Source organism: Clupea harengus, chromosome 4 (assembly GCF_900700415.2).
Source record: "Clupea harengus chromosome 4, Ch_v2.0.2, whole genome shotgun sequence".
Taxonomy (NCBI): Eukaryota; Metazoa; Chordata; class Actinopteri; order Clupeiformes; family Clupeidae; genus Clupea; species Clupea harengus.
The window spans coordinates 27,349,042-27,421,130 of record NC_045155.1 but is presented as its reverse complement, the minus strand read 5'-3'; the positions used below and the strand labels follow the sequence as shown (position 1 = coordinate 27,421,130).

Sequence of the window (72,089 nt, the reverse complement as noted above, 5' to 3'; positions counted from 1 at the left end):
ACCTCTGCAGGTCAGACCCAAGTGACTGATGCTGGTTTCATTCAACGGGAGCCTACGGTCACTAACAATACGCTACCACTGCACCTTGCCCCTAATTCGTCATATTCCATCTGCACCAACCAGGACTGAGGTGATTGGTAAGGGGGCATCCCTGCACACTATGGGTGCTCAGTTCATTCCACTACATAAATGAAGTGGCAAAAATAAATGTACAATCGTGAAGGTGTGAACTTCAGCTCCCTGCGTGTAAGAACAAGAGACACCTTCATTAAAAAGATATGATCTACTCTAGTCATCACAGACGTCAGTGTTTATCATTCTGTCCCACCTGTAGCCCCTTCAACCACAAACGGACAGGAAAGGAAGATCAAGATGATCGAAGGAAGCTCTGACGCCGGTCTAGGAATCCTTGACACAATTGTGACAGAGAAGCAAAGGCTGAGGCTAAAGGTACCTATGCAGGTGCAGGCACATACTGTATGCAGTTGTGTTAAATAACACACCAGGTGAAAGGGTACCAAAGGCTGGAGCCTGTGCAGGCATTGATGGAGTAGAGGTTAAGGTTCTGGGGCCGGATTTAAGATCGGTGGAAGTCCAAGTGTTGCCATTTTAGGATCCGAGATTGCCTGCTGCATCCTATGAAGTTGAAGTATTGGATTCATTTGGATTGCATGTTTTTTTTATTTTGAATACAACCTAAACATAACCACATAACGAAATAAGCAAGTACACACATTTTTTACTTCCTTTTTTTTAAGTGAAAACCTCTGTCAACTGTATAATATATCTGTGTGCGACAATATTTAATAAAGTTATTTATAAGGTGATGTTCTGTTCTGTGTCTTTTTTAATATCTCCTGATCTCAAAATCTCAATTAGTGCGTAATGCACACAGCAATATTAATGATAATTGATTATAGTAAAAATAACAAGCATTCTGGAGGTAAAAACGAATTTCTTATTGATATCTCAAATGGCATTAGTCCCTCTTAATGAGCCACGCCCACATTGATCCGATGTCTGATAAAAAACATACAGCTACACAGCTTGCTTGTGCTAGCTAGCCTTAAAGTTACCACTGTTAGCTTAGCTAACCAACGTCTTTAGTACAGTAAGGTGGACTGACAGAAAATGTTATAGCGGTTTTTTCTCAGTTTTTATTTTCATTACGTATGTAACCTAACTGTTAAGCTATTCCGAAATCAGATTTTAGATACCACTAACCGTTTTCTCACAAAAAGCCTTTTTCTGGCTGTTTTTAAGGTACTCCGTCATGTAGCCTACAGTAAACTCAGTAACAGTAAAAAGTGTGCGTTCTTTTGTCCACCATATCTTTCGCTAGCTAGTTAGTCTAGCTTTGGCATACATTATTTTGTATCATACAATGTGATAACCTAATACATACAGAACAAGCCATTTTAAATTCAATTGGCCATTTAGAAGTTTGTCTGTTTTCACTATCTGGATTTGTATAAATAAATATTTTTCATCTTTCTGGGCAAGCTCTGGGGGTGTCCAATGGTACCAAATACTTAGGGCACATTATCACAGACACGTTGGAGGATGATGCCGACATGTTCAGACAGAGGAGATCGCTCTATGTCCAAGCTAACATGTTGGTTAGAAAATTCCACCACTGTACATATGATGTGTCTCTATACAGATCCACTCTGGGTGAATTACAAGAAGGAGAGCTTGCGTAAATTGAAAGTAGCCTATAATGACTGTCTTAAGATACTCCTGAAGAAACCCAGGAGTACTAGAGCCAGTCAGCTGTTCTGTAATATGGGTGTAACCACCTTTATGGCCTTGCTGAGGAACCTTACTTTTAAGTTTATGAGTCGGCTGGACTGCTTTACAAATGTTATAATTGATCTGATGACAGACCCTGGCCGCAGCTCTGTCAAGTACACATCTAAGATCTGGGAACACTGGCATGAGTGCCTTTTTTAGCCCTTCTTTCATTGTATATGTAGGCTATTTATGATTGTATTTATGTATTTATATGTAATTTATTGATTATATGTATTGTACATCTTCCATGTGGGCCTTGAGCCTGTAATAAAGTTTAACATAAATTCATATAGACACCAGGCTTGTGTGTGTGTGTGATGTGCCACCCTTGAATTTCAACTTGCCACCCTTCTGCCACCCCATGTAACATTTTCTAGAATCGCCACTGTGTGGAAGAAAGGTTTCAATGTTTTATACACAGGCTTTGTTATTAGAGACAGTAAGCTACAATTCCATTTAGACCACAATAATTTACTTTGGGCTTAACTTTACACTCTCTTCTAGTTCCGAGCTCTTTAACAAAACGTGATATACGTAAGTAAATCAACATGGCGATTCTAGTTTCATTTCTTGTCATCGCATTCGCTACCCATGAGAGCAAAGACCTCAGAGCACCTCACACAGACGACACAGAACAGGGGTCACGCGGTGGGCATGTAGGTCCAGCTTATCTAAAACTAACATTTGTGTGTGTTTCACTGTAGATATGAGCAAGCTACCCAAATCTTCTGATCATTCATTCAATCCTACAACTCACTCTCACAATCCTGACAACTCACGCTCACAATCCTGACAACTCACTCTCACAATCCTGACAACTCACTCTCACAATCCTACCAATTCACTCTCACTTCCTCTATAGTTTGATTTCATTTCCCTCCATTAATGCACTTTCCTAGTGCTGTTTTAACAGTCCTCCACTCCACTTCTTCCTTTAAAAGAAGTCATTTATTCAGGCACATGCTCCACTCATTGTGTTCAGGATAAGACATCTATTTGTGCACAAGGTTTTGGGGATTTTCTTTTTTCTGTTCGTTTATCTGCTCTTTTCTAATGCATTTATACTGAATTATGAATGCGTATGAATTGTGTAATATATATTCTGCAACTTTCATTGCCTTGACACTAGAGGGCGTATAAGCGCACACGTCACTTTGCATTTCCAAGCAACCAGACTGCCTGATAGGCCGCAAGGTGAACCACGAAAAGTCCTTTAGAAATCGAATCCCGCTCCACAGGCGTGCATCTACACAATATTTAGTTCATAAAAAAGAAAGAGTCGTGCTTAGCTACCAAAAAAAAGTTCGTCGCTGACTTTCCAGTCAATTTTTGGTGCGTTTATGTTTTATGCCGAACTAGTTTCTTCAGAGCGCACAAGGATCTTGGTCGCGAGTGCTGGCACTTTTTGACACGTGATCATGCTACACCAATGAGGTAGCTGCTTTTTGTCAACAGAATGGCAAGATGGCGGCTCCCGTGGGTTAGATTCAACGTTACCGATCAAGAGGAAAACACCCGAACATCCTCAAAAGTGGGCTAAATGGATTCTAAATAGTGCTGTATACATAGCCGCGTCCAAGAAGAACAATGAGGCAAATATACGATAATGTTATGCTTATGTTAAGTCATTTAGATCAAGTTTGACATACCTGGGAATACACCTTACTGACGATCTAACATGGACTGTGAACACCCAGCACACACTGAAGAAATCAAGGCAAAGACTGTACTTCCTACGTCAGCTGAGGAAGTTCAGAGGATCAGCACCCATCAGCTGTGTGTCCTGACAGCATCATCACTTGGTATGGGAACTGTACAGCCTGTGACAAGACTCCTAACATCCTGACCATGGACTTTTCTAAACACTGAGGTCAGGCAAACATCTCTGCTGCTACAAGACCAGAACAGAGAGACTGAGAAGGAGCTTCTTTCCTCAAGCATTCCGTATCCTGAACACACACAATGACTATAACAGCAATTACACTTTTTTTCACACTTGCACATGGACTGTACACACACTGCACTTTATACTCCCTCTTGCTATTTATGAAAAATATTTCTTGATCTTTCTTTCTTCACACTCGCACAGAAAAAGCTTAACACCAAACGAAATTTCACTACATGCTTTACGTAAGTATTTCTATGTATCTGACAAAAAAACCTCCTTCCTTGTATCAATAAAAGGCAGTAATTGTACTTATACCAATGACCATTTGTTCGTTCGTTCATTCATTCATTCACAAATGAAAACACTGATGAACCATAAAAACAATCTTTATGAAAAATATGAAATATGATATATAAAACTGTACAAAACTAAATAAGAAATAACAGATTAAGGACACTCAGTCCTCACTGTCAGTGTCAGGACGGTTATCTTCCAGTTCCTCAGTTTCTTTTGTGTTGGCACAATTACAGCAACGACATAAGTCTGTGCAACACAATCCTGCAGAAAAACAGGAACATCTGCCTGTCTCACAGGCACCTTTGCAGCCGCAGTCAGGGGCAGGGTTTCTGGTCATCCAGGTGATGTGCAAGGTCCCATCCTCTATTTGCCAACCATATCCAGCAGGTGATGGAGCACTTATATTTTGTTTGAGACAGGACCTCATTATTGCAGCCTAGTAGTTTGCCCTTTTGCAATGCTGATGGAGGGCATCAGCAGTAGGGGGAATGCATAATTCTGGCAAGGCTGATGATGCTATACAGAAAGCCTTGTACCTAGCTTCATTTACATTATCGGCAGCTGGCTGATCATATAAGTGGCATACATACTGGCAAAGAAGTGCAAATGTTGACTGCTCCAAGTTAAAGTTAGCACCTAAACTTGTAAAAGCCTTTAGGTACTCATCTTTCTCACATGCAACAGAAAATGTCTTTCTTTTTCCTTTGCCTCCACTTGTGGAGTCACACCCAGAGAATGTGTGAATTCCGATCAAGGCTGAACACACACTGGTTCCGAGAGCTGATGACACCTTGGTAATGTCAATGATACGTGTCCTGTTGCCAGTCCCTGTGAAAACATATAAACTGCATGGCAAATCTGTCTGCACACTTACAGCAATGACTGCCACATCAGTGTCAGAGCTCTTGATAATGACAGCTTTATGCTCCCGTGCAGCATGTTGTGCATGTAAAAACACCCTTGTGTCACATTCTTCATGATCACACTGCAGGTCTTCAACATTTACATTTACATTTAGTCATTTAGCAGACGCTTTTGTCCAAAGCGACGTACAAGGGAGAGAACAGTCAAGCTAAGAGCAATAAAAAAGCAGAAACAGTTCAACAACACAAACAGACTGTACACCCTCCTTAACAGTCACACAGTGACATTGATTTGTATGTGCAAGCAGAGGTTTTTGCCCACTATTGTAAGGTCTGCATTTTTCCATACAACATACAGGAATTCGGTATTTGTTCCTTCTGAGAGAAACTTTTTCCATTGGGTTGGGGTCCTCTGATCCGGGCCAAAGATTTGCATGCGTTGTGACCCTGCATCAGCTCTATACATGACCGTTCTAGGTTTTTGATACTGATGGGGGAACTCACGAGTCAGCCTCTTCTTCAACATATCCTGTCTGCAACACAACAAAACAGTGACAATTAAGAGTCACAGGAGTATCATGAAAAGCAGAGAGTGGTGGAGGTGGTACAAGACATTACAGGCTAGAACCTATCTGCCATACAGCACATTTAACACCAAAGATGCCCAAGAAAGGCACACAACGTCACAAACCTTACCACACACACACACACACACACACACACACACACCTTCTCTTTGTTGCCAAGTGGTACATGTCTGTGCAAACAGCAAGACTTAAAAACAGTTTCTCAGGCCTGTCACATACATGTTGTGTAAAGCTAGACTTGCACATGACAAATAATAAGACTTGAGAGAAAAATGCATTGCAGTTACCTGTAGTTTGAAGCTTCAAGACCTTCATTTGCTTTCACCAGTTCAATGAAGGCCTTCCTCAGCTGGCCCATTCTCTGCACCTCTTGGTTGACAAGCAGCCTTTGGCGAATGATCCTCTCACAGAATAACTTATAGCTGACATCAAACGTGGGCTCATTCCTAGAACACATATAAATGAGAAGGAAATAAATAAATTAGGGTTGTGATTGTGTGCACATACAACAGAATGCAGATTGAATGTTTACTTATATAATGTTAAGTTAGTAGCTCCTTGAAATGCAATTTAATAAATAACTTACTGTTCTTTCTCTGGTTTTTCAGGCCTCGTCAAAAACCTGGTGTACTGATTATAACAGCCTTTGTGGTACTGCACCTCCAGAGCCGAGCCACGTTTGTAGGCTTGTCCTGTATGTATTCCATCGTGTAGTGGTGAAATAATATACCTCTTCGTGCTTGACTGAAGTAATATGCATAAAACAATGTTTGTTTTTTGATTTATTAAGACATTCCGGTGTATTTTCTTCGTCTTCCGTACTGCTCGATGAAGGCATGGTGGACGCCATCTTGCAACTCTGTTGACAAAAAGCAGCTACCTTATTGGTGTAGCATGATCACGTGTCGAAAAGTGCCAGCACTCGCGACCAAGATCCTTGTGCGCTCTGATGAAACTAGTTCGGCATAAAACATAGACGCACCAAAAATTGACTGGAAAGTCAGCGACGAACTTTTTTTTGGTAGCTAAGCACGACTCAATCTTTTTTATGAGCTAAAGATTGTGTAGATGCGCGACTGTGGAGCGGGTTGAAACGAAAACAGTGTTCACCTTACGGCCTACACTGTGTTCTTCAGGTTTCATTTTTTGTTTCTATAAATAACACAGTCGTCAGACCAGATTAAATACAGCAGGTGCCTACTGTTAGCACTCCATCTTGTGGACATACGTGTGTAGTGTATGGCGTATTCTATTCACGAAAGGCAAAACAACACGCTGAAAAGTCCCATATAACAAAATGTATTTTGCTTAAACGCCACCAAAATGTGATGTATCAAAGCCGCAACTCACATTCGCTGACATCACCCAGAACCGTCATCAGATACAGGTAGGTAGGTGATGTGATGTAGGTAGGTGTTTCTATCAGCTTGTATTTGACTGCAGTAGACTATTAAAGTAAATAGGCGTGTAGTGTACAGCGACACCCTGGTCGTGTCTGTTTATATTTTGTGGCCGAACTTCGGACTTCTGGTGTGGAAACGAATTCACACTTCAAGTTACTGTATGCTCTGGTCTTGCTCGTTAAAGCAAAAATAATCTGAAAACGTGACATCTCGACGGTCGCCGAGCATTTATGTCCGTCCTTCGTTAGTGATGAGGTGGCATAATGCTTTGTATGCGTGATATGAGGAGATTTGTGACTTGCTCTTGAGATACTTGCGGAGAATTATTTGTTTATGTATTCTCAGTACATTATAGCTTACGTAACTATGTAACCAGGGCGATGTAATAATATTCATCATTTGTTCCTTACATTTACATTAGTTCCGGTTCCCTGATTTTCTTAGTTTACATCTTACCAACCCTTTCTTTTGAAGTTGAGTATCCTGAAAACGTAGGGTTGGCCTGCATGACTTCACAAAGAGGGTTTGATGTAGTTTGGCCACCAGAAAGGAGGATTTGACTAAGCACAGAAGTTACTGATGAGGAAATGAGTTTGAGTCGCTGTTCAGTCCCAGTGCCCATGTGACGGGTGTAGATTCCTTATATGTATCATTTCCCCTCGCTCGTTCCTTGTCCACTTGTTTAAATCAGGACTCTTTGGGTAAAGACTTTTATTGATTATTCATAGACGTAGTGTCTATTCATAATAATGTTTTGGTTATGTTTGTAAAGCCTGTCTGACACCCTAGACAAAACAAAACAAAACAGACCTTTGATCTGACAGGATGTGTCTGTCCACCCAGCAGCACAAACATAAAAAGTTGAGACAATTGTGAATGGAGATTGGGAGGAAAGTCCCTTCAGTGATCGAGTGCAGTATTGTATTATTCTGAAAGAGAATCAGCTGTTGTTGATGTCTGATTCCGTGCATCAACATCAGTGTTAAGACAAAGGAGTTTTTATGTTTTGAATTTCTTTTGTAGCTGTCATTTTACTCACCAAACCGAGTTTGGTTCTGTTTTTTTCCCTTAAAGTGCTGACTACACAAAGTTGCAGTTCCTTATTTCAAAAGACCCGGTCCTTTTCCACTCCTTTTCCACTTTCCACCTTTTCCATATCTCTCGTCAAATGCATTTCGATAGGGAGAAATAGCGAGCTGTAGTTATGGGACACCAATCTTGTTGCTGTGCTATATGCAAACAATTGTGTTATCAGAGGAAAGCGGAGGTGTGTTGAACATAAAGTTGAGTGTGTTTCTTCCTCAAAATAAGATGTTATGCTGCTACATTCACACATAGACCAGTTCCCCTTCCTCCTCACTGAAGTTTGTTTATTTTCTTACCAAGGTTCAGAGGCATTCCTCTAACCAAGCGGCCTAAAACGGTGGTCTGTATTCGGAATCTTAAAGGGGGTGTGGGAGTGGAAACGCTGCATGCCAAGTGGCCACTGGACGGCAAAGAGGTGAGTGCAGTGTCCAGGAAGTGTGTAGACTTAATACACATTTTGTCAAGAAAAGATTAGGGGTGTATAATGTGCTTAGTAGGAAGTCAACATAAAGTGTGCCAAATATACATGCAGTCTGTCACTGCAATGTTCCCGAACATTTTCTTCATGGGGTCATGTGTAAATGGGAGCAGGGATCGATATTCAGGGAAATCTGTAACCCCAATTTCCCACCTCAAGACATAGTAACATTTCAGGGGAAATGCCTGTATGGCTGTGTTGAGAGTGAAAACAGTAACGTTGCAGAGACAAGCATTTTAATCCTTCTGCCGCCATCTGCTGGACTGTCCCTTGCCCCGTCTATTGCAGCATTGCTTTGGCATGTGAGAAAAGGCACAAGAGGGAAATGTTCCTGAATGTAGCTGCATGTCTGAATAGTGACAAATTGCTAGTGGTGCCTGAAAGGTTATCCCAGTAATTTACCAGGAACTATGTTTTTGTTTTTTACATTTAAAAGTGTTTTGGGTGATCAGATTGCAATCAGACAGTGCTTGACCACATGGAAGTACAGTAAATGCACTCAAGACGCATTTAGGACGGATTGTGATCTGATTGTCAGTTCAGTTTTGATCAAATGTTGTTTTGGAACAGTTATGTGTTGGATTGGTTGGTTTACAGCCGGGATCGATTAGGTTTCTTTTTTTAATGCGTTATTGTACTGAAGTGTAAGCCCTCGGGTGAAAACCAGCTTTACCTGTGCCAGTCCACTGAGTAAGGAAACAGGCAAGGCTGATCCTCAGATAAGTCTCTTCCTTGTCTCACCTAGTCCTGTGCCTCACTGATGATAACATCTTTTCCACTTAGCTGCTTTCATGACATTCCATATATACGTAGCCGTGTAAGAGGGCGTCTTCCTGTCAGAAGGCAGCGCAATCACAATAACTTCATATCAGCCCTCCTCAGCGTCTTGTCCAACTTTCTCTTTAGGGTTGTGGAGCTGCCAGTCTGCAGTGAATAAGTCAGATTTTATTCCTGCTTTGGCCTCTCAGTTATGCCTTGAGGTACTTGCCCGTAAAGAAACGTGGTGAAGGCCAGAAAACTGCCACACCTGCAGCACTATTTCATTATATGTTTAGACGGCTCTGATGTGGTGTTGATGACATCTTAGATAAACAAACGCCTCTTAAAGAGACAGTACACATTCATTACACTGACAATACAAAGTGGAACAGACTCTCAAGTCTCTAATGACATGAAATTCACACATTTGCTGCCTGCACGACTCATTTGAATATCACGCCATCATCATAACCGATCTTTTCAAGTTATACCTGGTGGTTATTTATCACGCCATCATGATAACCGATCTTTTCAAGTTATCCCTGGTGGTTATTTATCACGCCATCATGATAACCAATCCTTTCAAGTTATACTTGGTGGTTCTTTATTATCCACCTGGACAACTTGGCAGCTTTAAGGATGAGCTGGACATTCTGCTGTCTGCACTTCAACTGGATAATTGTCCATTACAAATCCTTGGTGACATGAATATTTATTAGACATATTCAGTACACTTCTTGTCGCTACTTAACGTTTTTAATCTCAAACATGTTTACAGCAGTCTTACTCATAAGGCTGGTTAGGATATAGTTACTACTAATACTGTCACGTAATTACACTACAGAAAAGCTAATGCTCACTCTATTACATGTATCTGATCATTACTTTATTACATTTTCTGTGCGTCTTGGTATTCTTGAAATATTTGTGTTTGCCTCATGTGCTTCCCTGTTCCTCAGGTTTCTCAAAGATACAGTTTTATGGACTTATTGCATGATTCTGACCTTTGTTCTATTCACAGTGACACGTTTTAGACTTTGGGCTTGGACTTGTCTGAACATGAAACAGATTTGAAGTGGGGATTACAATATCACAACAGGGGCCTGAGTTCAAACCCAGCTCCTAACAACATGAAGACAACGAGTACGTGAACAATGGAGAATAAGTCAACTGAAGTTAAACACCTGAAGTCGATGTTTTCTCATAAAGTCTGTTTAGGCAACATAATTAAAGTCTAATGAACATGACATTTTACAGACTACCTACGAGAGACATCTTTATTCTGCTGAGGTGAAGATTGGTGAGGACAAAATGTGGAGGTCACTGTCATCATTGATCATAACGGCTGTGATTCTTCCTGGTTCCTCTGCCATACGCATGGGTTTGTCCTGTGGTCCTGCTGAGTATGAAGTAAATCAGGAGTGTTGTCCTACATGTGCCCCTGGTGAGCTTAACGTATAGTACATCACACTCAGTAACTAATAACTCAATCAGTAGACTGACTCATCAGTTTCATATAGTACATCACATTCAGTAACTAATAACATCAATAGACTGACAGTTTTTGCTAATCGATTTTAAAAAGTATTTTATTCATGATGTTCTGATATTTACAGTGTATTCTCTTCTCCTTTCTAGGATATTCTGTGCGTAAAGACTGTACAGAATATACCAGTACATCATGTGCTCCGTGCCCCCCATCTACCTACACTGATGCTCACAGTGGACTGGGCTCATGCATGTTGTGTACAGTTTGTGACTCCAGTAAGTCAAAGCATGTTTTGTAATTGTAATCATTAAAATAATAAATCATTCACAGGAATAATACCAATGATATTTATTTAGTGTCAAGTTCAACTGGCCACTGTGTTTTATGTAGAGGCAGGTCTAAGAGTGAAGAGGGCGTGCAGCTCCACCTCAGACTTACTCTGTGAGCCTCTGGAAGGTCACTACTGTACTGACCAAATCAAAGATGGCTGCCGAGGAGCTGTGGAACACACAAAGTGCTCACCAGGGCAGTACATCAAACAACCAGGTTAGGAAACTGAAGAGGAACATATGCCTAGTGTTAGGATGGGTTAGGTCACATGGTAGTTTCAGTGACGTCACTACCTGTGGCTAATTAGTAAAAACACACCTGCCCTAACTCCATGGCTTACAGTTAGTTTGGCAAGCTCTAGGTCAGGGGTCTAGTTTGGCTCTAAGTAAGTTGAGGCCTGTTTCCCTCCATTTCGGGTTGCCACATGTATGCCCAAAGCACTGTGGCATTTGGATTATGCTTTCATTTGGAATATACTTTAATATGGATTTTTACCACCGAATAAAGAGCAGTAACTATCTTGAAACCAATGCCAGGGCTGGTCAAAGGACACCATTAGGCAGTAAGAGCTGCAGGTAGATGACCTTTACTGGGCTATATCAGGCTGGCACACACACACATTCATACGGTAGGTCCTGCTTCCATGGTTTGACAACATGTTGGAACAGTGTTTACGGTTTGGCTTTTGCGTGTGCTTTCAGTTTTGTTTAAGTCAAGTGGAAGATGGCTCAAGCTACAACCACCTTTAACCGATAGATAATGCAGCTTTGCTGCCAGAGTTGGGCCTTCGTTTGTAACATAGTATATACAGTATATAGTCATAATCACAGTTGAACAATAGTCCTGGAATAAATTATGTGGTTTGAAAGTTAATTAAGCATTCATATTTTTCTCATCTATGCATGCAGGTTCAACATCTTCAGACACTGTGTGTGACAACTGTGGTAATAGCACATATTCAAATGGATCATCGTCATCCTGTATACCGCACACACAGTAAGTTCATCAAACCATAATTATTTTCTGTAACAGTACACTGAGTTTTCTACGGCCCCAGCCAAAAAAATTATGATTTATTAATTTTGCTCTTATAGGTGTCAACCAGGATATGAAATTACAAAAGAAGGAACACTGTCATCTGATACTGAGTGTGAAAAAAACATATTCATAACTCATGTTATTGTCCTTGTGGTCATACTGATATCTGTTGCAATAGCAGTATTTTGCTGGTGGCGAAACCGCAGGAAAAACTGTTTCTCTCAAGGTATGAAATTATTGAGTCATTGATAATATCATAATATGATCAAATGTAATATTTAGTGTTTTATTATGAAGGGGTTGTCAGTATTTCCAACATACTGGCTTCTGTCATGGGGGTAACATTATTGCAACTGTTTACTCTGCTGTTATTAAACACAAAGAGTTATTTTTTGTTTTTAGGTCACGACGAGAGGACAAGTTCCAGTGATTATGCAGTCAGATTTAGGTGAGAGGTACAAATTGCACTTTGGTTCAACTCTTTCTTTCTTTCTTTCTTTCTGTGTCCATCTCTGTCTCTCTCTAGTTTTTCTACATCTTGTAGCGACGGGACTCATTTTGTCAATATTATGTCATGAAAAAGGAATATCTTTGAGATCTGTTTGAACAAAATGAGAGGTCCTGCCTGTAAGCCTTTGAACACACACTTTTCTTCCTTTTATTTCTACGAAATTCCACCAAAGGCCGATTGCCGATTAATCAGACATCACCTCAGGAAGCTTAGGAGACTCGAACCATCCAGAAATGCTGCATGAGCCACTTACAGAGGAAGAGGCTAAGAGCTGAAAATGCTTAACTGGAGTCCATCACATAAGGGTTGTATATATGTACTCCAGTTGCCATACCAACACGTCATGCTCTTTGGGCAGAGTGTACTGCTTCAGGTCCAGCTATCTGTAGTCCAGACAACAAGTGTCTACAATTGGTTTGGAAGACGAGCTCAACATAACATTAAACTTTGTCAATGGCAAGCGACAAGTCCTACACAAGTAGATCAGCTAATCAATACATTTGCAGTCTTTCTATTGTATGCAAATTATAAACCAGCTGATGTGTCAAGTGGAGCCAGTGAGGGCTGGTCAGGTGCCGCTGATACAAGAGGGAGAGGGCGGAGAGGATGAGCTAGAGAGAGGAGGAGGAGGAGAAGAATAGAGAAAAGAGTGCAGGTCCTAGTGATACAATAGCCAGAGGATCTAGAGGAAGAGCAACAGAGAGAAGAGAGAGTGCAGGTCCCGCTCACCTGTCAAGTTAACATAACTTGTTCAGTGATGCTGAATACTAAAACTTAATTGTCTATAGTAGCCTAAAACTGCTACACAGATAATAGTGGGCGGCACAGTGCGAACATGGCAGTCTCTCACTCATCCTGGTCCAAGACGCAAAGTACAGGGAGGAAGAGCTAGAGGAAGAACGACAGAGAGACGAGAGAGTGTCTAACGCTGGTGAAATTTGACCACATCAATTTAATTATGCGTGCCCAAACAGGTATATGGTTAGATAAATAGCTAGTAGCTCAGGATACTAGCTAGCTGGTTGTTGCTGAGGTAGTAAACACCCATGACCTGTCGCTCCTCCAGTGTGAGTGATAGCAGTATATTAGCATGTGTTAGCATGATGACGCGTTAGCCAGCTCTACTCGGGATCACTTCACCGCCTGTATCTCAAATACTTGCTGCCTTGATAACCCAGCTGCACACAGACCACATAGTATGAATGCGAGTACTGGATTGAATGTTGAAATGACTTAAAATGTTATCCTAACTTTAGTCCATTTTAGTTAACTTTATGGCATTCTATTTTAAACACATGTTTGTCATATTCATCCATGTCTGCACTGTGTTCCTTGTGTTGGACTTTTATTCCACACTAGTCTCGTGTGTTTACTTCCTGGTTTCTATGTGTTCCTTTGTTTATCCAACCATGTGTTTCTGTCTCTGCCCCTCACCTGTTTCAGCTCTTCTCATTTATTAGCCTAATTATTGTCTGCCTTGTGTCAGCTGCCCCTTGTGTTCATTCTGATTTATTTGTGTATTTAAATTCTCGTACTTCCTCGGTTCTTTGTGTGTTGTTGTTCAAGTTCATACCCTGTCAGTCCTGTTCATTTGGAAGTAAAGATTCGTCATTGTGTTAAATCTGTTGTGCGTTAAATACAAATGTTTTAAGATTTTCATTTGTATTTGCTATACAATTAAAGGTTGTTAAACTGTTCTGATGACTATGCAAACTTCAGAAGTACAATAGACATGCTGCCCCCTGTGAGGACACATACTTAGATACATACTTCAGTTCCTTACTAACAGAGCTGGACAACAACTACAACCCACCCTAAAAATGGGCCCTCCTCCCAGAGAGGAGAAGATGAGAATGATGAAGGACAGAGTGAACCCATTTAGGTCTGAAACTTCCAAACTAACTAACTACTTAAGAAGTATAATGCTTGTCGACACCAAGAACAGCCCTGTATTCTATTCTCACATCTCAGTATACAGTCAGTATCACTTGTTCAACTATTATACGCCACTGGAGATAATAGAAATGTGACGAATATATAAGCCAGGTAGAGACGGGGCCGGCAGAAAAGGAAGGGAGAGAATCATACAACATATACGGCAGATGGATTAATACACATATTAGGATAAACATGCTACATGTGACAAATGTACACGATACATACATACATACATTAGGTAGTTTATACATGAGTGATAGCGGATAAGATGATAAGAGAGCATTCAAGTATTGTAGAACATCTTAGTGTGTATACAGTGCGCTCGTAAGGTTACTATTACAGCTTAGTGTGTATACAGTGTGCTCATAAGGTTACTATTACAGCTTAGTGTGTATACAGTGTGCTCATAAGGTTACTATTACATCTTAGTGGGTATACAGTGTGCTCGTAAGGTTACTATTACATCTTAGTGGGTATACAGTGTGCTCGTAAGGTTACTATTACAGCTTAGTGTGTATACAGAGTGCTCGTAAGGTTACTATTACAGCTTAGTGTGTATACAGAGTGCTCGTAAGGTTACTATTACAGCTTAGTGTGTATACAGTGTGCTCATAAGGTTACTATTACAGCTTAGTGTGTATACAGTGTGCTCATAAGGTTACTATTACAGCTTAGTGGGAATACAGTGTGCTCGTAAGGTTACCATTAAAAGGGTAAGTAGAGCAATGAAACAGAAAACTATGCAGATGGTGGCAAATATTTACATTACAGGTAAACAAGCTAGCACAGAGTGTGTAGATGCATCATGAGTAGAGTACAATTATTGCATGATAGTGTGGTGGGGATGGGTAGGCGTAGGCAGTGTGGTGAGGTTGGGTAGGCGTAGGCAGTGTGGTGGGGGCAGTGTGGTGGGGGTGGGTAGGTGTAGGCAGTGTGGTGGGGATGGGTAGGCGTAGGCAGAGGGTTTCTGAAAGTAGATCAGGTGGAGAGACTGCAGCAGCATCCCACAGCGGAGACAAATTAGACTAGGAGAAAGAAAGAAGAAAAGAGGTCAAATGAGTAGGCAATTGTCTAATATGTATATAAGTTTATGTAAGTTTATGTGTATATGTATATACTTAATGGTTCTGGTATCAGCCATCGGCATCGGTGGGAAAAGGTTGGGCTATAAGAGAGAACATTTGGTCAGTAAACATCAGTTTGATAAACAGATAAAGAGATAAAGTTAAGTAAACAGTAGGTAATATGGCTATTCGTATCAGTATTAATGCCTAATGTGATATAGAAGTAGATGAAGAGGGAGAGGCTGGTGTGTGGGAACTTTGTTTAAGTTTAGTTTTGTTGATTTATGGTTGGCTGACATAAGTGCATGAGAATTTTAGTAACACAAGGATCACAAGGGTGGCAGGATACAACCACAGTGCAACTGTCTGGCAACACCCGCAACCCGAGATCCTATATAGTACAACATGTGCTGTCTGTACCCAGTTAAGATGTCCATAAAGCTGTTTATACTAGCTTATAAGATAAATTAGCCTCAGTTAATAAATCATATACCTATAGCTATCGCTATCATGCAAGTTTACAAAGCAGTCCCACTCGGCTAGGTAGAAATTAGCGCAAGGACCCTGACGGTGTTTGTCTGAGGACAGAGATGTGGATGTGTTGACAAGCAGTAAAGCACTAAGTTAAAACATGCCAAAAAAAGGAAAAGTGTGTATTGAGTCACTTGTTCACAGTATTGTGTTGTACATAATGATTAGCTCATGTTCATGCTTAGTGCCTGCGTTTCTGAGCAGAGACCAGTTTGAATGTTTGCCAAGAGAGAGAGGCTAAATGTGGTACAAACACACACAGACGCAAACAGAAAAACTCCGGGACTTTCCGCTGCAGCTAGATGTGTTTTTTCACTTTCACTTGATGGCAGATAGCACCCTCATAGGCCGTAAGGTGAACACTGTTTTCGTTTCAACCCGCTCCACAGTCGCGCATCTACACAATCTTTAGCTCATAAAAAAGATTGAGTCGTGCTTAGCTACCAAAAAAAAGTTCGTCGCTGACTTTCCAGTCAATTTTTGGTGCGTCTATGTTTTATGCCGAACTAGTTTCATCAGAGCGCACAAGGATCTTGGTCGCGAGTGCTGGCACTTTTCGACACGTGATCATGCTACACCAATAAGGTAGCTGCTTTTTGTCAACAGAGTTGCAAGATGGCGTCCACCATGCCTTCATCGAGCAGTACGGAAGACGAAGAAAATACACCGGAATGTCTTAATAAATCAAAAAACAAACATTGTTTTATGCATATTACTTCAGTCAAGCACGAAGAGGTATATTATTTCACCACTACACGATGGAATACATACAGGACAAGCCTACAAACGTGGCTCGGCTCTGGAGGTGCAGTACCACAAAGGCTGTTATAATCAGTACACCAGGTTTTTGACGAGGCCTGAAAAACCAGAGAAAGAACAGTAAGTTATTTATTAAATTGCATTTCAAGGAGCTACTAACTTAACATTATATAAGTAAACATTCAATCTGCATTCTGTTGTATGTGCACACAATCACAACCCTAATTTATTTATTTCCTTCTCATTTATATGTGTTCTAGGAATGAGCCCACGTTTGATGTCAGCTATAAGTTATTCTGTGAGAGGATCATTCGCCAAAGGCTGCTTGTCAACCAAGAGGTGCAGAGAATGGGCCAGCTGAGGAAGGCCTTCATTGAACTGGTGAAAGCAAATGAAGGTCTTGAAGCTTCAAACTACAGGTAACTGCAATGCATTTTTCTCTCAAGTCTTATTATTTGTCATGTGCAAGTCTAGCTTTACACAACATGTATGTGACAGGCCTGAGAAACTGTTTTTAAGTCTTGCTGTTTGCACAGACATGTACCACTTGGCAACAAAGAGAAGGTGTGTGTGTGTGTGTGTGTGTGTGTGTGTGTGGTAAGGTTTGTGACGTTGTGTGCCTTTCTTGGGCATCTTTGGTGTTAAATGTGCTGTATGGCAGATAGGTTCTAGCCTGTAATGTCTTGTACCACCTCCACCACTCTCTGCTTTTCATGATACTCCTGTGACTCTTAATTGTCACTGTTTTGTTGTGTTGCAGACAGGATATGTTGAAGAAGAGGCTGACTCGTGAGTTCCCCCATCAGTATCAAAAACCTAGAACGGTCATGTATAGAGCTGATGCAGGGTCACAACGCATGCAAATCTTTGGCCCGGATCAGAGGACCCCAACCCAATGGAAAAAGTTTCTCTCAGAAGGAACAAATACCGAATTCCTGTATGTTGTATGGAAAAATGCAGACCTTACAATAGTGGGCAAAAACCTCTGCTTGCACATACAAATCAATGTCACTGTGTGACTGTTAAGGAGGGTGTACAGTCTGTTTGTGTTGTTGAACTGTTTCTGCTTTTTTATTGCTCTTAGCTTGACTGTTCTCTCCCTTGTACGTCGCTTTGGACAAAAGCGTCTGCTAAATGACTAAATGTAAATGTAAATGTTGAAGACCTGCAGTGTGATCATGAAGAATGTGACACAAGGGTGTTTTTACATGCACAACATGCTGCACGGGAGCATAAAGCTGTCATTATCAAGAGCTCTGACACTGATGTGGCAGTCATTGCTGTAAGTGTGCAGACAGATTTGCCATGCAGTTTATATGTTTTCACAGGGACTGGCAACAGGACACGTATCATTGACATTACCAAGGTGTCATCAGCTCTCGGAACCAGTGTGTGTTCAGCCTTGATCGGAATTCACACATTCTCTGGGTGTGACTCCACAAGTGGAGGCAAAGGAAAAAGAAAGACATTTTCTGTTGCATGTGAGAAAGATGAGTACCTAAAGGCTTTTACAAGTTTAGGTGCTAACTTTAACTTGGAGCAGTCAACATTTGCACTTCTTTGCCAGTATGTATGCCACTTATATGATCAGCCAGCTGCCGATAATGTAAATGAAGCTAGGTACAAGGCTTTCTGTATAGCATCATCAGCCTTGCCAGAATTATGCATTCCCCCTACTGCTGATGCCCTCCATCAGCATTGCAAAAGGGCAAACTACTAGGCTGCAATAATGAGGTCCTGTCTCAAACAAAATATAAGTGCTCCATCACCTGCTGGATATGGTTGGCAAATAGAGGATGGGACCTTGCACATCACCTGGATGACCAGAAACCCTGCCCCTGACTGCGGCTGCAAAGGTGCCTGTGAGACAGGCAGATGTTCCTGTTTTTCTGCAGGATTGTGTTGCACAGACTTATGTCGTTGCTGTAATTGTGCCAACACAAAAGAAACTGAGGAACTGGAAGATAACCGTCCTGACACTGACAGTGAGGACTGAGTGTCCTTAATCTGTTATTTCTTATTTAGTTTTGTACAGTTTTATATATCATATTTCATATTTTTCATAAAGATTGTTTTTATGGTTCATCAGTGTTTTCATTTGTGAATGAATGAATGAACGAACGAACAAATGGTCATTGGTATAAGTACAATTACTGCCTTTTATTGATACAAGGAAGGAGGTTTTTTTGTCAGATACATAGAAATACTTACGTAAAGCATGTAGTGAAATTTCGTTTGGTGTTAAGCTTTTTCTGTGCGAGTGTGAAGAAAGAAAGATCAAGAAATATTTTTCATAAATAGCAAGAGGGAGTATAAAGTGCAGTGTGTGTACAGTCCATGTGCAAGTGTGAAAAAAAGTGTAATTGCTGTTATAGTCATTGTGTGTGTTCAGGATACGGAATGCTTGAGGAAAGAAGCTCCTTCTCAGTCTCTCTGTTCTGGTCTTGTAGCAGCAGAGATGTTTGCCTGACCTCAGTGTTTAGAAAAGTCCATGGTCAGGATGTTAGGAGTCTTGTCACAGGCTGTACAGTTCCCATACCAAGTGATGATGCTGTCAGGACACACAGCTGATGGGTGCTGATCCTCTGAACTTCCTCAGCTGACGTAGGAAGTACAGTCTTTGCCTTGATTTCTTCAGTGTGTGCTGGGTGTTCACAGTCCATGTTAGATCGTCAGTAAGGTGTATTCCCAGGTATGTCAAACTTGATCTAAATGACTTAACATAAGCATAACATTATCGTATATTTGCCTCATTGTTCTTCTTGGACGCGGCTATGTATACAGCACTATTTAGAATCCATTTAGCCCACTTTTGAGGATGTTCGGGTGTTTTCCTCTTGATCGGTAACGTTGAATCTAACCCACGGGAGCCGCCATCTTGCCATTCTGTTGACAAAAAGCAGCTACCTCATTGGTGTAGCATGATCACGTGTCAAAAAGTGCCAGCACTCGCGACCAAGATCCTTGTGCGCTCTGAAGAAACTAGTTCGGCATAAAACATAAACGCACCAAAAATTGACTGGAAAGTCAGCGACGAACTTTTTTTTGGTAGCTAAGCACGACTCTTTCTTTTTTATGAACTAAATATTGTGTAGATGCACGCCTGTGGAGCGGGATTCGATTTCTAAAGGACTTTTCGTGGTTCACCTTGCGGCCTATATCGACCATTGACAGTTCTCTCTACAGTCAGAGCTCGCGCAAGAAGGTAGAACGTAAGGGAAATACCCTTTCCAAACCTTGTAAGGGCGTAATAACTAGTTTGTGAAAGACCCAGATACACACAGATATCCGACAAGGCAAAATCCCGGACGTTTTTGGAATCCCTGCTGGACGCATTTTTTAGGTCTCGAAAGAGGACCTGTCCGGGTAAGAGAGCACGTCTGGTCACCCTATTTTAGTAGATGCCAAAAGTCATCGACTGTCTCAGACTAGCATGCAAATCAGTGTCTCACACGCCAAGGATGTCACACGTTAGTCTAAGTCAATCACACGCAAGGTAAGCCTTAGAAGTTTGCAACCTTGGAAACCTAACTTCGCTAGCTTGTAATGAATTACACGTTCCAATGTAAATGATGAATATGTAGCGTTTTGGTGTTGTCAATAATATTGTATTCGATCACACAATGTATAGGCTGAAAACGCGATCGGTATTTCATCTAAACTAAATGTTGTCATTCATTTGGTTGTGTTAGCATTCATCTCCGATATCACAATGAATAAAACTATGCAGTCATATTTATGTAAAATCTTTGAATATTCTTACCTTATCGGTTGACATAATTTGTTGGTTTCTGACTTCGTCTGGTCATCAATACAAGTGTATGCGAGGCTGCATCTATCGTAACTGGGTATTTACGACACTGAAGTAAACGTTAAATACCTCCAAACCTTAAGGGGGAGCTCCAAGGGAAAAACTCCTTAATGCTGCTTTAAATAAAGAATTGATGATGGTGATGATGATTTTCTCTGTTCACTAGGAGTAAATCTTCTTCATGAGGGTTTACTCCTACGCTCTCTCACATCCAGTCTTTTCCATAGAGGGCAGCGGTGGGGTGGAGAGTGACAGGTACAGAGTACTGGAGATAGCAGACCAGGTGAAGGAGAACAGGCTGAATGGTGCCAAGTCTTGTTCATATATGTTCCTCAAAAGAAAGCAATTGAATAATATGGCGATCAATGCTTGTGGCATATTCAAAGTATTTATACTGAAAATGTTGGTCTGAGGGACAAGTATTGAACCCAGCATTCTACATACATTCTGTATATAAAGAGGCCTACAAGACATTCACGTGAAATAATTGCTGTGAAGTTAATGGTGTGCTGTTAAGTTAATAACTAAGATAAAATAAATATTTGTAAATAGGGATGTTTCCTATTAATTCACTGAATACTGTCAGTGCATGATACAGTATGTGCATCTTCAATAGAATGTAACAGGTTATTTGCATGTGTGTGTGTGGATGTCTCTGTGTGTGTGTGTGAGTGTGTGACTTTCTTTGCAAACTCAATGTCCACACAAGACTAAATGAGGGAATTAGAGTGATTTAGAGTTCCAATGGTGTGAATTAATCAGTGCAGATTTTCAGTGTTAGTCTGGGCAGCAAGCACATATCTGTTAGAATAAGACTGATTTATCAAGGTTATAGAGGGGAATTGAAAGGGAAAGAGTTTGTGTGTGTGTGTGTGTGTGTGTGTGTGTGTGTGTGTGCGTGCGTGCGCGTGTGCGTGCATAACCTTTGTTTTTGGTCTGAACAACAAGCAGATGCCTGTTGGAACAAGACTGGTTTATCAGGTTTGTAGTGGAGAGGTGAAAGAGAAAGAGTTCTTGAACCAACAAGAGCTTATCCACAAATAGCATCAACAGATGTATTTCTTGGAAACGGGAAGACATGAAAACATTCTGGTTGGTCATCGGCTTACATATAAGGCACTTAGAGTGAGACTTAACCGCTTACATGATAGAGCTCCAAACAGTTTAATCATTCACTGTGTCCACTGTGGAGGTCGGTCTATTTATTTTGTGTTTCTTTTTGTTCCTTTTTTAAAAAAATATTTATAAAACTGAACTTTTGTTTTTTTACAAAACACTCTCATGTACAATGTATTCTAAGTGTAAATGTGTCAATGTATTCTTAAGGGTTTGAGATGTATTGATGTAGTATTATAATGGCTGACATAAGCATTCATAACTGTCACTGATGAAATGTTTTAACATGACCAATATAAACAGTATAAACACAAATATAACATTAGGCAGTATGTGCCCATAATATAAAAACTATAATGTATCATACAGCATGCTTTATAGTCTTCTAGTGCACTTATCATTAGTTTTCCACACAGCAGTCTGATGGCCAGCATTATTCTGGTCAGTGCTGTGGAAGTATCCATGCAGTGCGTGACACAGCTGTTAAAGCAAGAGAGTGCTGACACACAACATGAGGAAATGGAAAAAGTAACTTGCAACTCATGACCATATATGGAGGTTTACTCATGTGGTTTCCCAGAATGAAACTTGCCCTCTGCACTTTGATCCTGATAAAGTCAGCAGTACAAGTACAAAAGGGCAACACAGTAGACTTCCTGCAGGTAACACATGGGGGAAATCCATGCAGGTCATACCGGTACATTTCTGAAGGAATCAGGCAGTAGTCCATGGGCCTGTTTAATTCCTCTCAGTGAGTGGGTTTGGGAGAGGAATCAGGCAGTAGTCCATGGGCCTGTTTAACTCCTCTCAGTGAGTGGGTTTGGGAGAGGTGATGAGTTCAGCGGTCATGGAAGCAGTTTAGGGAGACCAGCTGGGAATCAGTGTGTAGGGAGAGAACACCAACACACTCCCTTCTTAGGTATGTGTGTGTGTGTGTGTGTGTGTTTGTGTGCAGGGTGTTGCTGAAAGATAACTAAAACAGAAGTAACAAAAGGGTGTCCAGTAATACGTGCCCTGGGTAACTGTGAAATCATAAATATATTGAGCATAAGAACCAGACACTTCCTCCTTCCAATCCATGTTGAACTATCCATATGATATTCATGCTGATAGTATTTTGGGTCTGAGGTGAAACATAAATCCTTTAATCCTCTTACCTTAGTTGTCTGTTAATTTCAGTGACACGCAGGAACATTTTTTAAATTCCTTGTGCTATTGGATGGGGACTTCCCACAGCGGCCAAACCTCACTGTCACATGCAAGTACTCATGGCCAAACCAAAACCAATATAACAACTTCCCAACCATAGATACTGCGCAACAAGATACGACCACGCACAACTGGCTAAAGGAAAAGACAGCTGCCCTTGTGTTTTATAATGCAATAAAGGGGTAGAGTTTCTGCATTTCATCTCAGTAGGCCTGGATAAACAAAAAAGGTTCTATGGAAGAGTCATGGCTGTGTCTGTCCCCAATGCTCTCACTGTACCCCTACAACTGCACCTCCAGGGACCAGACTGTTTTTATTCCTGACCTCTGACCTTTCCAGAAGACACAAGTCATCAGCCTCATCTGAGATGGCCACAAGGCTCCATATCGGCGGGGTATTGAACATCTGATCCACTGATTTAATGCAATCAGAAGAACATGGAGCTGAGCACACTACACATGGAGCTGAGCACACTACACATGGAGCTGAGCACACTAAACATGGAGCTGAGCACACTACACATGGAGCTGAGCACACTACACATGGAGCTGAGCACACTAAACATGGAGCTGAGCACACTAAACATGGAGCTGAGCACACATGGAGCTAAGTACACTAAACATGGAGCTGAGCACACATGGAGCTGAGCACACTACACATGGAGCTGAGCTCACTAAACATGGAGCTGAGCACACTAAACATGGAGCTGAGCACACTAGACATGGAGCTGAGCACACTACACATGGAGCTGAGCACACTAAACATGGAGCTGAGTACACTACACATGGAGCTGAGTGTGAGGGGGAATCTCCTAACACTACACCATCGCCACATTCAGCACTCCATGGAAACCGTCACGTTTCTGGGGTCTAATATCACTCAGAACCTGAGGTGGGAGACATACACTCCACATACTCAAAAGGCAAAACACAGAGGGTGTGCTTTCTGCATCTGAGGAACTCTGGAAGAGGAACGCTGCCACAATAAATATTGTGTCAGTATGACACTGCAGTCATGTGTCCTAACAGGACAGCCATGGAAGAAATAAACCATTGTTCCTCCCTGTGACATTAGAAAATACTGAACAGAGTCATTGGTGCGGTCATGGGTATCGCCTACCTGTCCCTACAAGCAGGGATAATCACAACCTACAACACACCTCTATGTGTACGCTAAAACACATGACACATGCTCTTTCCACACACAAGCTTGCAGTGTCAAGTTATTTCATCTTATGTTTGGTTATTTTTCTGTGGACATCTCCACTTTCATGTTATATAGCGCTGACACTGTACAAATGCTCTAGAATTTCTCTAAAATGTCTATTTTGCTAACTAACTTGTGTCTTGGCACAGTTCCTCTGAACATTTAGCTGACACGCTGAGGTCAAATGGACTTCTGCTTTCACTGTAGCAATCACTGACCCACAGCACCTCAAGCTTGCAGTGTCACATGTCAGCGTTTATTTTTGTGTTTCACTATGTGAGCGTTTCATTCTGTCCTCTAAGTGAGACAGACATCAGGCCCAGTCTTGTCTGGGAAATAAACATTGACAAAACTCTATAAGGTTTCAATTTCAATAAGGTTTTCGATAAGGAATAAAAAATAAATAAGATTATGGCTGGATTGAGACTGGAGAACCCTAGTGTATAGGTGGTATACATACGGATTTAAATATTTGTACTCGTACAATACAGAAGATCACTTTGAATAAACGTTTCTGCTGAATGAATAAATATTAATATTTGTACTACACCAATCACTTAGAAACAGATCATATCTACACAGTTGCCTGTGGATGGTTCCTTTGTGACTGTTTATATAAACATGACTAAAGTACAGGAAGGTTGGGGAAATTCCACTGATAGCCCTCTTGGATCACAAGTTAAATGATCATAATATTCAATAACTATCTACCCCCACACACACACACTCAGATCTGATGAAGGTGAAACAATAACTGCATGTCTGACAAGCAACAGATCATGTAGATGCTTGAGTAAGAAGACTAATAAATAAAATAAAACATCCATTGAGCTCATCTGTACAGGGTCCAATTATTTTGTAGCCTAGATGAAGAATACTGTTATCTGATTTTAAGGCTCAAAGGTTTTGATAACCAATGGTATCAACAGTCATAAATGTGTGGGTTCAAAGCAAAGGTTAAAGCAATCACTACACAGTGCAAGTAGGCTAGAGACACATTTCCTGTATTTAAGTGGGTCTGTGAAAGGAAAACGACATTAACAAACAAATATTACATCTCATGGTGATATCACATGTTCAGTTTACAGCAATCCATTCAATGGACCAAGAGCTGTAAGTGGTCACCCGCTTCCTCAAGGGAGTCTTTTCTGTTGAGCTTTCTGACAGTGAGTGTTGTTAGTAGGTAACCCCAATAAAGAAAAAGATGGCAAGCCACAGCTACAAAGTGAATGGGGTTTAATTGATGAATTATCATCTGCCGAGCTAATTGTTAATCAATAAAGTGCTAAAAATACAAAGTGCTGAAGTGCTGCAGATACTTTCAGAGTAAACATGTAAGGAACGGGTCCCCAGATAGAGCGTAATAATAATTACTGATGTTCACAGTGCGGCCTTGAGGACAATAGATTGATAAATGATCAGGGTTTCTCTCCATTCATTCGGCTGTTTGTTTGTGTTTTTGTCCATTTCCTTCTTCCTTCTTTGTACATGTTCATACATAACCCTTGCTTTACTGGAAAGTCTTGAGTTACTTTATTGAATGCATATAATGATTTTATACGTCTCAGTGGGGATTTTATTGCTCGGAGTGTTTTAGGTACTTTTCCAGCTGTTCCTTGTGCTCCTGCTCCTTTAAGAAAAAGACAACAGGGGTCCAAAAGGTCTGATTCTTTCCTGCTTTTCTTAACAAACTCTGGAACATGGACTTGGGACGGCACAGTCTTGTGTGTCCTGGCCTCCCCATCCTCCAGTAGTCCAGTGTGGCTCCTTCAGAAAGAGCATAAGCTCCTTCATGAAGACCGTCAGGATCGAGTTATAACATCCTCATCCAGCAAGAGGTGTTCTTATCATGGTATGCAGGTCCCCACTCTGGCATCTCAGGCCAGCAGTCTCTGCAATAGTGAGGTGGTGTAGCACAGCATTAATAGAGAGGTGGCACTGTGGTCAGTTTGTCCAGAAGGAGAACAAGTCATTTGGCAGTCCTGTCTGGTTCAGTCTGTTCAATAAGCACCTGGAAAGAAACAAACTGGATGAGATCATGTATTACTCTTTGAACTTGTCCACAAAATATTAATTCAAACTCCATGTAAGACAGCCCGAATTTGTGGTCTGGGGAATACTGAATAGGAAATATACCTAATATACACAAAGAGGACAGTGTCAGCGAAAGCATGAGATTCTGGCTGTTCCTCAGGAAGATACCTGCAGTAGGAACCACAGGAACAGCCAGAATCTCATACTTTTGGTAACACAGTATTCTCCTACAAGAGTTGATTGGACTTGTTGTCCTAAGAAATGGATCATCTTATGACACTGACTGATGTCGAAGACAAAAAACTGTTGCCATAGTAGCTGGTATCAGATTCTGGCTGTTCCTGTGCTTCCTATGAGTGATATACTGCAGGTAACATCCTGAGGAACAGCCAGAATCTCATGCTTTCACAGTAACACACTATTCTCCTACAAGACAAAAAATCAAATTCAGTCAAAAAATGAGTGATAAAAAAGTAGGCTACTCACCATCACCATTATTAATATGGTCATGGCCGTTCTGATCACGTGATGGTTGCCATCCTACCACATAGTTTACTTTGTTCCTACATAAATACAAACATTATGATCAGAAAGGTAATAAAACCTGACAGAGATAGGACAGAAATGGAAATGAGCTTTAGTGAATAACTGTACCTCTGTTGTTACAGTAGGGCCTGACTTCTCTTGTGTGAAGCTTTCCAAACGTGTGTCTGCTAAACAAATTAATACAAACAAATTTGAAGGATTAAAATAGACAGTGAAACAGAAATGTTAGTTTTCATTTAATATTCACGATCATAACGTAAATATTCTGGACTGGTAATTACAATACACCAGTAAGAATAAATTAATACAAAATAACACACACAATTAATTAAGTATTTAAAAGATGTGTGTGTATGTGTATAATTTTTTTAAATTTGCTAGAAGAAAAAACTATATATTCATAAGCTTGTGTCTTTAATAATCTTCCCGACAATTGCAATCATTATAACTGTGGCCCTTAATAATAACAATAATTTAATAATAATAAACAAGAACATTCCTACCTGGTTGAGCTGTTCTTGTCCTCTTCCTTCTATTATATATAAATAGCACAGCCCCACATGTAACAGCTAGGACTGCAACACCAGCTAGGACACCAGCTACAATGGCAACAGTGTTTTGTCTTTGACCACAATCAGTGTCATAAGAAGATGATCCTTCTCTTAGTACAACAAGTCCATTCAACTCACACCTACAGAGATCACATAAATAGTTTTACATTAAACATTTTAGATACACGAGTAAATAACTTGGTGTGTAATCCTTGCTAAACTTGGAACATCCCAAGTTAATTAACGTACTGTGTGTGTGGTCTGCAGGATGTGAATGATCCATCCGAGTATTTTTCGCCTACACAGTCAGCACACACAGTATTTGTGGTTGCTGTACCTGCATGGACAGACAGAAATAAAGGAAAACACACATCATCCACTATGGACACATGGTGATGGTCATTTCTAATACCACAGATGAATGGAGACTCTGTCAGAGAATGGCGTTCAACCAGGAACAAGATTTAATTCTTTACAATGATGCGCATCAAGGGAGAGAAGAAGGTTTCACATGAAGATTCCCCCACGTCTCTAATCAGACAAGGGTTGAACCAGACTGAGTTCAAGTATCCTACCAGGTGGACAGAAGGGGGTGTTAATCAATAGTCCCAACCCTACATGAATATGTATGAGACGACTACTCTGATACAGAAACTGCCATAATGTCTGCTCACAGAGAAGGCGGAAAACACCAGGGGTGTCAAACTCAAATACACAGAGGGCCAAAATGAAAAACTGCGTCCAAGTCGAGGGCCGGACATATTCAATATTTATTTAAAAAAAAAAAGATATATTATATATTTTCATATGTAAACATGAACTTAAGTTGAACATAGGCCTATTGAATCTGGGACCACCAGCCTAAAGCGTAGGCCTATTAGTTATTGCCTATAAACACAGAGATCAAATTTCAAAATAAAATAAACATTAGTAGCAATCATTTCTTATGCCTCTCTTTTCAGCTGTGGTCAGTCCAACAAGTTTGTCCCAAGGCAGCCCCATTTACACATTTGGATACCTCTACAAAGAGATCTGTCCCGTAGTTGTGCCATGCATTCATTTAAATCCCAAAAGTTCCTCTATAACGCACAGTTATAGTCGAGTCGAGTCCACTCCACAGATGAAGATTGACAGCTGGGCAGTATCAGATGTGTCACTGCTCTCATCCACAGGAAGGGAGTATGCGATGAAATCTTTTCCCTTTCCCATCAGCTGTTGCTGTAGATCGGTGGCAAGGTCACAGACTCAATCAGCAACGGTGTTTCTGTTCAGGCTTTTAACACATTTAAAAATCCTTGCCTTTCATCAGGGCACACGATGTTGTGAACTTTAATCATGCAGTTCTTGAAAAATTCTCCCTCTGTAAAGGGTCGGTCTGCTATAGCGATCTCCAAGGGAGAGACACAGACATTTTACTCCTACAGAGCTCAACCTAAGAATCTTCTAACTTAGCTATTGGAACATTTCAGTTATATGTACTCTGAGTATAGGGGTGTCACCCTGTATTCATGAGGCCCAGGGCCATCAAGGCACTTTGATTTGACCAAGAGGAAGGGAGTTACCACATATCACACCTCACTCCTCACTCAGGTCAAACCATCATAAGTATATTCACCCAGAAATGCTTACAACAGTTATAACTAGATATAAGATGTATTAAATTATTGACTATGGTATATTATTATAAACTCTGAACCTTAAATTCTGATTTTTTCAGCTACTTCAATAAAGCTTGCCTTCACAGCAGCCTCACTTTGTGATTTGGCTTTTATAAACACAGTCTGCTGTGACACCAGCCTTCTTTTCAACTCCTTACCTTCTGGAGCTTCAGTTTCATGTCCATTTGTTTATACTTGTCTTGGTGTTTCGTTTCATAGTGCCGTCTTAAATTATATTCTTTCATTACAGCCACATCGCCCTTAGATTTGCCCTTTACATCGGTAAACATATATTCTGCCTCCCACCTCTCTTGAAAACCCCTGTTTTCAAAGTCCACCTTTCGTTTGGACATTTTTTGGGGGGAGAGAGACAGGCCGCATACTAAACTTTGACTTCAGGTGATGAGGCTGCAGATAGTGGGGCAAGGTCTCCCGCTTGCGGGCCTACATTGACGTAGGCTACCAACGCGGTGGCAGTGCATTGTGGGACTTGCAGTATTAGTGGTGTGTGCGACATACCAGGTGGCCGCGGCATGCCAACTCTGATAGACATTAGATATTATCTGGCGGGCCAAATAAAATTACACCGTGGCCCATTCAAATCAATGGAACTTTTTGCAACATTCAGAGGAGCCAACGTGCCGGATGAAATCGCTTGGCGGGCCGGATCTGGCCCGTGGGCCTTGAGTTTGACACATGTGGTCTAACCTGGCTGGTTGACGTACTTCCTTCTGTCTCTATAGGGTAATTACAGAGGATTGTCTAACCTGTCTGGTTGATGTACTGCCCTGGTGAGCACTTTGTGTGTTCCACAGCTCCTCGGCAGCCATCTTTGATTGGGTCAGTACAGTAGTGACCTTCCAGAGGCTCACAGAGTGTGTCTGAAGTGGAGCTGCACGCCCTCTTCACTCTTAGACCTGCACCTATATTAGGAAATACATTGATTACAAAATTGATTGAAAAACATTTGAATTTCAGTCAACAGTGCAAATACTTTACATAAATAATATACATAAAATGAACAAAAATAAAAACTAATAAGGAACTAAATACAAAACTGCTGCAATATTTGACTTACTCAAGTCACAAACTGTGCAGGATCTACAGGACGGCAGTCCATTGGGTGCATCAGTGTAGGTAGATGATGTGCATGGAACACATGTCGTACTGGTGAACTCTGTGCAATGTCTCCGCACATAATAACCTTTAATGAATAAATAAGTAGTTAATATGTCAAACATGGGTTTATCTCACTGATGCAACATGAAGAAAGCTCTAACGAAGGAGCATGTCATGTACTATGACACAGTTACTACTGCTACTTACCAAGACCACACATAGGGCAGCATTCCTGCCCTATAAGATATTCAGCTCGACCACAGGCAGGAGAGACCCCAGACACGGTCAGCAGGATCATCAGAACTATAATCACCAACTTGACCATAATTTCACCATCAACTTTGGGTCAAGCTGACGCAAGATGGCGTTCACAAAGCTGTGCAACAAACTCATGTCCTACAGTTTCCCCGATGTATCTGTCAAACCAATGAAGAGACCATTTATTTCATTGTCCTCCTAATTTTCTAATTTCTAGTTTAATTCAGCTTTTCTATTGTCAGGGCTCTTTACATAACTGTAATACCAACTCCTACAAATGCATGTGTCAGATTGGTACAAGTTAGAACAGATATGAAACGGCCATTAAAATAAGCTTTAATGGCAGGTATGTTAACACCCACAAAAAATGTGGCTCTGTATATTGTTTTAAGGGCCACCAATGACTAGACACTATACAATATACAGATTAGGTACATATTACATATAGATAATATAAAAAGAAACAATATCCTGAAAATAAAGTGTAAGTGTGAACAGTAGACAATAGGATGCATTTTTAAACAGCGGGAGGTAGTGATGACACTCACGACTCGCACTCAGAAAAAGACAATGAAAATACCATGACGTGAACGCAACGAGAAAAAAGAATATACAGACTATAAACAACAGATAATGAAGGACAGGTGAAAACAATCAAAGAATAGGTACGTCTCAGTAGATATCACTGTTCTTATGTTTGATGGCTCTGGCATACAGAGGGGCTGCCAGAAGAGAAGAAGTTTGAAGAGGTTGTGTTCAGGGTGGGAGGCGTCTGTGGTGATTTATTTTGCCTGTTCCTGTTTTCTTAGGTGTAAAAGTCCTGTAGGGTGGGCAGGGGGAACTAATGATCTTTTCCACAGTCATGGTGTGTTCCTGTGGTTTGAGAACCACATGTATCTTCCATTCCTGTTATTGTCCTTCTCTATATCACGTGGTGTCAATCATTTGTCACATGGCATCACATGTCTGCCTCAGAGAGATCCCCATAGTCCTGATAATATACTCCTCATGATATTCATTAGAGAGGAACTGTGCACTAAAATGTATGTTGCATTTAAAAGAACTCAAGGACAAAATGGAAAAGCATATCTTTCCAAATTCACTCAGTAAAAAGAAAACGAAAAAACATAAAAAGCCCACTGTGCTCACATTCAGTCCTTGGGTTTGTTTTGTAACAGCAGATATGACACTCCTTTTGTTTATTAGAGAATTGCCCATTTGACCTCTCTACACACACTCTATACTTTAAAGGCCGCAGGGAACAGTTATGAAGGATATTATCTAGTTCATAGCCATTTCTCATGTGATTTAAAACTCAAACTCATTATAGACCTGTTCAGCTCAAAATGCATCAGTGTGTGAACCAAGACACAAGACAACTATCAGGAATGACAAGAATGCAGCCAAGAGACAAAGGCTCTTCCATGACATGACATGAAATCTTCATTAATCTTAATAATGTCATAATAATAACTGACCTGGTAAGCCTGTTAACAGGCTAACATGTATTACAATAGAGATAACAAAAATGAAGGCGCTGCACCGAGTATGAAACTAACCTTGAACTTTGGACACTTTGGACACTTTGGAACTCAAATAAACTTCCTTCTAACACACTGTTTCAGTAAGGGTTAAGATGACTCTTCTAGAAAAAAAAAAGTGTTTGCTGTTTTTTGCATTGGTGCAACTGTTGAAGAGCCATGTTGTTTGAGGAGTGTCTTGATTTGAACCTGTTTTTGTAATCTATAATGTGAATTTAATGCAATATATAATGACATAATAGAATTTGGATGGAATTTCAGAGTTTCAGAATGACAATAGGGTGAGCAGCTTGGATTTACTCTCAGTTTTGATATCAGATACCAGAATTCCCCTAAAGCAGACAACCTTCCTTGGATACGGGTTGATGTTGTTGGTTTCTAGTAAAGGTAAAGACTTACGTAATCGACGAGCTGCTGGTTTGTTACCTCTTGCGGGAGTCGACAACAACGTCTGAGTTTAAATCCATGGTATGGACGATGACAAAATTAAAATCTCTCACTGAATGAAAGAGTTAAACCATATTTTAGTAGGATATTAAACTAAGGTAGATAGCAATCGCGGTTAAACGTAAAGTTGGCCTCCACAGCAGGCACGGCGCCGTCAGAAATCAAAAGCCCCATGATCGCACGTTGTATGTCCAAAATGTTGATCTGCGTTATGGCACAGCTCACAAGAAGTCGAGTCTACAGTGGTGCAAAAGTCTAGAGTGATTGTTATGGTGAATGATCCAGAGTCTGTAGGCTGAATAGTCCCGAGTCTACTGTACACTCTAGACCAATCAGAACGCGTCTACAGACTCAAAACAATACTCGGCAACGCATTCAGGTCATGCATAGGAGTTATCTTACTTTTGAACATGCCAGTGTTATTGTATCGCGTAGTATTGTCCTTAGCTTCTTTCCTTTTGGGGACGTTTGTTTGGCGAGGTGTATTGATTTAAATCTTGGCGCCGTGCTTGTTTTCGGAGCAGGAACTGTATGTACCAATCATTAAGAGATTATTACTTCGAATACCGTGTTATGAGGAGATGTTCAGTTTGCAAAAAACAAATGCTATACAATTTGTCATTTATTTAAGTGTAAATGTACTGATTACAATTAATGAAATATAATTTAAACCATTCTTGTATGGGTCCCATTGTTGCATTCATTTATTGACATTCCACAACGCACTGTTACTTGTAGCACTGACCACTTTATTGACAAAAAAACAACAGAACAGCACTATTTTTAGACAAACTATCATTGAACACGCTAAAGAATTTAAAAAAGTACTGAAAAATAAAAATATTTACAATATGTACAGGGCAATATATTCAATTCAATTCAATTCAATTCAATTCAATTTTATTTATATAGTGCCATAACAATACAATTGTCTCTAGGCGCTTTACAGAGTCCAGAGCCTGAGTGTATATATATATATATATATATATAGCACACTCCTCCAAGCTGTCAACAACAGAGGTGAATTGTTCGTAGCTGTCGTACACTTGGTTGTCCAGGCCTTGTGATGGGGACATCTTTTTACAGGGCAGAAACTCTTTTTTTTGTATTTTTTATGTCCCTGGGTTGGCTGGTCATAGATTGTACAGGCCAGTAGATTTTGGACACCCGACAGTTTGGTTCCTACATCTGATGGGTGCTCCTTCAGTGCACGCTTGTAGTGCGTAGCTCTTGCCCAGACCGAGGGACTGCCAGTGCTGTGCTAGAGGAAGGACCGATAAAGACAGAGCAGCAATGGTAGGGGTTGCCTGACTGGCAGGCATCGTGGGCCCTGTGGAGGGGCCCGGTATCTCAGGGGTAGTTAGAGATGCAGACAGGGAGGGCACAGGTCTGGTGATGGTAGAGGTAGCGGGGGTTCTTCTCACCGGCAGCAGAGGCAGGTGGCAGTGGTGGTTGAGGCTGGGAGAGCAGCTTCATTATACAGGTCCTTCCCCTTTACACCTCTGTCCCTGTCGTGCTGGGTGTGGGCACATACTCCATCAGGGGGTAGTCTGGTGGAAGGGGGACTGCTGGATGGTGAACAGCCCTCTTTCTGTGTCCTCTTTGAGCCAGGATAAGTCCACAGATGGGATGCCATTGGGGTTTTCCCACAGACGCATCCAATTTTCTAGCTCCACCTGGGACACACATATAAACGCTTAACGACAGTTGGTTATTATTGTGTACAAGGTCATGTTAAAACATAAAACCAATTTACAGAAAAACATTTTGTTCTCATTTATACTGCTTGCATATCATGTGAGGATCACTTACAAGGGAGTCAGTCTGAGCCCGGGATGTGGACGAAGACTCAGTGGGCTGGCTAGCAGATATGTACTGCTTGGACCGGACAGTGGTGACCTCAGGCTGCGTGGGCCGGACAGCGGTGGCCTCTGACTGCATGGGCTGGACAGCAGTGGCCACGGGCTGCTTGTGCTTGGACTTGTGCTTGTGCTTGTGGCAGACAGCAGTGGCCTCTGACTGCATGGACTCATCTCTGGGCTGGGACTTCAGAGACTGACTACTGGACTGCTTGACCGACCGAGTCTAAGAATTTACCAAAGAAAGTAGGTCTGTATTTTGAATTATACGTGTATATATATAAAAAAAAACTTTGATGCCTATTAACTGTAACTCACTTACCTTCCACAGACTGGCTTGCAGCTAACAGTGCAGTCTCATCACCTGGCCATGACAGTTCACACTTGGGGTTGCTGGACAACAAATGTAATGTAACTATCTATATTTTGTGACGTACCAGTTTTTAAATACCAATAATTGGTTTGTTTACCTTTGTCTCCTCGTGTCTGACTCCCCCCTTGATTGTCTGCCCCACCTTGATTGTTTCCACCTGTCCCTCATTATGGATTGTATCCAGTCTGTGTATTCCTGTTTCTTGTTGCGTTCACGTCATTGTATTTTCATGGCATGTTCATTGTCTGTTTTGCTCATTGTCAGCGATCATTGTTATTTCCTCGTGTTTCCAGCGATCAGCTTTTTTCTCCTTGTTAATTGATTTACTCGTGCTTCCGACCTCTGCCTGTACAACGTTTACCCCTTTGCCTTTGCCCTTGTTGGATTGTTTGCCTGAATACTGGACTGCCTACCCGTGTAACGAACCATGGCAAGTAAAAGTTTATTCTCTCTCCCCATCGCTGTGTCCAAGTCAAGCATTTGAGTTCTGTACATCACTACTACGTTTCATCAAGTCCTTCTCCCCTTTTGGGCCATGGTGAGAAGGAGGAGGGATTTCACCCTCTCACAATGATGCCCTAGTTTTTGAATTACCAATACAGTCTTTTATATTCGAATTAGATCCTCACCCTTGGTCAGATTCCTCACCTAATCAGGAAAGTTCCAAAGGAAGAGAATTACAGGTAAATATTCACCCCTTTCTAATGTAACAGCAGTAGAGGCAATAGTTGACAGGAACAAAACATTAAAGGTACATTGTGTAATTTTTAGTGCCGTCTAGTGGTGAGCTGAATATCCTTCCCTTTACAAGTGTGTACGGGTACCTACGGTGGCCTTCAAATGCCATAACAACGCCTTTAACTTCAGGATTCATTAATCCTATATAATATTACATTTTTTTGTAATACATTTTATGCATAACATGGCATTCCATATGTGCACAATTTATTCTGCATTCACAATTGTAATGAAATAACTGACATCTGATGTAGAGACAAATTAATGTTAATGTAATTGTTTGCTACCAAGCCATGATACCATTGGATAGATTTATGTAACTAGCTAAGTTCTAACAATCTGCAAAGCATGTTGGTGGAAGTGTTATGGTAGCTGCTCAAATGTCCATCTTGCCTATTAGGCATGTGGTGCCCACTGAGGTTTGATGGCAATGAAGGTTTTGTGGGTGCAGGCAGAAGGCACTTGGCAGGGCACCAGATGTGGTCAGGATGGAGAAGTTGGAATCTTTGAAGGATCTAGAGACTACAAGAAGAAAGGGTGCATGTTTTGACAGTTAATTGCCTGTCAAGTATTCATAACCAAGAATATTGAAGCTATGTAGCTTTATTTTGTTTGCCATTTTGTGTCTGGTTGTTAACTTTGCTTTTAATGAGCCATTGGTGGTCTACTTGTCTCATTGAGAGGTCAGGGGTCATAAGAATCAGTACATTCTGTCAGTACGATCTCCTCCTGTGTGTGCCTCTCCCACTGCTCCCCACAGCAGAACACAGTGTTTGTGTGTGGAGACCCATTTCATGTTATACTGCACCCTAGTGGCCAGATCCTTCATGGATCTACAGCTTTATCTAATCTAGACCATGTTTGTGTCACAGACACGAGTGGGATATGATGGAGAAACAGATTTAAAGGTGATATTTTAACAGCAATATCCTCAGTGTTATTTAACAACAAGCTGGATCAATGCTAAACCTGTTTGTTTTCACCCTAACAATACCAGAATCAATGCATTCCTTCGACTCAGGATATGATGGAGGATCTAACTAAGAGAATACCAAATCATTTAAAATTGAATTTATAGTCAGCAATATCTTGTGTTGTGATTTAAATTATTGATACCTCTGTGTTCCAGAGAAGGGAGCAAAGACCCTCAAGGTCTCTGCTTCAGCGCTGCTACTGCCAGCCCTATCTGTCAGCATTGAGTCTGCCTTTTATAGTGGCCGTCAATACACAATCAGTTTGGTGTCAACCATCGCTGATGAGTGATCTGAAAAGTGAAGACCAGAAAGTGGACCAGGTGGACTTTTATTTAGTTGTACAGTTGACTTTTATTACCCTCGGAGTGAGTGAGTGAGAGATGAGAAACTACTAACTTATATCAATATAATGTAACTGGTATTAGAATTTGCTAGATTTTAGTGTATCAAGTTGGATGTTATAATCCTCCCCCTCTCTCTCTGTGCATGCATTCAATATCTTTTAAAACTTTCTAATGTTTTACTTTATATTTGTTTTAAATTAATACAAAAGAACTAGTATTTCCTTTAGTACATGCAAGTTATAGTTTCAGTTTTAGTACTTTCTCTCTGCATTTGGCTACATTTGTGTCTGACTGAAAGCATGTTAAAGATGCAGTGTGCGATTCGGTTTGGCGAAAGGTTGTTGAAATTTGTGCTCAACAGCCAATCGAATTTCACCTCTCCCTTCCAAGCTCCTGAAGCATCATGTTGATTGGCTGGGATTGTTTATAGTTTGGTGTGAACTACTTTGTTTGTTTCCCATTTACAGAGCCAGGGGGGTCTTCGTGGTACGTGGTTTAGTGACAAACCTGGACAAGTTAACTCAGAGTAAATGGTAAACCTCCTAATAGAAGAGCCCTCTGACGTTGTTTTGCTAGGAGAATGAACCAATGGGGGTTATTTTATTAGGAGGTTTACCACTTACTCTGACATACCAGAATTTCCCCACAGGATTAATAAAGTATTTATCTATCTATCTATCTATCTATCTTTTAAAAAAGACACCAGGGACTGATTTTCCAGGACCACCAAAAGGTCTGATTCTTCCCTGCTTTTCTTATCAAACTCAGGACTAGGACTTGGGACGCCTCAGTCTTGTGTGGCCTGGCCTCCCCATCCTCCAGTAGTCCAGTGTGGCTCCTTCAGAAAGAGCATAATCATCTTCATGAGAAAAGTCAGGTGCTGAAATGCCACAACAATATGTGTTTTGATAAGACATGAGTTATAACATCCTCATCTAGCAAGTGGTGTTCTGATCATGGTATGCAGGTCCCCACTCTGGCATCTCAGGGCAGCAGTCTCTGCAGTAGTGAGGTGGTGTAGCACAGCAGTAATAGAGAGGTGGCACTGTGGTCAGTTGGTCCAGAAGGAAAACGGGACTGCAATGGCAAGATTAAAAAACAGTTTGGGTATATGGGTTAAGAGAGAGAAAGAGATTATTGTTGCCATTTTCCTAAAGAAAATATGACTATTGTGTGGATTACATGAAAGGGTGTTTGTATATCCTTTTCACATTTAATGCCTTTATTGTCTTAGTTTAAATTCCTAAAGACAAACACAATTAATAGTGTTACCAAAAGTATGAGATTCTGGCTGTTCCTCAGGATGTTACCTGCAATATATCACTCATAGGAACCACAGGAACAGTCAGAATGTCAAGCTTTCAGTAACACACTATTCTCCTACAAGAAAGAAGTATGGTTAAAATCAAACTCAGTCAGAAAGTGAGTGGTAAAGAATTAGGCTACTCACCGTCACCATTATTATCACGTGACTGCTGCTGTATCCTCACTGCCAACAAATAATTCACGTTGTTCCTACAGAAATACAAACATTATGATCAGAAAGGCAATAAAACCTGACACAGAGAGGACAGAAATGGACATAAGCTTTAGTGAATAACTGTACCTCTTTTACAGTATGGTCTGACCCCTCTTGTGTGTCGCTTTGCAAACTTCTTTCTGTTAAACAAATAAATACAAACTAATTTGAAGAATTACAATAGACAGTGAAACAGAAATGTTAGTTTGCATTTAATATGCATTATCATGAAGTAAATATTTTCATAAATATTCTGGACTGATAATCTGATCAATATTCTAGACAATTGCAATCATGATAACAGTAGGCCTTAATATTACCAACAATATTTTTATAAGGAACATTCATATTCTTACCTTGTTGAGCTTTTCTTTTCCTCTTCCTTCTATGATATATAAATCCTACAGCCCCACATGTAGCAGCTAGGACTGCAACACCAGCTATGATACCAGCTACAATGGCAACAGTGTTTGGTTTTTGACCACAATTAGTGTCATCAGAAGATGATCCTTCTCTTAGGACAACAAGTCCAATCAACTCACACCTACAGAGATCACATACATATTTTTTTAAGATACACAAGTAAATAACTAAGTGTATAATCCTTGCTAAACTTGGAACATTCCAAGTGAATGAACGTACCTTGTGTGTGGTCTGCAGGATGTGAATGATCCATTTGAGTATGTGTCGCCTACACAGTCACCACACACAGTATCTGTGGATGCTGTACCTGCATGGACAGACAGAAATAAAGGAAAACACACATCATCCACTATGGACACATGTTGATGTTGATGGTCATTTTTAATACCACAAATTCCACTACCACTGTCAGCAAGAACACACAAGAAACAAGTTTAACATGGAGGACACAGACTTAACCAGAAACTTTTCAGTTTGAACCTAATTCTAATTAGAAGACACACTTGAACATAGTGAAGTATAATGAAAGGAGAATCATGATAGAAAATAGTGTAGAATAATGATTGACAAATATTTGGAAGATATCACTGTATTGCCTTTCTTGTTTCCTGCATCAGTGTGTGTGTGTGTGTGTGTGTGTGTGTGTGTGTGTGTGTGTGTATTCACCTCCTCTTCTAACTTTGTCATTTTGTCTCTATAGGGTAATTACTGAGGATTGTCTTACCTGGCTGTTTGACGTACTGCCCTGGTGAGCACTTTGTGTGTTCCACAGCTCCTCGGCATCCATCTTTGATTGGGTCAGTACAGTAGTGACCTTCCAGAGGCTCACAGAGTGTGTCTGAAGTGGAGCTGCACGCCCTCTTCACTCTTAGACCTGCACCTATATTAGGATATACAGTGATTATAAAGTTGATTGAAAAACATTTCAATAGCAATCAACAGTGCAAAGAATTGACCTAAATAATATACATAGAAAGCACAAAAACTAAACTAGGATGGCAAAACAAAACTGCTGCAATATTTTACTTACTTGAGTCACAAACTGTGCAGGATCTACATTTCTCCAGTCCATTGGGTGCATCAGTGTAGGTAGATGACGGGCATGGAACACATGTCGTACTGGTGAACTCAGTGCAGTGTCTCCGTACATAATAACCTTTAATGAGTAAATAAGTAGTAAATGCGTAAATCATACATGGGTTTATCTCACTGGTGCAACATGAAGAAAGCTTTAACGAAGGAGCATGTCATGTACTATGACACAGTTACTACTGCTACTTACCAGGAGCACACATAGGGCAGCATTCCTGCCCTATACGATATTCAGCTCGACCACAGGCAGGAGAGACCCCAGACACGGTCAGCAGGATCATCAGAATTATAATCACCAACTTCACCATGATTTCATGATCAACTTTGGGTCCAGCTGACGTAATGATGATGTTCACAAAGCTGTGCAACAACCTCATGTCCTACAGTTTCACCGATGCATCTGTCAAACCAATGAAGAGACCATTTATTTCACTGCCCTCTTAATTTTCTTATTTCTAGTTTCATTTGTGCTTTTCTATTGTCAGGGCTCATTACATACCAACTCCTACAAATGCATTAGTGTCAGATTGGTACAAGTTAGGACGTGTCATATGGAACGGTCATCAAAATAAGCTTCATTGGCCAGGTATGATGTGGCTCTGTATATTGTTTTAAGGGCCACCAATGACTAGACACTATACGATATACAGATTAGGTACATGTTACATAGATATATAAATAAACAAGCAATATACTGTACATAAAGTGTAAGTGTGAACAGTAGACAATAGGATGCATTTGTGTGATATAAAGGCAAGGGGGTACAGTAGAGTTCGTATGCCACACAATTTAGTATGATATTAATGTAATAGAAAATAAAACTAGAATAAGGAGAATAGGTATGTCTCAGTAGATATCACTGTTCTTATGTTTGATGGCTGTGGGATACAGAGGGGCTACCAGAAGGGAGGAAGTTGGAAGAGGTTGTGTTCAGGGTGTGAGGCGTCTGTGGTGATTTATTTTGACCGTTCCTGTTATTTTAGGTGTAAATGTCCTGTAGGGTGGGCAGGGGGCACTAATGATCTTTTCTGCAGTCCTTACTGTCCACTGCAGTCTGTTATTGTCCTGTTTAGTGGCTGATCCAAACCAGACTGGACAGAAATTAAGTTTTGTTCTTTTACTAATATCAACCAGCTTATTTGTCTTCCTGAGTCAATCTTAATTAGTCTTAAAAGTCATGATAATAACTGACCTGGTAAGCCTGTTATCAGGGCATCATGTATAATACAGATAACAGAGGTGGAAGTGCTGCGCCAAATATGAAAAATAATCAAGAACTTTGGAACTTGAAAAAAACTTCTTTCAAAATTCTGTTTAAGATTACAAAATGTTCTGTTCCACTGTCACTTTTGGACTAAGTCTCCTAAGTAGGCTAATGGTTAAGACTAATCTTCTCGAAAAATCAGTTTGTTTTTGCAACAAGGAACCAGGACTACACACAAAATGTTTGCAAAACGGATTACATTGTTAATGCCCTTTACCTGTTTAAACATGCCCTGTAAAAAGCAGTTTGCCATCAACTTCTGCTCCAATGCTTGCTAACACAATTGAGTAACAACATTTGCTCAGGGCTACTTGTGAGGAGTATAATGTTGATATTTAAAACTTTGACCAAGATATCAGATTGGCCACTTGCTAGATGATGAGTGTTTTCCTATGGTGGCACACCATCACAGTAGGCCTAATGGTGTTTCTGCCCCGGTGTCTCACTCTGACTCCACCTTCCCACTCCTCACATAAACAGCTGGGATCAGTTTAAAGGGCATTTTCACCACTGACAACACTAATTATATTCGTTATTGGTGGCATATTGCAGACAAGTCTCAGAATAACAATTGGTTGAGCAGCTTGGTTTTACTTTCAGTATTATATTGACCAGTTATAATTCACTATTCAGGCCGAAAGGCAAAAGGAAAGTAATGCAACGTAAGAAATAAAAAAGAATCCCCCTAATGCAGACAAAGTCAAAAACCATAAACCATATTTGAGTAGAATCTTAAACTGAGGTTAAACGTCAAGTTGGCCTCGACAGCAGGCAGAGCGCCAGCATTTAAATAAAACACACCTCAGAGCCTTACAGACCAAGCACACTCAGAACACCTCAGAAAAAAAGAATGAAGATGAAGACAATCATTTACCAACTCCCACAAGTTGCGATTGGCCTCCTTGCCATTGCCGTTGGACATCGAACGAGTTGTAACAGATGCAACACCGCGATCACACGATAAATATGTATTCTTGGGATCTGCGTTACAGAACTACAGCTGCAACTTCCCTGCAGGAGGCTCTATTGTTGACTTTCGATTCGCCGACTTCAGCTTGGATTTACACGTAGCCTTTTGCGGTTGAAGTTCACTTTCTATTTCAGTCTGACAACGTTCATGAATAGATTGCACTTAACAGCAGACACAAAGCAGGAGGACTCGAACCACCAGATAATCTAAGAGTTTTCAAGACAAAATCGAACACACGACACCCCGACGGCTGGGTCTGCTATTTAAGGCGGGGCTTATTGCTTTTCTAAAACTGTCACTACAAATATCTGATATGGTTTCATTAAATAACGACAATTACATTTAAGAAACAAAATAGTTTAATAACAAACTGTCATTCTTCCGCCACTACAAAGTATAGTTCCTAAATAAATCGTTGCCATGCAACAGCCAGATGGAACACTTGCGATACCGACAACAAAGGGGTGCTTATTTATTCACATTAAATTGTATATCGCCATTAATAGTGCAATTGTTGAAATAGTTTTCAAACGGGCTCCTCTTTGCTGGTGCAGCGACAGGGGTATCTTGATGTTGACGCTTCAGTGTCCCAGATGATGTTGCAAGGATGTTGCTCCACTCCTTCCTCTCGCTGTAATTTGGACGCCAGTACGATTTCAGTGACAACTCGCACCTATCTATGTCCCGTCACTGCCATAATCTCTCTCCCCTCTAGGCCAGCGACAGCTTTGTAACGTCTTTCTTTCTTTGAAATATTCCATGCACAGTAATATGGAATGTTATCATAGAATGTTATGAGGACAACTTGACACGTAAAGCTGGATTTTACAACGGCATGGAACGCGATTTAGCCAATCACAATTAAGGATTGGAACAATCAGTTTTAGAATATTAGTCTTACAAGACTTCTCAGTATGTCAACGCCCATTTCGAAATACTCAGAACACAACATCAACTTCGCCTTTACTCTGTGCCATGTGCTGGTTGTGCTAATATTATGCTACGGCGATACATTTAAAATCAAACTATGAACGATCCAGGTAACAAATGTCTTGCAATGCATGCTGCGTCCGATAGAGGCTATCAAAAATGATTAGACAAATGGGCTGCCTTGTAAGCAGACACTAAGTAGGCTATCTCCCCATTACACGATACTCGAAGTAACAATCTAAAAATATATACAGCTCCTGCCCAATTTACTTGTACAACAGGAGCATTATCCTCTCTTTCAGTGAGGCGAAACGATCTATGACTATCTGGCATTTACAAGATCAATGAAATTACCACTGTTCAGACCTAGAGCGGATTCATCATGCCCACAAAATGCCACTTGTTGCTCTCCCATGTACAACAACCCACTGATTAGCCCCTTCGTTATCTCACGGTTTTTAGTTACCTGGCTATTGTGCTTTTGGACACATGACAACTGCTTGATTGGTCAATTTTTTTCTTTTACCGAATAGAAATAATGTGTTAATAATCTTTGTGCTCAATGCTGTTGAACCTTGAATTACTGAAAGTACGTCAAACACAAGTTCTTATACACAAATGAAAGGAGGAGAGACATTGTTACGATTTGCGGGTGATGTGCAGAACTCAAATACACGACTCAGAACTCAGCAGTAGAGTGAAGAATAATCGTTTTACTTAGAATGGTTCGGTACACGGGTAATCAGTCCAATATCCAAGCAAACATATCCAATAGGGCATAGACAGGAGAGTAGTCGTTGTACAGGCAGAGGTCTGAAGCACGAGTAAATCAATTTAACAAAGAAAAAGCGCTAATCGCTGGAAACACTAGGAATTCACAATGAACATAACATGTAATGACGAGAACGCAACGAGTAACAAGAATACACAGACTATATACAACACCATGGATAACGAGGGACAGGTGAAAACAATCAAGGCGGGGCAGACAATGAAGGGCAGGGGCGTGAGGAGTCAGACACGAGGAAACAAAAGGTAAACAAACACAAAACCGAAGAACACGTGACAACACAAGGGAGACAAACTAAGAAACAGAACAAGGACAGAGCACAGACCTTACAGACATGGTGCTCAAGTTCAGAATCAGGTTTTATTGGCCAAATAAGTTTGCACAAACAATGAATTTGTCTTGATGCAGTGGCTCTCAGTGTGCTTACAAATATTACACAAAATATACATCACAACACAAAACAATACAACAGTGCAAAACAATACAACAGTGCAATGGTCTAACAGTCCAATAAGTCTAAAAAAGTATATACAAGGAGGAATAGTGCAAAGAAGATGAGAGTCCAGAAAGTGCAGGAATAAATAAATACTATACGGTATGAGTATGACGGTTATACAGTAAGGGTGAAATAAATAAATATGGTTGAGGGAGTAATTGTACATTGGTTATTACGATGATCCAGAGTTATTTCACAGTGCCACAATGTGTTAGCTGTTCAGTAAAGAGACGGCGAAAGGGAAGAAACTGTTTTTGTGTCTGGAGGTTTGGCGAACAGAGATCTGTAGCGCCTACCAGAGGGGAGGAGTTGGAATAGATTGTGTCCAAGGTGTGAGGGGTCTGCAGTGATTTTTCCTGCCCGTTTCCTGACTCTGGAGGTGTACAGGTCTTGGATGGTGGGCAGGTTGGCACCGGTGATCTTTTCTGCAGACCTGACTGTCCGTTGGAGTCTGTTCTTATCCAGTTTGGTGGCCGATCCAACCCAGCCAGTGATGGATGTGCAAAGAATAGACTCAATGACTGCGGTGTAGAATAGGATCAGCAGCTCCTGAGGCAGGTTGTACTTCCTAAGCTGGCGCAGGAAGTACATCCTCTGCTGGGCTTTCTTGATGATGGTATTGATGTTGGTTTTCCACTTCAGGTTCCGGGAGATTGTGGATCCCAGAAACCTGAAGGATTCCACAGCCAACACAGTACTGTTGAGTATGGTGAGGGGGGGGGGGGGGGGGGCAGTGCTGGGGGGCTCCTCCTGAACTCCACTGTCATCGCTACGGTTTTAAGAGTGTTAAGCTCCAGATTGTTACGACCGCACCACAGGGCCAGCTGCTCAACTTCCTGCCTATATGCAGACTCATCATCATCACGGATGAGGCCGATGACTGATGTGTCGTCTGCAAATTTAAGGAGTTTAACAGATGGGTCACCTGAGGTATGTTACATTTCCACCATATATTAAAACATACAAATGTCTGAAGGAGAAGCTCACCAGCCTGGAGTAAGGCCACCACTTGGATCACTGGAGGGTGGGGGAGAGACCCAGGGAGGGCACTATCCCATCACCTTCACTTACAGATCTCACCAACACACATCAAGAATCACTGCAGTCAAGGTGCAAATACACATACAGTGCAGAATATTGGTAAAGGGGCATACAGTGGACTTGAAGGGGAAGTAAAAGGACTAATCCTTGCAGCACACAACTAATGAGGGTGTGGATCAAAACAACCAGCAGCCCTCCAGGACAGGAGCTAAATCTAAGAGGGAACTATGACAGTAAAAGTGAAAATTCAGCAAAGAAACATCAGTCAGAACATCGGACAAAAGAAATCAAGCATTTAATTAAATTCAGTTCAACTGTCAAACAAACAAAAATTATATTGAACGAAACTGTATCTGCATGCAAGGAGGAGGTTTAGACATGGAAACACATGTTGAAGTAATAGACCACTGTTTTAGTATCAGCTTTGCCTTCCTGCTGTCAACTAGGATCCACCAAGGTGGAAGTCCTTGCTGGGTGGGCCAATGGAACTTGCCATATGAATGCTATAAAGTTGTTTTCGCTCATGGTGAACATCTGTGTTGTAATGCTTATGAAACAACAAAAAAATACCTCACTCAAAGTGTGTCAGTCAAAAAAAACTAAAGTTGTACCAGCTAAAAGAGCAAAGCAGGGCCAAGAGAAAAACATGAAGAGGCTTTAATTAAATACAAACACAGGAATTCAATTACAAAAACAGGCTGGAAATGTAGGCAGGTAATCAAATCCATTTCCGAATCAAAATGTAATAACTTATAACGTTCCCTAGCAGCCAATCCGGTCCGACAGTCCACAATCCAGGAGCAAAATCAATATGCAAAGAATTCCGGGGGGGAAAAACCGTGTCAGAGGTTGAACTACTTTTCCTGTGACATGTAGGGGAGATTCTTCAAGTGAGCATTAAATTGCTCCACCACCTGCATGTTGACACCACAGAAATTAATGCAAGAATTTGGTCATTACCGACATTGTCCATGCAATAAACCGAATGCGAATCGCAGACTCTGCCTTTAAGAAAATTACTCAGGAACATGGACTTGGGACAGCACAGTCTTGTGTGCTCTGGTCTCCCCATCCTCCAGTAGTCCAGTGTAGCTCCTTCAGAAAGAGCGTAATCCTCTTCATGAGGGAAAGTCAGGTGCTGAAATACCACAAACAATATGTGTTGTGATTAGGGCTGAACGATTTGGGAAAATAATCTAATTGCGATTTTTTCCCCCCAATATTACGATTGCGATTCAATATGCGATTTTATTTTATTTTATCCTAATTTTTTTCCCAACAAATCGTAATGAATGATTTAAATATGACCAACACAATATTAGATACATTTAATGTAAAATATTATTTCCCATATTTTACATTTTTATTTAACTGCTCATTACAGAATCAAGAACAACAAATCGGTGGCTTTGCCACTGCATTTAAGTAATTTAAACAAAGTAATTGTAAGAATAAACACAAGGCATGCACTCTTTAAACACTGTGTGCAAAATTTACCATCTTAAGAAAAGATTTTTTTTTTTAGACCACGTTTTTAATCGCGAACGTTGCGGTTAGAAAATTGCGTTCTATCATATCGCGATTAAATCGTAAATGCAATTAATCGTTCAGCCCTAGTTGTGATAAGTCATGATCGAGTTATAACATCCTCATCCAGCAAGTGGTGTTCTGAACAGGTCCCCACTCTGGCATCTCAGGGCAGCAGTCTCTGCAGTAGTGAGGTGGTGTAGCACAGCAGTAATAGAGCGGTGGCACTGTGGTCAGTTGGTCCAGAAGGAGAACAGGTCATTTGGCAGTCCTGTCTGGTTCAGTCTGTTCCACAAGCACCTGGACAGAAACAAACTGGATGAGATCATGTATTACTCTTTGAACTTGTCCACCAACTATTCATTTATACTCCATGTAAGACAGCCAGAATTTGTGGTCTGGGGAACACTGAATTAATTCAGTAATCTTGCAAGCTTTTTACAAAACATTAATCTCATGATGGCTCTGACTATTAAATAAAAGAAAATAAAGTTGGTGACTGCAATGGCAAAATTATGAAATACTGAACTGACTGAAATACTCATACTCATAGTCATCTCATACTCGCTAACACACTATTCTCTTACAAGACAAATCACATTTAGAATCTGAGTGGTAAAAAAGTCGGATACTCACCGTCACCATTATTAATACAGTCATAAAAGCCATTCAGACTGTTTTGATTGATTGCTGCTTTTATTTCACATAATGCTCTTTGTTCCTATAGAAATACTAACATTATGATCAGAAAGGCAATACAACCTGACAGGACAGAAATGGACATAAGCTTTAGTGAATAACTGTACCTCTGTTACAGTACGGCCTGACTTCTGTTGTGTGTCGCATTTCAAACATGTGTCTGCTAAACAAAAAAATGAAATTTAATAATTGAAAGACCTAATTCATAATAATTTATAACTAAATGTTAGTTTGCATTTAATATTCTTATCATAAAGTAAATATTCTGGACTGATAATTACAATACACCAGTAAGATCAATTAATACAAAATTACAAACAAAATTAACAAAAATATTAAAAAGAGTGTGAGTGTGTATGTGTATAAATAAAAAAATTGTTACGAGAGAAGAAAAAAACAAGGCAATCATATCTTTTCATCAATATTCTCAACAGTTGCAATCATGATAACAGTACCTCTTAATAATAACAATCATTTAATAATAAGAAACATGAACATTCTTACCTTGTTGAGCTTTTCTTGTCCTCTTCCTTCTAAGCCATACAAATACCCCACAGGTAGCAGCTAGGACTGCAACTATGATATCAGCTACAATGGCAAAAGTGTTTTGTCTTTGACCACAATCAGTGTCATAAGAAGATGATCCTTCTCTTAGGACGACAAGTCCAATCAACTCACACCTACAGAGATCACATAAATAGTTACATTTTAGATGCATGAGTAAATAACTTAGTGTATAATCCTGGCTGAACTTGAAACATTCCAAGTGAATGAACGTACCGTGTGTGTGGTCTGCAGGATGTGAATGATCCATCTGAGTATATGTCGCCTACACAGTCACCACACACAGTATCTGTGGATGCTGTACCTGCATGGACAGACAAAAATAAAGGAAAACACACATCATCCACAATGGACACATGTTGATGGTGATGGTCTTTATTTATACCACAGATGAATGGAGAGTCAGAAAATGGTGTTAAATCAGGAACAAGCTTTTATTCTTTACAATGAAGCGCATCAAGGGAGATCCCACGAGCGCACCCACGTCTCTAATCAGACAAGGGTTGAAACAGACTGAGTTCAAGTATCCTACCAGGTGGACAGAAGGGGGGGTTAATCAATAGTCCCAACCCTACATGAATATGTATGAGACGACTACTCTGATACAGAAACTGCCATCATGTCTGCTCACAGAGAAGGCAGAAAATAACAGCATAACGGTTAGGGTAATGATCTTGCAGGCGTCTGGAACTTTAGAAAAACAAATTGCACTACCCCTGTCAGCAAGAACACAAAGTTTGACATAGAGGAAACAGACTTCACCAGAAACCTCTCTGTTTGAACTTAATTCTGATTAGAAGACCCACAAGCATATAAGATACATAAAAATAGTGAAGAATAATGAAATAAGAATCATGATATAAAATAGTAACGAACGATTGAGAAGTAATGATTCAGATTCACAACTCTTTCAGTAGCTAACATCTTACATCAACATATTGTATTTCTTGTTTCCTCCATCATCGTGTGTGCGTGTGCGTGTGTGTGTGTGTGTGTGTGTGTGTGTGTGTGTGTGTGTGTGTGTATTCACCTCCCCTTCTATCTTTGTCATTCTGTCTCTATAGGGTAATTACGGAGGATTGTCTAACCTGTCTGGTTGACGTACTGCCCTGGTGAGCACTTTGTGTATTCCACAGCTCCTCGGCAGCCATCTTTGATTGGGTCAGTACAGTAGTGACCTTCCAGAGGCTCACAGAGTGTGTCTGAAGTGGAGCTGCACGCCCTCTTCACTCTTAGACCTGCAGCTATATTAGGATATACAGTAATTATAAAGTTGATTGAAAAACATTTTTAATCAACAGTGCAAAGAATTAACATAAATAATATACATAGAATGCACAGAAAATAAACTAATTAGGAGGGCAAAACAAAACTGCTGAAATAATTGACTTACTCGAGTCACAATCTGTGCAAGATTTACAGGACGCCAGTCCATTGGGTGCATCAGTGTAGGTAGATGACAGGCATGGAAGACATGTCGTACTTTTGAACTCAGTGCAGTGTCTCCGTACATAATAACCTTTAATGAGTAAATAAGGAGTTAATAGATAAATCAGACAGGTTTATCTCACTGATGCAACATGAACAAAGCTGTAACGAAGGAGCATGTCATGAACTATGACACAGTTACTACTGCTACTTACCAGGACCACACATAGGGCAGCATTCCTGCCCTATAAGATATTCAGCTCGACCACAGGCAGGAGAGACCCCAGACATGGTCAGCTGGATGATCAGAACTATAATCACCAATTTCACCATAATTTCCTCATCAACTTTGGGTCCAATTGATATAAAGATGGCGTTCGCAAAGCTGTGCAACAACTCATGTCCTATAGTTTCACCGATGCATCTGGCAAACCAATGAAGAGACAGTTTATTTCATTGCCTCTGTAATCTTCAGTTTCAGTATAGCAGTCACCGGATCCCTGTTGCGTCAACCCCAAGAGAGAAATGATACCAATAAGTAAAGACCTCTTATGAGTAAGAAGGTACTAAAAAGTCAGAAGGTACCAGACATACGACACCGCAGCTTCTCAGCAACCGTGAGTCTTGTGAGACGCCTGTGGAATGTTTGACAACGAGGTGGGGAGCAACTGCTTCGATAAGACTTCTTGTCACTGTGGTAGAGATGTATGTGCTTATACTCAATCTCACTTCTCATTATTTATACATGGTGCTGATCTTATGGTAAGGCGATACATTTCACAGTAACGGTGTGGTTAATCACGTTGCGCCATGATAATTAGGTGTTTAATATAATATTGTATATGATATATACTGTAACAAATCACGGAAACATGTGTTATATTAGTTGTAGTTTATTTAACTAAATATAATCCTAATGTCAAGATGGCACAGGCTTTATGCCCTGGTACAGATCATTTTTTACAGGCTGCATTACCGCCACACACCTGTAAGAACTCAGTCCCAATAGAGAACAACAGACATGCAATTGGAACAACAACTGGCATGGTATATGAACATCGTTAAGCGCTAGTACATTACACACAGAACATTATGCACCCGTCGCGCGGCATTATGGGAATAACTATGCCGGCACGCTACACAGCCCCCACTAAGGCTGGTTGGTGTCCTCATCAACCCAAGTCCTTAACACAAAGTCCCTCAAATGTGCTGGCAATCAGTGTGGTTGCGGTGTGTGCCCTGCTGATGCAACAGTCGGCACAGCAGCCAGCGCAGCCTCTGGAGCTGTCGACGGGGATGGCACCGGTGTTGGTGCGTGGCCCTCTGCTTCGCAGCCCTTTCAGCTCCAGCCTGTGCCAACAGCCGGTACGGGGCCAGCCGATCATGATGGAGGATCACAACCTTCCGACGCCCTAACACCCGAACCCGGAACACCTCATCAGAGAGTCTTTCCAGTACATCACACGGCCCTACCCACTGATTCGAAAGCTTAGGTGAAATACCTTTTTTCCTTTCCGGGCAGAATACCCACACCTTGTCACTGGTGTGGAACTCTTGCCCATAAGCTCGCTTCTGTCGAACTCCAACAGCGCACATTGTCTGTCTGGCCATTTCATGCACTTCTCGCAGCCTCTCACGCAACTGCCTGTAGTATTCCATCCCAGGTTTTCCTTCAATCTCTGGCTCCCGAAACATTAGGGCTGCGGGGGTGCACTTCATCGAGTCCTGCACTGCCGTCCGGTATGCCCAGAGGACTATGGGCAAGTGGCAGTCCCAGTCCCAGTCCTGCTGTCGACGGCTGGTCAGAATGTCGGCGTCGTTGGCGTCGTCGTCCATGTCTTCCTGATACCCAGTCGCCTACAGACTTCGCCAAATACCTCAGCTTCGAAGTTCCGCCACTGGTCACTGTGGAGCTCCTCCGGTGCCTTGAAACGGCAGAACATCTCAGTCACTAATTTGGCTGCAGTTGTAGAGGCAGTCTGATCAGGTACCACGTATGCCTCGGGCCACTTTGTAAAATAGTCCATGGCCACGATCACATAGCGGTTGCTGAGGTCAGTGAGAGGGAATGGAGGTCAGTGAGTGGGGTGCCTGAATATTGCTGTAGGGGGGGGGGGGGGCGTGGAAACGTTGTGTAGGCCCCTTCTTGGCTGTGCAGGCGTTGCAGCAGTGGACAAAGAGTTGTGCGTCACATCGGCATCCCGGCCAGTAAAAACGGCCTCATAAGCGGTGGAGTGTTTTTGATATGCCAAAGTGGGCAGCCCCCACTGCACCGTGCACAAGCTCCAACACACGGGCTCGCAAACTGGGACCACCAGTTGGAGAACATCATGACGCCTGTCAGGAGCCCGCCAGCGTCGGTGCAGCTGCCCGTTGTGCGAGACAAAGCAAGGCCACTGTGAGTAGAAAGCCTTGGTCTCAGGGTCAAGTGTAGAGACATCAGTCCATGGTGGGCGTTGCCCCGCACCTACCCATGACAAAACCCAGGCGAGGACTGGGTATTCGGATTGTGCTTCCTGCAGCTCCTCCACTGCAATAGTGTCCCTTCGGTTGTCCTCTGGTGACGCGGCCTGCGAGGCTGAGCCTTTAGCCGTGACTATGCAGATCTGTGTCACGGCATCCACATCCCCTACGTTGACCAGGCTGGGCTGGGGTGCGCTACGTGGCTGGGGTGTGCTGCTGGGCTGGGGTGCGCAGATCTCCACCGCCTCTCCGTTGACCGGGCCGGGCTGGCCCGCACTGCTCGCTGTTGTGATGTCATCAGATGGACCAACCTGGAGCCGACAGAAGTATGCTATTACCTGTTCCTCCCGTTCTCCTTCCTGGGAGAGAACCAGGCCGATCCCCACGTCACTGGCATCGATATCCAGAACGAACGGTAGCTGGGGGTTGGGCAACGCCAGTACCGGGGGCCTCGGACAGTGCTCTCCAAAGTTGGTGGAACGCAGTATTGCAGCCAGGGCTCGAAATTAACTTTTTGGCTTACCAGCCAAAATGCCTGGTAGATAAAATAAATGACCAGCCAATCATATTTTTTACCGGCCAAAATGAAACCTGGCATTTCAGACCTACTCTGACATTGTTTGACTTAAACAACCTTTACCTATGATTTTAATATCATTGTTAATCACTCTCAGAATGGATTAAACAAAATCAACTAATTTTACTTTTTTAAATAATTTATAAATTCAATTCAATTTTATTTATATAGCCCTAGAACAGTACAATTGTCTCAAGGCGCTTTACAGAGCCTAGAGCCTGAAACGAAAAATAAAACAAAAAACTTGTGTTGACAATAATACAACTCAATTCAATGTACTTGATGGCTGGTTTCCCTGTAATGCAGAGGTGTAAAAAGTACTGAAATGTTGTACTCAAGTAAAAGTACAATTACTTTGATGAAATTTTACTTAAGTACAAGTAAAATTACCCATCTAAAAATCTACTCAAGTAAAAGTAAAAAGTAGTTCATTTAAAATGTACTTTAAGTAAAAGTTACTTAGTTACTTTCAACAACTTGATGGGGGCCGCTCCTATATAGTGCAAAAAAGGACAAGGGGTCATAAATCCAATACAAAAACTAGTTGTTTTTTATTAAAGGAGAATCTTTAGAAATATAAGTGCAATGACATTAAACATGTCAAACATTAAACATGTCAACACAACATTTAAGAACTTTTGGGAGGACATGTCAAGACATGACAGCTAAAATAAAAAGTTAAAATACCGCTGCCCCACTTAAACTTTGGTTACTTTACTTGTGTCCACCTTTAGAGCATTAGTCTACAAACTTCTTGTTGAGTTTGAGCAGCAGCTGATTTTCAAGATGAGTAGAGTTCATCCGGGCTAGCTTTGCATTGAACAGCAATCCAGCACAGCTGAAGAGTCGCTCGCAGGCGGCCGAGGCAGGTAGGCCAGTATTGAGTTTCAGGGACAGTTTTTTGATATTCTGAAAGGCGTTCAGCAGATCCATATTGACTGAGACACAGGCTAGGTACCCTTCTAACTCCCCTGTACCTTCTGACCTTCTGGACTTCATTGAGGAAAATAAATCATCTTCATCTGATGAATGTTGTCCAACTTGCTCCAGCCTCCAACATCCGGTCAAGGTGTTGTCTGACATAGACTAGACCTGTAGAATGACAAACAACATTTCTGACAATTAAGTATTGAGCTGCCATCAAGATTCAAGAGTGCATCATAACACAGAAATAGCTATAAATAGCTACTTGAGATGACAGACCTACAGTATACAGAATTATAGCATTATTTTCTATTTCTACATGCATCACAATTCATAATCCTCAATTCTTGCTAACCGGGACCCCTTAGCATGAACATGAAAGACGTGCACGTTGCAAAGCCACCACTTATCGTTATCAATATCTGACTAAACATCGTGATAAATTGCAGATAACGACATATACATTGACTTGTCCAACTGTCTGAAAACGATGGTGTGCACATTCACATTGTTCTGTTTCAAGGCATGGGAGGCAGCCAAATGATTAGCCTAATATCAGTTTATGTGGTGTATTTCATTGCTGATGACTGATCTGCAGTTTTTAACACAATATGAGAGACTGATATAATAATTCTATGACCTGAAACGAATGGAAGACAGGAATGGTATTATTAGTCTATTGGATGACCGCTGTCGACGTTAGCATACTCAGGTCGGTTGCAAGTGCTAGCCAAAATTAGGCTACTACCTACTAGTGCCATGAAACGCATATTTTGCTTAATGGAGCAAAGGTAACTAAATGACAAAAACGCTGTCTGAACTACTAATGGAAAGGGACAAATACTGTACTTACCAACACATGCTTGCGCAGATTTGAAGATGAATTTGTATAAGCAGAAAGTTCTGACTGACGGATTAGGCACAGTTTACACAGCATATAGCTGTTGCCTCTTTTACGTTGGAAGGCAAACTGCTTGCTGAGATGTGGCCACGGGTTTTCTTCATCTTCTTTAATTTCAACTGGCGGAAAGTTCGGTGCTTCAGCTTGTTGGTGGTCCGCAGCTTGTTGGTAGTCCGCACTATCATCTTCCTCCATATCTATCTCTCGTGACTCGGCACCGTACTGGCGCCTTGCATGGACTCCATCATCCACTCTATGCAGCATCCACCACTGCAGTGAGCATTGTGGTGCGCGATTCCTGCCTTGAACTATGTTTTTTTTTTTTACTCAGTAACGGATGTAATTTCCAATGTAGCGAAGTACAATACTTCAGTCAAAATCTACTTAAGTAAAAGTAAAATTACCGATTTAAAAAACTACTTAAAAATTACAAAGTACACAAAAAAACTACTCAATTACAGTAACGTGAGTAAAAGTAATTCGTTACTTTACACCTCTGCTGTAATGTAACTAAACAGCCTGGTATTGATGTTGTTTCTGCCATATGATTTGATTTTGCATTGTTGGCTGACGTTTGTAGCTGCTAGTCAATGGCAACTCCTCATGCTAGCTAGCGATAGCTAGCACGCAAAAATTAGTTAGCTTAATTTATCGGGACACGGGAGGACAGGGGATATCATTGCACAACAATAGTGGAGACAAGTTCGAAATCATATTATCGATAGTTGATTTTCTTGTCAGCCTGACAAGGAAGTATAAAACTTATCTTAATGATGGATCCAGTAGGGTGACAGGCTAGGATAGCTAGCTGCTTATCTGCTGCTAACATCATTCAGAGACAACGAACTTCTGGATTCTAGCTGACCAGTTAAAGCCCACTGACATTTACCTTTGCGTGTGGTAAAGTAAGTTAGTCTGTTTCAACTTTTGATTCGCGCTCAAAATATTAGAACTTTATAAACTTTGTATTCGCGGGCAAAATATTAGAACTTTGTATTCGCGTGCAAATTGTTATAGTTGTATAGAAATTCTTAGAACTCTCTCCCACTGTTCGTGTTGGCCTTGCAAGCTATTTTTTACCATGACGGGAGCGGTAGTCGGATGCTGTACTCCGCAATGTCACTCGCCAAGTGGCGGGGCATCGGACACAATTTAGTCGCCAGCCCAAAAATCTACACGCCATTGGCGCTTGGCGGGTGCCAATTTCGAGCCCTGATTGCAGCTCTGCGTCCACAGAAACGGCTGACCCTTTTGTGTCAGCTGGTGCAGTGGGCTGGCAACCGTAGCGAAGTCCTGGATAAACCGTCCATAATAGGATGCCAGACCCAGAAAGCTCCGGAGTTCGGCCACATAACGAGGAACGGGCCAAATTTTCACCGTCCACTTTAGCTGGGTCAGTGGCCACTCCCGCTGCCCCCACGACATGGCCCAGAAACCTAGTCTTTCTCCTGAACACTGAACAAGTGGCACTTCTTTGGGTGCAATTTTAATCCCGCCCCACGGATAGCATTAAACACTCTCCCCAAACTCTCCAAAGCCCCCGGAAACCTGGTGGCATGACATAAAATGTCGTCCAGATACACTATGCAGCAACTACGGGGCATGCCCGCCAGGACTCTTTCCATTAAATGTTCAAAAGTTGCTGGTCCATTGCAAAGTCCAAATGATAGCACTTTGAATTGCCACAACCCCTGGCCGATAGTAAATGCAGTCTTTGGTCGGGCTTCAGGGGCTAGTTCTATTTGCCAGTACCCGCTACGTAAGTCCAGGAAACTAAACCAGCTGGAGCCAGAGATGCCATCAAGTGCATCATCGATGCAGGGGAGGGGGTATGAGTCTTTTCTCGTTACCTGATTGAGGCGCCTGTAGTCCATGCAGAACCGCAATGAAGAGTCTTTTTTCTAGACGAGGACTGCACCGCCCACGGGCTGTTACTGGGTTCAATCACACCCGCCTTGGCCATTTCCTTGATCTTCTGTTCTGCCACGGCTCTCTTGGCGAGCGGCAGTCGATGGGGGCGAAGTCAAATAGGGCGGGCATCTCCGGTGTCGATTTCATGTTGCACCAAACCTGTGCGGGTACAATCCTAATCCCTAGCGGCGAAAATATCGGCATACCTGTCGAGTAGGTCTCGTACCTGGCTGCGCTGAAGTTCATCCAGCCCTTCACAGCTGCGCAAACACAGCTCCTGTAGGGCTTGTTTCGTCTCGGCGGCTGTCTGTGATGTTGGCAGGATGTCGAGGGCGCTGGGTTTGTGGTCTGAGCGGTTGGGAGAACACGCAGCACTGGAGTCTGTTTGTTTTCGATGACACCTCCGTGCAGGAGCACACGCTCTATGAACCCCCATTTCTCCAGCAAATCCAAACCCAGGATGCACTCGTCTTGAATGTTTGCCAGCCAGAACTGGTGGTGGGTTGTCCCTTTGTTAATCCTCACAGGCACCACTTTCCTCCCACTCAGTTCAGCCCGCTCGCCAGTAGAGTTGGTGCATTTTCGTTCCTTTCAAGCCTGGGGGTCTCATGGTCAATGTGCCGGGGAGTATGTCAATGTTGCCTACACACTCTATCAGCTCCAATGATAGCAGAGCATTTGTTTGGCAGCAGCACGAGTGGTAGACTTGCCTCCTTTGAATATGTAGCCTAATCATTCAACATAAATCCAGTCAGCCTCGACTGAGCCCTCTCAATTTAGCCACCCTTGGCCCTATTTAAAAGAATTGTTCGAGTTTAGAGGCCCCAAGAATGACTTGTGAAGATTTCAGTGCATTTCCTGTCTGCCTCAATAAAAGAAGTAGCTGGCTTTCAAAAATTCGCCTTCAAATTTGAAGAAACATGTCGAGGTAACATTCAAATTTGAAGAAACATGTCGAGTTCTTGCTATGCTAAGTTAATGTACCCAACTTTTGCATATTTTATTTAATTTGGTTACTGACATGATATTATACTGTTATCTAGCGAAATGCATGTTGACATACAGCAAAAGCATCAAAATAACACGATTGTACCTTCATTATTTATTTAACGTAGTCGTGGTCAGATAAAGTTGGTAGGTGTGACAGAGACCACATTGAAGAGCCTACGTGACCCGTCCAGCGCACCCGCCATTGCTGAGTCGTCCAGTACGAGTCTATTGCTCACTGGTAAAGCCCTGGAAGCCTACTCAGCGATGAATGAATACCGTACAGGTGACTTCCAGCAACTCAAGGAGGCGCTGTTGCTGAAGTTCAACATTACCCCAGAGACCTCTCGGTTCCGGAGGAGTGCTGCACTAGCAGGGGAAGAACCTCTGGAGACATATCACCGGTTAAGCATCTCTACCGCCGCTGGGTGCAAGATGAGCTGCACACCAAGGAGGAGGTCGGCGAAAAGGTAATTTTGGAGCCACTGCTGAATGTCCTGCCTCCGAGGTACGGACCTGGGTCCGTGAGCATGAGCCAGAGGAGGGACTGACTGCAGCAAGGCTTGCTTGGCAATACCTCAACGCCCACAAGGTGGCATCCAATGCACCCAGCCGTCCAGCGTTCTCCCAAAGACCTGCCAGAGACTACAAGCAGGGTGGAGGTAACACTGGGGTGGGAATTGGTAGTGACAAGTTTGAAAGTAAGGGGAAGTCAACCCTCATTTGTTTTTTCTGCCAACAGCCAGGTCACAAGGAAATCCAAGTTAACAGGGTTTTGCTATGTTCCTAGAGATGGGGATGAGGGATCTGATGATAATGTGGAACCTGTGAACCAGAAAGTTAAAGTTAGTGGGATCATTCTTGATGCCATGGTGGACACTGGTAGCGCTGTTTATTTAATTAAGAAATGTCATGTGCCTTTGAACTGTGTTGATTATCAGAACAAAAAGGTGATTGAATGTGTGCATGGTGATCAAAAACAACATCCTCAGGCTGAACTTGTTGTTGAAATTGAAGGGGTAAAGTATCTGTTAAAGATGGTGGTAGTTGAGAACTTACCTTGTGATGTCATACTGGGGTGGGATGTACCAGTGTGGGTTGAGTTATAGGGGGTTGCCATTAATGAAGGGATGACTTGTGCCAATGATGATGCTGATGTAACTATGTCATGCCCTGTTGTTACGCGCTCACAGAAGGTTGTGGAACCACTACCCAACTTTGCGGATGATCTTTTCCAAGGTGGGGAAAAAGGCCCCCGGAAGTCACGGGGCCAGCAAAGGCTGGAAAAGTACAGTAATGGTGGTGCCTTCGAAAAGCTAGACACCCAAGGGTTAGAGGTAGAATGGGAAGTACCACATGACATTGCTAAACTTCAGAGAGAAGATGTATCTTTGATACTCCTGTTTGAGGTTTGAGTAGGTTTTTCTGGCCAACCATGTACACTGACACACTGGATTATTGCAGAACTTGCTCTGTCTGTCAAAAAACCTCAATTGTCCGCAGGTCTGAGAGAGCACCTCTGTGTCCATTACCGGTCATCACATCTCCATTTTCGAAGAATTGCCATGGACATTGTTGGGCCATTGGAGAAGAGCAGTGCAGGTTACAGGTATATCCTGATGGTATGTGACTATGCAACGCGATTTCCAGAGGCTTTTCCATTGAGAAGCATCACAACCCTAAAGGTGATCAGTGCTCTTGTCCCGTTGTTTTCCAGGGTCGGCATTCCGGAAGAAATCCTAACTGATCAAGGTACAAACTTTGTGTCACGGTTGATGACAGCTTCATCGTCAGCTGGGTATCAAGGGCTTGAAGACTACGCCATACCATCCCCAGACGGACGGGTTGGTAGAACGGTTCAATCAGACCCTCAAGTCGATGCTCCGCAAGTTTGTGGAAGACACAGGCCGAGATTGGGACAAATTAATAATTAAGACCTTTGTCAGGTTTTTAATGGCATACACGACACACTGGAACACACACATGCATATATGGAGGCGACACAGGACACACACACACACACACATGCGCAGGTAGGCCTGAGGTCGCAGTGAATTTATTTTCTGCTTTTTCCCATCCTGGACCGTCCTTCCTCAAGGACCCCCCAGGAGCAGTGGGCAGCTTGTAGCGCCCGGGGACAAAGTGAAGTGAACTGTCCATCTTTGATCAGGGATGGACATGTATTCTGTTATTTTGCATGTTTTTTCTGTTGGGGTCCTTAGTGGAGGAAACCCCTTGTGAACACGGGGAGAACATGCAAACTCCACACAGAAAGGCCCGGGAGATAGCCCACCTGAGCACTGTGCACTCTAGGGAGGACCTGCCCCCCAGAGCCAACAGCGCCCCATGCAAGAATCGAACCCATGACGTTCTTGCTGTGAGGCGGCTGTGCAAGCAGTGCAAGCAACTGAGCCACCGTGCTGCTCAAATAGTTGCCATTCCTGTTTGCATATAGGGAGGTATCCCAAGCGTCAACAGGATTTTCACCATTTGAGCTCCTGTATGGGTGGCCAGTGAGAGGACCACTAGACCTACTGAAGAGCTCATGGGAAGGTGCCACATCAGAGTCCGACAGCTAAGGCATTGTCCAGTATGTGCTACAGATGCGAGACAGACTGGAGAGGTATCTCCAACAAGCTCAAGAACACCTCAAGGAGGCACAATGCACTCAGAAACGGTGGTATGACCAACATGCTCGCTCAAGGGAGTTCCAGGCAGGGCAAAAAGTACTGCTTCTATTGCCCTCCTCCACCAGCAAGCTGTTGGCCAAATGGCAAGGGCCATACAACGTTCTGAGGAAGATGAGCCCAACAACGTATGAGATTCACCACCCAGACAAAGGTAAACCCTCTCAAACTTACCATGTTAATCTTCTCAGGGCCTGGCATGAGAGGACGGACCTCAAGAAGGTGCTGTTCGTGCGCTATCTGGAGGAAGAGGCTGAACCAGAGGAGCTGTTGCAGGCCTGGAGTGGTGGAACACCCTACCACACTTGGATGGTGAGAAGCAAGCTGACTTGTTAAAAATCTTCAGTCGCTATCCTGCACTTTTCCAACAGAGGCCGGGTAAGACCACAGTCCTGGAACACACAATCCACCTGAGAGACGGCGCATTCCCAATCCGACAGCAGCCGTACCGCATCCCTGAGAGGCTGGTCGATGCCCTCAGGAAGGAGATACAGGCCATGTTGGATCTGGATGTGATCGAGCGGTCGATCAGTGAATGGAGCAGCCCAATAGTGATCGTGCCGAAGAAGGATGGCTCATTACGGGTGTGCCTGAACTTCCGGAAGCTGAACGCCATTTCTCACTCAGACACGTATCCAATGCCGCGCATTGATGAACTTCTGGAGAAGGTAGGCCATGCCGATTTCATTACAACCCTCGATCTGTGTAAAGGATATTGGCAGGTTTCCTTAGAAGAAAAGTCCAAGGCCTACACCGCATTCCGCACACCCCTGGGGCTATTCCAGTTCCGGACCATGCCCTTTGGGCTTCACAGAGCGCCAGCCAGCTTCCAGCGGTTGATGGACCGCATACTTCAGGACTGTAGCGACTGTAGTGCTGCCTATTTAGACGATGTGGTAATCTTTAGCAACACCCGGCCTCAACATCTGCAGCATCTACACCGTGTCTTGGGAAGAATCAAGGCAGCTGGTCTCACCCTGAATGTGCAGAAGTGCGAGTGAGCCAAGCAGGAAACCAAGTACCTGGGCTATCAGCTGGGAAAAGGAACCATCAGGCCGCAAGTGGACAATGTACAAGCCAGACCAACAACCAAGACTCAGGTAAAATCTTTTTTGGGCCTGATTGGATGGTACAGACGGTTTATACCTCAATGTGCTTTCATTGCCACGCCGTTAACAGACTTAACCAAGAAATCTGCCAGTAACCCGTTAGTTTGGAATAATGAATGTGAAGTAGAATTTAATGCTTTGAAGAATTGTCTGTGTGCCTTCCCTGTCCTCCAGACTCCGGATTTCCATAGGCGTTTCCTTGTGGAGGTAGATGCCTTAGGAACCGGACTCGGAGCAGACCTCGCACAGGGAGAGCGAGGAGAAGAGAGACCCGTCCTGTACCTGAGCCGGAAACTACTGCCACGAGAGACGAGGTATTCGACTATTGAAAAGGAATGCCTGGCAATAAAGTGGGCATTGGATAGTCTGCGGTACTACCTGTTGGGCCGGGAGTTTGACCTTCACACAGACCACCGCGCATTGACCTGGTTGAATACGATTTTCGGGTGAACAAGAATTCTCGGGTGACAAGATGGTACCTGGAGCTGCAGCCTTTCCAGTTCTGTGTCCGTCACAAGCGAGGCCAGCAGAATGTAGTCGCTGACTACCTGTCAAGGCTGGCGGGTAATGTCACCCTTGCAGAGGAAGGGGGTAATGTGACGGAGACCTCTACAGTTTGAGATACACGTTAAGATACACAAAACCATACGGACATATTGGTACGTTTGGAGCTACGGCTCAGCTAGCTTTGCGGGTGCACACAACAAGTTGGTTGTAGCTGTATTTTCCAACGTTACTTTATGAAGGATCCATCATGTTTACACCCAGCGGTCATTAGTTTAAAATCAGTACGCACACACAGAGGTTCTATGGAGGATAGGATCTTTATTAACTTGTTCATGTGGGTGAAAGATGCATGTTCCGTTGTTGAAATGTTTGTTGCGGCAGGACTTCCTGGTTTCCGGGTCGAGGGACCCGAACTGAGGAAGCTGGGGTGGCTTTGTAGTGCCAGCCTCGGGCACGAGCCTGGACTCATGTGTGTGGATCTCCGTGGTTTCGTCCAATTAGTATTAATTAAGTCACATAATAATAATGTATGTATTTTTGTAATGAGATCTTTGTGTTGTTAATTATGACATTCACTGTTACAACTGGGACCTGAAATTAGTAGGTAAATGTATGGTCTATGGCAGTGGTTCTCAAAGTGGGGGGCGCGAACATTCTCCAGGGGGGGCGCGATGTCACAGACGGAGAAAAAAGAAAACGACCGCCGACCTGTCACTGGTTAGTGAAAGCTCCCTCAGAGGCGAAATGCAAGGGGCTGGACTGACCCAAACAAATCAAATACTGTTTTGCTCCTGATCCATCAATCAAAACGGAGACTTAAAAAAAAAAAACGCAGGCATGGTAAGCGCTCACCCTGAGACGACACTGCAGAGTTTGTTCGATTTCTCTTGTTTCCTCTATCAGATATTCCTCTATTCAGATATTCATTGCTTTATAAACAGTCTTTTTAAAGACTCACTCCTTCCTTAGTAATATCTTACTGCACTTGCAGTAGGTCTATTCGTAGCCTATTCTAAGGAGTAATTTGCTCCACAGTCTTTTTAAAAAGCTCGTAGCCCTGAGAGCTAGCCCTCTAGCTAGCTACCTTCTTCCAACTGCAGCTAGCCCTTTTCTCCTTAACACCTACCTTTACAGTTTTTGATCATCCACCGTGTTGCAACAAATAAAACACCAGCACTTGAATACTATTTTGTGCTGTCCCTGTCTACAAACACACTCACAAGAACACTACGTTGAAATTAGAACTGTATTAACTTCACACACACTGTATCAGCAAACAAACACAACTATGGACAAGTTTCTGATTCGTAAAAGTCAGAAAGAGAAGCCTGTGGACTTCTTTAAACATAAACGTGATGGCCTCCAGCAACAACAAACCACCATCTCCAAGCAGTGTCTGGAGGCATCTTATGTAGTTGCTCATAGAATTGCTGAGCTTGACAAACCCCATACAATTGCCGAAACACTGATTTTGCCGGCCGCGCAAGACGTGTAGAATAATGATAGGAGAGCGTGCAGATGCTAAACTCATGTCAAATGACACTGCATCACGCCGAATATCAGAAATCAGTTTAAGTCCTATTTCAAAGAGGACTACCGTTCATTCGCCTGAGTTCGGGATCCATTTCTCTGCTCAGCAGACGAGCTGTCAATAGACATGAAAGAGCAGCTGAAGAGTGACAGTAGACTGGGCAGCAATGATCAGCTTTGCGACATAGCCTTAAAAATGCTCCTCCTTTTCCCAAGATTTGAGGACATTTGCAGGGCAAAGCAGGCTCATGTCTCACATTGACAGACCTGTAGGATTTTTTTTGTAAAGATCACAAGAGGCCCATAATAAAAACAGTATCCTAATGATAGGAATAATAACACTTATTATTATTATTATGATAATTATAATAATACAATAATAATAATAATTGGTCGATAATCATTAATTATGTGAGGGATAAAGTATTGTCCGTCGGTCATTATCCAAAAATAAATCCCGACGGGGCGAACAGCACCCCGACATGCAGCGGAAAAAACGATAGAAGACATTCCTCCAAAATACCTCTTTTTAATGATTTAGTTCGTGATTTCTGCTAAGAAAAAATAGTTCTTCAAGCAAATAGAACGTTTATGTTTCAGGTGTTGCGTAGCAACCCATTACTTGCTGACTTCAAATTACAATGAGTCTGTTACGTTAAATGACCGGACTACTTGCGGAATGATATGAAAGATGTGAATTAAAAGCACAAAACCCGTTGCCAATGACAGCGGTCAATATCTTTTCGCAGCGGTGAATATCAGGAAATATTCACCGGCGAACGTTGGGATGGCCCATTCAAATCAACGGAACTTTTTGGAACATTCTGAAGAGCCGTATAATAAAATAATAATAACATAATGATGGTGATAATAATGAATTGCCTACTAATAGGCCTACTATTACTGATAATAATAACAATAATAATAATAATAATAATGATAAAAAATAGTAATAATAATTGTCTGTATGGGCCTAACAATAACAATAGCCTAACCTTGACATGTCAGGCCTATCAATAACAATATGCTATCTATCTATCTATCTATCTATCTATCTATAGTGGTGTAGTTGAGGGCGGTAGCGGCGGGCCGCGGGCGGCGGGGGGGCCCCAACTACCCCTAACCAGCTTTGGGGGGGCCCAGCTTGCAAAAGTTTGAGAACCCCTGGCCTAGGATGACTAGGCTACTGTGTTGAACTTCATTTTGGGGTGCTTATGACCTCTGATCGTTGAATTTGAATATAATGTATTTGGTAAATGGACAGATCATAAACCCATTTTATGCATGTATTTGTGTAGGCCTACTGTGTGTGAGAGATTCTAATAAATGCTGAATGCGAGGCTACTGGCATTCATGTAGGCCTACATTATGATGACTGAGTACATTTATTATACCCCTTATATACACCCCTCAAGGTGTATCAAATGCTTTTGGAATGAAGGCCTTATAATACAACTCAAAAAATTGGGGGTGAGTGGCAGGTGTGACGGGAGGACGGCAGTGTAGACCGACTACGCCACCCAGTTTATAGAGATGGGCCTCTAGTTTAAAGTTTAGTGTTTATGTTCTTTGTTTGGTGGGAGCAGCACTACAGATTCATCCAGACTTCGTTTCTGATACAAAAATATACAATTTATTACAGGCACTAAAATATAAATACAACACAAGTCCATATGAATCAGGCCGTAGGCCACTGCCGAAGGAACCACAGTCTACAATGTCCAAGAGTCCGCCGTATCCAAAAGTCCGCAAGCAAAGTCCGTCAGCATCCACCACCGCACCACAGCTGCTCACGTTGGTCTGTCAATCACGCACACTCGCACGCAGAGAGAGAGAAATCGCCAGTATCTCCACAAGTAACAATACACACTCACAGCAAACAGAAAATAAATAGCCAACACACGAAAAGGTAATAATATCAACCAAAAGTAAATCCACCCAAAGAAAATAGCTACTTGTGATAGTCCGTGAAACTCTACTCTGTATGGTGCTAATACGCAATTCTTCAGTTTATTAGCGGACAAGGCACACTCACCATTGAACCGAGAGCAGACGAATCTCGCTCTCAGTCAATATTTAATCAGGCTTCTCTCAGTCAAACGGACGACTCCGGTCAGCTCTTTCCTGGCAACCCACGAACGCAGACGACGGGGATCTCACCGGCCTCCACTCCAAAGCAGTAGGGAAACAATCAACTTCGGATCTTGTTTAACAGACGTCCGGTAATCCAGCAACGCCAACAACTACAAAAAGCTCTGTCCCAGACTTGGTTCCTCCGTCCTCTCTAGTAATCCTGCTTTACGTCCAGCCTTCACAGACTATTCAGTGTTCATGTTAAAAAGGGGCTCAATCAGACATAATTATCCGCACCTGTACCATGCAATCAGATGTTTGCGAGGCGCACCAGTCAAGGGGGCGTTGCCCAGCAGAGTTCTGAAAGTGAGCGGTCCTAATTAAAAGAAACGGCCACTGCAGAACACAATAAGCAACATCATAACAAACATACAGTCACTCAACACCCACATAATACTCACATATGACACAGGTTTTTAAGTTTCTTCATGGAAATCATAGCCTATAAATAGCTAATCAAATCCGAGTTCTCTACTTTGCTGGCTCTCAATCAATGTATTATTATCACCAAATCGCAACTCAGATTATCCAGCTACGTCAAACATTGACAACAACCCATGCATTTGAGAGAAATAGTCCAAACGATTTGGCAAAATTGAATCTTTTCTTGAAGCAGTGGCTAAACGAGTCTTTGAACGTCACGTGTGCTTTCCTTGATACGGAAGGGAAGTGCTTTAAATGTTTTTGACGCGAGAACAGATGTTTGACGCTTTCAAGGATACCATCACTGACGATAGGAACTCCGCGAAACAACTTTATTCTCTCAACTTCTTGAGGGGAAAATGTGGTGATATGGACATCATTTCGAAGTTTCTCTTTTGTAAGCTCGCATTCAAACCCACGTTTAATTATTGCCTGATTGGAGACATTGGTTAATTTACGCTATGGTAAACAAGCCAACTAACAACAATACCGGTGGTTAAAATATGTAACATGACAACTAACAATGTCAGTTTAGCGCAATTCCATACGTTCATAGATACGTTACAGAGTAATGATGACCTTCAATGAAATGCAGTGCAGCGCCTTATACTAGTAGATATTGTTAACCTTAGTTGCTTTAGGAATGACACATCTGACACATCCTTCTAATCAGTGGCGGTTCTACACGGAGGCCTGGGGTGGCCCGTGCCCCCGTAGACATATCCCTGGCCACCCCTGTGGCCACCCCGTGCCGACCAAATAAAAAAATTATGAATTTATTATGATTTTACACCCGAGCGCCAAAAGCAGAACTAATGCGACGCAACGTTCTACACGGGTAAATTAAAGCGGCGCACCTAAACACTGTAGTTTACCAGGTGTGGTGCTCGTCGTCGAATGAGAACTCAGCAACTACTATTCATGGATACCATGTGACGTCACTGTGTCTAAGCGCCGCCATATTTGTGTCCAACACGGACACAGTAGTCTAGCTGTGCGTCAGTCACAACCCACAGAAAGTTCAAATGCCCGGGATATGTTTTGCTGTTGGATGCGACAACTGTCGCCAAAGAAACCCAGATATACAATTTCGTTATATTCCAAAAGATTTAGGGAATGACTGACATGTTAAGTGAAATGTAGCACGTTGATACAATCGTGAATAATTACTGTGTCTTATTAAAGCTAAACTATCCTGAGCAACCTAGAATGCTAATAGCTAGCGAGCTGTTTTGCCCTTTACTAAACGCTTTAGCTAACAACTCGTCAGCCCATATTGGCACTCTTAACCACCACTAAAATAACACGGTTGATAATTGCTGTTTTAGTTACTTACATGACCTGTGATCACATACATATTTTTTTGTCTCCAGATAACATATTTTGGTGTCGTTCACCCATCCTGCAACTGCATATTGATAGGCATTTGTACTCTTGAAATCTCCGGTGTATGGGGATGGATTATGTTATGTAGCTACAAGATAAATGTAAATGTCGGGAAAAGAAAGTTGGGGCAGACGCTTTGCAGACTTTAAGGGACAAAATAAAGTTGAAGTTAATACATTATGGATCGCAGCCAATAATACAATGCCTTTTCCAAATATCGCTGTCCTTCTGTCTCATTTAGATGTGCCATCAGGTACAGCTCGCTCAGGAGAGTTTAGATTTGATAAGACACAGTAATTATTCACGATTGTATCAACGCCAAAAACAAATCCTAAAGGAGACATCACATAATAGCACACGCTTAGATTTTAGTATGAATAGCAGTGGCGATTTTAGCCCGACATTTCTGGGGGAGCAATTTTGTATGACATGTTTGTTGTCTGTCATGACTGTTAGCCAGCTAACCAACCATTAGAATTAGGAAATACTACATTTAAAAAGTCTAAATTTGAAGAAACTATAAACAGAAAACAATACTATTATAATATTATTATTATTATATATGACTACCTAGCTACTATTGGTTACAAAAATCTTATTTAATATTATTTATTAAATCTAATTTTTATGTGCCCCTCTGGTTAAACACTGGCCCCTCCTTGGCCCCCCTAGTAAAAATGGTCTAGAACCGCCACTGCTTCTAATTCATTCGCATTGTTCGTCATATTGCAGCCCACGAAATGTTGTCTGCAAGGCGAATATCTGAGTGGTTCAGGGGAGTGATGTCCGATCTGCGGAAGAGGTATGGCATACTCGTGTGTTTTGTCAACTCAATCCAAAGTGGTCCATTTCCGATAAATAGTACACCACACTCAGTGTAAACTACTTGGTGTGTGATGGAAGGTAAGTAGGCTTGTATAGTGCACTCGGGCACTATGCTAGGAGCGAATCCGTGCCATTTCCGGATGTTTTGGCGTTATACGTTTTTCCTGCCTGCCAATTACCGTGCATGGAAACAGTAGGCCTACATTGACAGTAGTGGATGGGCAACATTAGAGTAACCTTAATGGTGCAGTCTGTGATTTTAATCCAGAACACCTTTTGTCCAATTCAGCCAATTGCTCCTCACAGTCCTCAAACTGTCCGTTCAACTTCACCTCTTGTATTCGTACACAGTCCTGGCTCTGTAAATGGGAAGCAAACCTAGTGGCTAGGACAGAACCATAAACAATTCCAGCCAATCATGCTTCAGGCGTACAGAGGGAAGGGGTGTCATTTGGCTGGCTGTTGAGCTCAAATATCCACAACCTTTTGCTAGAATCGTGGACTGTATCTTTAATGTCTTCTTAACAGAAAGGCCAAGTGAACGATATGTGCTAGTAGAGATTATTACTACAACTGTAAGGACAACTCGTATAAAAAGTATGTAAGTTCAAATAATATAAGATTGCTTATGTAGCATATGCTTAATGTATTCTTAGCATCATTGTCAATGTTTTTATGTTCTAGGTCAAATGGTTAGCGAAGACTGCACACAGGACTCCAGCACGTCATGTATTCCATGTTTGAAAGGGACATACGTGGATGAACCAAATGGCCATTTTAAATGTCATCAATGCAAAAGATGTGATTCAGGTTTGGATTCACTTCTTTCTTAATAATGGTCTTGGTTATGTCTTTAACATTAATCAGTTGTTGTTTTTTTTTTTTTTTAAGGTCAAGGACTGTATTCATCACATGAATGCACTATAACAGATGATGGCATTTGCGATGTTCTTGATGGACATTACTGTTTAAGTTTGGCATCACCAAATGAGTGCGCTTTCACCAGAAAACATACAGTCTGTACAGCTGGGCAGAAAGTTAGAACACCTGGTAAGTCTACTTTTGGCAATTTGAATATGGGATTTATCAGGGCTTTACCTTTAGAGGGACAACATTGTAGAATAATAATTGATTCCAGCCATTCCCAAATTAAAGAATGCTGCAACCCATTTTTAAATCTATACATCTTCTGCGGATCACCCAAACCTTTAATTACAACTCTGATCACCACACAAGACTATGATTAAATATTTCCCTGTATCTTTTTTTATTTCATAAACAAAGCTCTATGTGAAGGTGGGACTATGGCAGTGCAGTGCTAACTAGAAGGGCTCTCAGAGACACAGATCTCCATCACCACCAAATTCTGCCTTTCACTATGTTAACAAAAATGAAAAATAATTAGATTTGCCCCCTTGATTAGGATCTGCTCCAAAATGTAGTGGGTTCTTCTTTGGCCTTTTGAGGGACAGCATTTAGGATATTAATCCAGCCATTCCCAAATTCAAGAATGCTGCAGCCCATTTTGAAATCTATAAATCTTCTGTGGCTCACCCAGACCTTTAATCACAACTCTGATCACCACTGTTACGTTCCCTGCTAGGGTCAGGCAACATAAACAAAAACAAATGACAAAGGAGTAGGAAAAATGGGCAGACAACGTCGAATAAAGTTTGAAAAAAAGAATCAAGAAATTATTATATTAAAACTAAGTCAAAAATATATTGAAAAATGGAAAATAGAAGAAACTAAATCTCAAAGGTCAAAGAAACAAACAGGCCTCCAAAAATAGGCCTCATCGAGCCCCAGGCCTCACCCTCGGACAATCCCCCCGAGAGTAGTGGAACGTCGGAGGCGGACTAAGCGAGGCACCGAGGCTCGTAACATGGCAGCGGTGCTGTCAGTAAAAACCAAATGCGATTCCCAAGAGCGAGTGGAAGGTCGACATCACCAAGCGCCTTTTAAGGGTCCGGCTCCGGTCACGCACAGCTGGGCTGTCTGCAAAACACAGAGAGAAATGACAGTAAGGCAGATATACACAGGCCACATAGAAAATATGCTCAGGGACGTAACAAACACACAAGACTAAGATTAAGTATTTCACTATATATTTTTATTTCATAAACAGAACACTTCTGACCGTGCTAATAATCACTTGGGTTTTTATGTGTCACTAGCACATGTCTACATTTCGGAGAAGGATTTCTCACAGTAGAGTTCTGTTTATTAAAAGGTCCTTGAGCCAGTGCTGTCCCTTCTGGGCTTCTGTAGAAACATGGCGGTGCAACATGGCGGCCTCTGTGGAAGATGAGCTGCTCCTGAGTAGATATGAAGGGCTCAGACTAAGCTGAAGAAGATGTCCTGCTCCTGTGTAGATATGAAGGGCTCAGACTAAGCTGAAGAAGATGTCCTGCTCCTGTGTAGATATGAAGGGCTCAGACTAAGCTTAAGTAAACACAATTCATAGTTACAGGAGTTTATACACCAATGGAAACATAACTATGAATACTATAGTCACTTTCTGCTATCTGCTATGGATTCCTCTAAATCCTACACACTGTATATTTTATTTTATTTTATTTATTAATTGTGAATAATCTTTCGCGGCCCACATGCCGTACTTGCAGTACCTTCATGGCTCAAGCTTTTGGAATCATTGATTCAATCAGTCAACAAATGAAGCAGAATAAACAGTTACATTTACATGTATTCATTTAGCAGACCCTTTTATCAAAGCAGCTTGTACAGTGCAGACACAACTTCATCAATGTGTGTGGTGGTATTAGAGCCTTGTTCTACCAGATGAGGTACAGCAATGCTGCAACCAGTTGAGGTTGACATTGTAGTGGAACATCACTGGCTAACTTATCTCCTGTTTTTATTTTAATCCACAGGTTCTAAGAGCTCAGACACAGAGTGTGAAGACTGTCCTAAGGGTCAGTACTCTACAGATGGAGTGGACTGCATTGCCTGGACTGAGTAGGTCATTTTGACACGAGCATATTAGAGTGTCTTTCACACCGATCTTTACATTTAGGAGGTCACGGGCCACAGCACAACAAAAGCCAAAGCTTTGCTAAATTGCTTCAGCTCATTGCATATTCGTCAAATCCATAAATTCCTCACATAATTGAACTTTCATTTGGCTGTCAGAATAGTTACTGTTGTGGGACCTGCCCACTCTACATTTCGCCTTACATTTAAAAGTCTTCTTTGTGTTTTTTTTTTTTTTTTCAGTTGTGATGCCATAGGAAAGAAAGCGGAAGAAGGAAGTGCTACAGCTGATGTTAAATGCACAGACTTACCCAGGCAGAGACACATGCTCTTATTGAGTGTTGTTATGTTCTTAATTCTATGCGCCTTGGTCTGTTGTAGAAGATTCCAGAAAAAAGGCAAGTTCATTTTTTTGTGTTTGTCTCTTTCAGTGACTTATCAAATGTCACAGCTTATGATCAGTTTATATTGAATTTGTCCTGAAATTGATATTTCAGACTGTTCAGTAGTCTTGAAGCTCTTTATTAAATTAATGTATGTATTATGTTACCTCCATGTAACCCTAAGTACAATACATCATGTTGGGCTGGAGCTCCTTTGCAGTTCTGTGACTGGAGGTTTAGCTGCTATTATTAGTTATTAGACATCAGACAATATCGTGTCCACTAGACGATACATCCACCTTGTTATGTATACCTGCTACAAAAATACCTGAAAGTGGAAGTTGATCAGATGCCAATGTACATAACCTCAAGATGCATTTGACATCTGTGTCTGTGTCTGACACACTTTTATATTCTAATTAGATCTTCACTCTTGGTCAGATTCCTTACCTGAGGAGGAAGAGAATTACAGATAATTATTCCCCCCTTTCTAATGTAACATCAGTAGAGGCATTACTTGAGAGGAACAAATCATCAAAGGTGCAGTGTGTGTTTTTAGTGGCGTCTAGTGGTGAGCTGAATATCATATGTTAATATGATGGTTTGCTAACAAGGCACGATAACGTTGTGTAGATTTACGTAACTAGCTAAGTTCTAACCATCTGCAAACCATGTTGGTGGAAGTGTTATGGTAGCTGCACAAATGTCCATCTTGCCTATTAGGCATGTGGTGCCCACTGAGGTTTGATGGCAATGAAGGTTTTGTGGGTGCAGGCAGAAGGCACTTGGCAGGGCACCAGATGTGGTCAGGATGGAGACGTTGGAATCTTTGAAGGATCTAGAGACTACAACAAGAAGGGGTGCATGTTTTGACAGTTAATTGCCTTGTGAATAACCAAGAATATTGAAGCTATGTAGCTTTATTTTGTTTGCCATTTTGTGGCTGGCTGTTAACTTTGCTTTTAATGAGCCATTGATGGTCTACTTGTCTCATTGAGATGTCAGTG

At 41.8% G+C, this 72,089-nt stretch overlaps 2 protein-coding genes, 1 long non-coding RNA gene and 1 pseudogene across 3 annotated transcripts; 2 read left to right on the top strand and 2 right to left on the bottom strand.

Annotated features, from left to right (window-relative positions):
* The first annotated feature begins 6,630 nt into the window (after nucleotides 1-6,630).
* LOC116220364 (tumor necrosis factor receptor superfamily member 14-like) lies at nucleotides 6,631-12,787 on the top strand. The gene is made up of 9 exons (XM_031566892.1): nucleotides 6,631-6,816; nucleotides 8,219-8,333; nucleotides 10,413-10,599; nucleotides 10,794-10,919; nucleotides 11,035-11,190; nucleotides 11,883-11,970; nucleotides 12,069-12,238; nucleotides 12,415-12,460; nucleotides 12,696-12,787. Exons 1-9 carry the CDS (start codon nucleotides 6,758-6,760, stop codon nucleotides 12,709-12,711), a joined length of 963 nt encoding a protein of 320 aa, XP_031422752.1. The 5' UTR covers nucleotides 6,631-6,757; the 3' UTR covers nucleotides 12,712-12,787.
* A 25,623-nt stretch (nucleotides 12,788-38,410) lies between these two features.
* LOC105891659 (tumor necrosis factor receptor superfamily member 14-like) lies at nucleotides 38,411-50,306 on the bottom strand. Its single transcript, XM_042707541.1, has 6 exons — nucleotides 49,558-50,306; nucleotides 49,308-49,433; nucleotides 49,003-49,152; nucleotides 38,761-38,848; nucleotides 38,532-38,662; nucleotides 38,411-38,427 (listed from the first exon to the last, which is right to left on the bottom strand). The coding sequence occupies exons 1-6, from the start codon at nucleotides 49,673-49,675 to the stop codon at nucleotides 38,411-38,413; spliced, it is 630 nt and encodes a 209-aa protein (XP_042563475.1). The 5' UTR covers nucleotides 49,676-50,306.
* LOC116220366 lies at nucleotides 47,963-48,282 on the bottom strand. Its single transcript, XR_004163612.1, has 2 exons — nucleotides 48,131-48,282; nucleotides 47,963-48,030 (listed from the first exon to the last, which is right to left on the bottom strand). It is a non-coding gene; the product is annotated as an uncharacterized LOC116220366 (long non-coding RNA).
* A 14,349-nt stretch (nucleotides 50,307-64,655) lies between the features above and the next one.
* On the top strand, nucleotides 64,656-71,623 carry LOC105902935 (annotated as a pseudogene).
* The last annotated feature ends 466 nt before the right edge of the window (nucleotides 71,624-72,089 follow it).

What these genes read in the sequence shown, in the direction of transcription:
- LOC116220364 (XM_031566892.1), top strand. Translation starts at nt 6,758, where the DNA reads ATGTATCAAAGCCGCAACTCACATTCGCTGACATCACCCAGAACCGTC. An exon ending in GCAGTACATCAAACAACCAG is followed by an intron (nt 11,191 to 11,882) that starts GTTAGGAAACTG and finishes CTATGCATGCAG; the next exon opens with GTTCAACATCTTCAGACACT. An exon ending in GAAAAACTGTTTCTCTCAAG is followed by an intron (nt 12,239 to 12,414) that starts GTATGAAATTAT and finishes TTTTGTTTTTAG; the next exon opens with GTCACGACGAGAGGACAAGT.
- LOC105891659 (XM_042707541.1), bottom strand. Translation starts at nt 49,675, where the DNA reads ATGGTGAAATTGGTGATTATAGTTCTGATCATCCAGCTGACCATGTCT. An exon ending in CTGCCCTATGTGTGGTCCTG is followed by an intron (nt 49,434 to 49,557) that starts GTAAGTAGCAGT and finishes TACTCATTAAAG; the next exon opens with GTTATTATGTACGGAGACAC. An exon ending in TCCTGCAGACCACACACAAG is followed by an intron (nt 38,663 to 38,760) that starts GTACGTTCATTC and finishes TGATCTCTGTAG; the next exon opens with GTGTGAGTTGATTGGACTTG.